Source organism: Vigna unguiculata, chromosome 8, assembly GCF_037176805.1.
Source record: "Vigna unguiculata cultivar grain cowpea cultivar isolate G323 ecotype 2 chromosome 8, ASM3717680v1, whole genome shotgun sequence".
In the NCBI taxonomy this organism is placed as follows: domain Eukaryota; kingdom Viridiplantae; phylum Streptophyta; class Magnoliopsida; order Fabales; family Fabaceae; genus Vigna; species Vigna unguiculata.
This window is the reverse complement of record NC_140799.1, coordinates 23,291,472-23,363,560: the sequence shown is the minus strand read 5'-3', so window position 1 is coordinate 23,363,560 and position 72,089 is coordinate 23,291,472. Positions and strand designations below refer to the sequence as shown.

At 35.1% G+C, this 72,089-nt stretch overlaps 2 protein-coding genes and 2 pseudogenes across 3 annotated transcripts; all 4 read right to left on the bottom strand.

The window, feature by feature from the left end:
- Nucleotides 1–2,126: 2,126 nt before the first annotated feature.
- CH1 (Pheophorbide a oxygenase family protein with Rieske 2Fe-2S domain-containing protein) lies at nt 2,127–7,270 on the bottom strand. Its single transcript, XM_028085017.2, has 9 exons — nt 7,093–7,270; nt 6,269–6,493; nt 5,942–6,046; nt 5,533–5,808; nt 4,961–5,108; nt 4,618–4,802; nt 4,373–4,485; nt 3,616–3,916; nt 2,127–2,614 (listed from the first exon to the last, which is right to left on the bottom strand). Exons 1-9 carry the CDS (start codon nt 7,165–7,167, stop codon nt 2,450–2,452), a joined length of 1,593 nt encoding a protein of 530 aa, XP_027940818.1. The 5' UTR covers nt 7,168–7,270; the 3' UTR covers nt 2,127–2,449.
- A 38,250-nt stretch (nt 7,271–45,520) lies between these two features.
- On the bottom strand, nt 45,521–47,401 carry LOC146884261 (uncharacterized; annotated as a pseudogene). Its single transcript, XR_014984042.1, has 8 exons — nt 47,113–47,401; nt 46,827–47,020; nt 46,509–46,741; nt 46,260–46,427; nt 46,078–46,185; nt 45,906–45,981; nt 45,738–45,833; nt 45,521–45,660 (listed from the first exon to the last, which is right to left on the bottom strand). The product of XR_014984042.1 is annotated as an uncharacterized LOC146884261 (transcript).
- Nucleotides 47,402–48,893: 1,492 nt separating this feature from the next.
- Nucleotides 48,894–50,377, bottom strand: LOC146884260 (uncharacterized; annotated as a pseudogene).
- Nucleotides 50,378–51,226: 849 nt separating this feature from the next.
- Nucleotides 51,227–52,225, bottom strand: LOC146884259 (uncharacterized). The gene has a single exon (XM_085665376.1). The coding sequence runs from the start codon at nt 52,223–52,225 to the stop codon at nt 51,227–51,229; it is 999 nt and encodes a 332-aa protein (XP_085521502.1).
- Nucleotides 52,226–72,089: the final 19,864 nt, after the last annotated feature.

The following is a 72,089-nucleotide window of genomic DNA, read 5'->3' as shown; positions in this document are numbered from 1 at the left end:
GTCATATTTTGTCTAATTCAATGTCAAGCAAATACATACTCATTTAATTGATGTTTTTCAATCTCATGGACAACAACTTTTGTTCTTGCTTTAAGCTCGTCAAGCATGACCATGAGCATAGCAGCTGGCCATCTTTTTTGCATAAAATTGCAACCAACATTCTCTCTTTTGCATAAAAAAACATTACTTGCTTTGTCTTGAATTCCAACACTGCTTGAGACATCAGATCCACCTTGGGTTCCAATCAACAAATCTGAGTAAGTCCTTTTAAAAAAATCAAAAGCAATACAGAAATCAAACATATAAAAATAAATTTGTACGGATTTAAGTGCATAACTTGGAAATCCAGAAAAACTAAGATCACAGAAAGTAAGAACATTTTAAAACTACTTAAAAATTAATATAGTTACTTCTAATACAATACAATAACATTAACAACTAAGAAATCAACAACCATCAACCATGAATGTGAAAAAGAATTTAATTTCAGGACAATAAAAGATGAACATAATGAGTTGAAGCAAAATTAAAATGATATCTTTGAATCAACAATACAACAATAAGAAGAAAAATGATGGAAGAAGATGAAAAAAATATCAGATTATACACACATGTACTTAGATAATGGAATACTCGCCTCAAAATGGATAATGGAATTCTCTGTAACATAATTTAAAAATATCAGTTTCATAAAACACATAAAAATTAATGAAAATTATGAATATGAATGCATTTAAACAAAACTCAATGAGTTCCAATGAGTTCCAACTTCAAACTAAACTCATCAATGTCATTTTGTGCATAATTCTGTGATGTGTTTGAGACAGAAAAGGTAAACGTGATTTCATATTAGGGTATCTTCTTCGACCTTGCATCCTGTATATCAATCTCAAAAACCTACAAATTAGGTAAAAAAATTTGAAATCATGAATATGGTGATGAGAATAAAGTTAAAGAAATGTGAAATAATCACTCAAAATGTGAAATCATCCTGTATAACAATGTTCTTCGTCATTCTGTTCACTGAAGGCGTACCCAAAACGCAAAAAGCAAATAAAGATAAAGAAAACATAAAAGAAATAAACTGTGAAAGCATAATCAAAACCTGATCTTTGGACTTGACGACTTTTCCGATCATCTCCTTTGTTAGTGAAAGCATAACCAAATCATAAACAACAACAAAGATAGAAAAAACACAAAAATAATCATGTAAACAAAAAACACCAAAACCTTACGAAGTAGTGGTCGAATATGATGAAAATCAGAAAATACAGTGTACACATTTCGTACAACATTTCCTTGATGACCGGAAAGTAACAGATTATGAATGCCTTTATATCTTTTTCGAACTTGCATCCTGTATATGAATCTGAAAAAGCGAGAAATAAACCCTAAAAAATGTGAAATCATGAAAAATAAAAACCATAACCAAATCAAAAACAAAAATGATGATAGAAAAAAAATAAAGGGTAAGGTAGGGTTTCATTGATGATTGGAGAGTAACAAAAGTTAGGGTTTCAGATGATCGTGTTGTAAGAGAAAGGTAGGATTTCAGTGTTGAATATATAGGGTTTTGTTGATGATCGGAGTGATGAATATGGACGGTTTCAGTGAGGCAACGTAAGGTGTGAGGCAACATAGGGTGTGGGTGAGAGAAAAGTGAAAAAATGGAGGCACAGATGGTGACGACAGAGAGTGAGAGAATAGTTGAGTGTGTGTGAGTGAGAGCAAAGTAAAAAAATGGAGGCAGAAGATGGTGACCACATAGAGTGGAGAAGAGTTGAGTGTAAAAGAATTAGGGTTTAAAAAATGCATTGACACGTGTCATCACCAGACGTTGCCACTTGTAAAAAAATAGTGTTTGAACTTTCTATTTTGAGTTAATTATGTGTGTTTTGCTTTTTGTGATTGATGGAAAAACTTACTATTTGTGCTACTGAATTGTATTATTAATAGATATATAATAAATATATAATTATTATTATATTATTATTATTATATGATTCCAAATTAAAATTCTATATATTAAAGTTATTTACATAAAAAAATTTATAAATTATTATAATCACAATAATTCAAACCTAGAATTCATTCATTACAAACACAATAATAATAAAATACGAGTCTGAAATCGTAAAGCCTAAATTAGATAGCATTGGCATATAAATATTGTTTCATACTACATGCCCTTTTGTTCGGGGGTGAAGTTAAGGCAACAGCTGAGATGGTGCAGATATCACAAGTGAAAAATGATTGGCACTGTACAGAATTTGAAAAAATAAAAAGGAAAAAGGGTGAAAAGGTGTCCAGACTCAAGTATATTTGGAAGGAACAGCCTCTTATGAATACAAGAGTTCCCGGATGGTGTTGTAGAGATGTAGCTCTGAGTTGAAAAAGAAAAATTCCTTATTGGAGGATTGGAGAAGCATTTTTTATTCTGTATTTGATCTTATGAGGTGAATGGTAGTTGTTTAGCTCCTCGCTCCAATGCATCTCTCCACATTCTGTATCTCACCCCAAGCTTATCATAGGGTACTGGAAAATTCCATACATTTACACCATCGTTCATTCGTTCCTGTTGCCCCACCATTACCCGCAGATCCTCATTTATAACCTTTTAGTAAATGAACATCAAAACACCGATTAGTACAACATGGAGAAGGAAAAGGTAACATTTGTTTAAGGACAAACTTACATAAACTCTTTCATGTTCTTGTTATTAACTTTGTCTATTTAAATGATGTCATGTGTTTCTTTTCTTTGCAACCTACTGCTATCCACATATAGGTCGAGAACATGATAAGTCATAATGAGAACACGATCACTGTACTAAACTTATGCCCTTTTATTTAACTAGAGAATTGTACTTTAATAAATAATCAATACTAAAAATTCAAATCACATTAAATAGTGTTATATGAAGAATAATGACAGATTTTTAAGATTTCCTAGAGGCAAATGCACATTATGGATTATGGGAGCAAGATTTTTTATTTCGCGATTTTTTATTTTATTTTTTAATATATAAAAAATATAGTTTTTTCCCACTTTCTCGTATTACAACTGTGATCAAAGTAAAGCATTTTGTATTTCCTATTTCAAAATATAATTACTTTGTAAAACCTTTTGATATTTTACTTTTGTGAAAATGTTATAATTATACTTTATTCCCACGTAGAGAAGTTTTGCTAGTGTATCCTAAGTATGTTTGAATAACCCAATTTATGACGATATCTGCAGAAAAAGCTGGTAGTCCTCTGGACATAATTTCATTTTGGGTAAATAATTTTATTAGTCTCTAATATATTAAATTTTTTCGAATGGATCCTGAAAGCGAGGAAATTCCAAATAAACCCCTGAAATTATGACTGTTTTATTTAAGTCCTTAAACTTAATTTATTACTGTCATTTTGGTCCGAAAGATTATCACTTAAATTACACGTTAGACCAGGGCCGGATTGAAGCCTTGAAGCTTTTATTAATTTCTTTTGGTTAAAGACAATAAGCACGCCTAACCCTTCCTACCCTTTTTATCTTCTTCTGTTCTTCCGCCCTAACTCAAACCTAGTTATCGAACATAGTTAAATATAAATTCATTGTTCGAAAAAACTCTACCTGGTCTGCGAAATGCCTCCATAGATACTGAATAAAAGGTATACGCTTAAGCAGGGGAGCGAAATCCAGTGACATTCTATATAGCAATCTTGTCTTTTGTTTCGAAGATGGTAAACAGACATGAAGTTGGTGCAGGTGCGTTGAACACTCTTTGGTACTGGTATTTTGTCCCCCCAGTTTCCCAGGCTTTGAAATTCCAATGGTTGATAAAACCATGCAAGGTGGTCGAAACTCCATATCAATAGGATAAGGGTCCCAGTATCCATGCAGGCCAGATGCAGGTGTCAAAAACTTCACCAAGCTGCAAGTTCAAATTCATGCAAGGAGAATGAATAAGCTAGAGAATTAATATTTCAGACATATAACAGAAAGCTGAAATATTCCATTCATAAGCAATGCAAGATAAAAGTGTTACTACAGTATGATATTTAGCTATTAACCCCAGAAAAATACCACTTTCCAATGCATTTGCCATAAAATTGACAATGGAAGACTTCGAAGAGGGCATTGTTACAGCATAATGTATATCTTCAAGAACACTCCAAGTCTTTACTCAGTAATCATTTTTGCTTTGTCCTAGTGTATACTAGATGCGTAAAATTTAAAGGGAAGTTGTAGGAAAGGGAAAGAGGATTTTGATCAATTTGAACGAATCTGAATTGAAACATCCCCCAAAAGCATTTTGATCCCTTAATCACTTGTTGTATCTTCCGGATGACAATTGCTTTTAGTTTTTAATGGTATAGACCAAACAAACCTGGGAACACTCCATCCCTTAGCGAATGTTGAAGTGTGAGTAAAAGGGGCATGGGCAAGATCCAAAAGATTGTCCAAAAGTAAACCATGTTCGATTGGAAGTTCCATCACAATCTGTATGTACGAAGTGAAGAGCAACCAAGTAAGAAGTCACATGATTTTTTTTTTTAATCAATCATATAATTTTAATTATTTATCTTGCATTGAAGACAACACCTAGTGGAACAGATTCTATCCATAACGTACCTCAGCATGGATTTCAAATCCTGAAGGCGGTAGTAAAGATGGAAGGGTAGCTGTTGGTGGGTCATTTCCAGGCCAAATCCAGATCATTCCCTCCTTTTCAAAGCATGGAACTGACTTTATTTTCACATTTAGAAGTCGAGTAGATGGCATTTTTTCACATTTTCCATCAGTGGTATATTCCCAGCCTGATATCCAACCATTTGGTAATTTTAGAGTCTGTAAATTTCAGTGTACATCTGTAGGCTATATCGTGTCTTGTGAAATTACAGGCAAATTGTCAAGTATCAACAAGTGCAAACAACTCATACATAGGACATAATAATTTGTTCCAGTGATGACTAACCGTGGTAGGGGCATTGGATACGACCCTCATTTACTGAACCAAGGTGCAGAGGACAGGCTCTGTGTGCACAAGTATTCTGGACACATCCAGGCTGTCCATCTTTCCCTCTGAAGATAACCCATGGTTCCTCAAAACATTCTATTGGGATCTGAGACAGAAAAAAAGGCAAACACGCTACTCAGAATTCACATTTTAGCTTAGACCATGTCTATCTTTCACCGGACATCACCTCGTTACCCCCAAGAAAAACTGAAAACAACAACAGAGAAGCGATAAAATAGAAAAAAAAAAAAAGTAATATGAAATATTGAAACGTTTATATTTTCTACCACTCAATGTGTCACAAAAAGACATTTAGTAGCCAACATGGGTATAGTCAAATGGGGAGATTAGGATAGAAACCTTAAATTCAGCTCTATAATAGTTGAGAAAAAGAAAGAGGCAGCCATATCAATCTGAACATATGTCAAATCTTCATTTTGTTTGATTGAAATTGACTACACAAGAATAGTAAGTATATGATAGATATTTTTCCAGAAAAGAGAGAGACAGTTAGACACATACGCACATACCATGGTATCATCCTTTAGGTCCCTGGAGAAAGTAACAGGATACCAGAAATTCTTCAAGTGGGGATGGTATGACTGAACTGGGCCTGATATGTTCAAGCTTTTCCGTGGCTGCCTTCTCTTTTCTGTAACTGGAGAATTAGCAGATGTACTGGGAGAAGATGATGTTTGGGCAATTTCAGCTGTGCTTCTGTCTAGTAACAGCCTATCATTTACCAATTCTTCCATGTAAGCAAGCTTATCTAAAGCAGTGGTAACCCTTGCTTCAGATATATGAACCTGTTTTATTCATTTACATAAATTTAATGGCAGATGAGTAACGAATTGACAAGTTTCTGCCAAGTTAGATCAATTAAAAAAGAACTCAGTTTCACGTTGTGTTGAGTGGTTTATCACAGCTAAAATTCTATACCTGTCTGTGTGCATGTGCTAATTCATCCTGCAACCCAGCTAGCTCCTTTTTCAAGGTGCCAATCGATTTATATTCACGAGCTAGAGGATTCAGAACTTCAACCACCTAAGCTCATAATTTTAAAGGAGTAAATCAACACATGGTGGAAAATGATTAGCTCAACGAGTAAAAGGGTAAAAGGGCGTGTAAACAAAAACCATATTGTACTAACACTCCAGTGACCAAGATTATAAATGTTAAAATTCTAAACATCAGCAAACATCATAATTCATTCAGGCATCAAACTAATTCTATACAGCAATAACATAAAATGAAACCGGTTGAAACCTTTTCATGGAGGAGCATGATTGAGAGCACATCTTGCCGAGCTCGCCAGTCTAAGTACTGAATATCATGTCTTGCCACTTCCAGGGCCTGATATATATCCAAAACCTTCCCTTTATTATGTGGAATCTTTGATCTTGGATCCTCAACATCAAACAGCGCACCCCATGCATTTTTCTTGTCTTCTTCTCCAAATACAGCAAACACCTTAAATCTACATTTCAAATCCTGAAATTTGACATGCCCCAAAAACTTTAAGCTAGAGAATACAGTAATCAGAAAATCAAGCCCTTTTGAAGGAAAAACCTGCTAATATTAACAACTATAGATAACGGTTTAACAAGAGGAACACGTACGCAACCACTGCTAACAAACCAAGCCTTTATTAAACAATGCATATTAATGCATTTTACCGATCATTATACTTCAAGCTACAATTGAGCCTACACTAAATACACATGCCAACTTCTAATCTTCAACTCAATTGTGCACATACAACAAAAAAGAAAAAAAGAAAAAAAATCTAAAGAAGACTAGGATCAACAAATTTCTCTCCATGTCTACTTTGTACTTCCAAGGGTAGAAGTTAAACATGGTAAACTAAGTTCACTTTATTTAAATGTATACACTTGAACGAGAAAACAATTTAACATCACCATTCAATCACAAACAATCGTTGCAAATAATGATTGGTCCAACTTTTATGATAACTATAGTAGCCTTTTTTTGTTAAATAACTAACTTAAACTTTACTTTTACCATCACCTTAATTAAAAGAAGGCAGCTAAGTAAAGTACAAGAAAACACACGTAGAAGAAGAACGTTACCCGTCTTGTGTCAAATTTGGAAGCTCTAAGGAAAATTGGAAGAGAGAGAGCTGAAGCAGTGAAGATCGCATTCATGGTGGAGAAGAAGGGAGAGTGGGCGTGAAGAAGAGAAGAGAACCATGAGAAGACATTGACGAGGGAGATTTAACATGAGGATTTTGTTGATAAGAGGTTGGTGTTGCGCGCGATCTCGCTTTGCCTTCCGTGGAGCGCCACGTGGACTCTTGGTTGCACACGTGGCGGCTGTTTCTTCCACATGCTTCTCGAACTATCTTGCCAGCGCAGGCCCACACTATCCTTACCGCGCTCTGTTTTTTGTCCTTCCTAGGATTTTGATTTGCTGAAAGAAAAATAAAAAGAAAGTGTGGCATTAATTGCGGCCAAAGATTTTTGCACAGGGAACACTGGAAAAGTCCTTCGCCATATGTGTGTGGTTGTGCTGTGCCTACGGCGATTTACTTTGGAGTTTCCAAGGTCACAAAGAGAGATATTTTAAGGGCCCAAATATTCTTGTATATTATTCCCTTAATTACACTTAGTATGTTCCAATTTTTAATATTTTTTAAAAAGTTGGTATTACTTTTTTCTTGTGATAATTTATTTTCAATTTTGTCTAACATTATAGATACTTTTAATCTGTTTTTCTTAAGAACTAATTAACCTAATTCTTTACTATCGCATATAATTTGCAATTCACACTTTTTCACATTGTTATTATCAATTTTACAGAAGAAATATATCCACTTATTTTTTTAAATAGTGAGACCGATAAACATAACAAAATTGAAGATATATTTACTGTGTTTTAATTATTTCTTTTAAATAATCTTAATTAATTAAGGTACTTTGTTAAAATATTAATAAATATTTGAAATATATATTAGTTTTTTTTGTTAATATATTTTTCTTTAATGAACACATGTTAGACATCGATATATTTTAATATTACAAAGCACATATAATATTTGTTATTACGTAAATTCTTTTATTAAAAAAATAAATTTTATTAAAAAGAATAAATAAATAAATAAAATACAAAATATGAGGAATTAAATCAAATCTATAAAATACAAATGCAATGACAAGAAACTATAAACAGTCCGAAGCATAAGCAATTAATAAATATCTATTATGGAAAACAAATCCAAAATAATAATAGTAAAAGGCATAACATAATACCATTTATACATATTTCTAAATTGATCAGCAGCATAACTATTTATTTCTCTAAAAATGTGTGATACTTTAAACTGGATATGACTGTAAACGTGAAAACATCAGTTAAGTAGAAATTGCTTAACATATTTCGGATGAATCACATTCCGGTCAAAGTTTCATACACTAATATTCTAAGTATGCTCTAGAAAAAAAAAAAAAAAATATATATATATATATATATATATATATAATCTCTATACAAAAGAGAATTTTAAATCCTTAAAGAATAATAGAAATTACTAATATATTATTGTATACAAACTCTAAAAGTCTCACAAGTAGCCAAATTAATTCATCATCTAGTCAGTCTATCAAGATGATGAGTTACTCTTGTTGATTATAAAAGAACAATGTGTTTGTGTTAAGTTGTTTAAGAAAATCTTGAAAAGATCCTCGCTGAATATTAAGATAACAATGTTATCTAGATATGAAGCTTTGCTTCAAGAAGGTCAACTAGAAAGAAGGGAAGAGGTTAATGTAATGAGGCTCTAGAAAGGGGGGAATGAATCTAGCATGTAAACAAATTCAAACTTTACGCGCACAAACAACCAAGCAAACAAGCAAACTATTAAAAGTAAAAAGTAGGGATAAAGACAATGCACACAAGAGATTTATATTGATTCACATATACTTGAGGCTATGTCTAGTATCTTAAGCAACTTGCTTAAGAAATTTCACTAATCAACACCTTTGACGAGCAACGAGTATCACTCTCCAAGTTATATGAGTTTCAACCTCTCCAAGTATCCTTCTCAATCTCCTCCTGAGATGAAAAACTCTTAATTACAATGACTAATTTGAAAACACTCTTACAGCAGGAGTGTATCGTAAGACTCAAACAAATTAAATAAATAAATAAATAAATATTTATTTAATTAATGTGAGGGCGGGAACCCCTAAGTTAATAAATGTGGAGAGAGAAGACAAAGAACAATGTTAGCTCAAGTGGTTGAGAGTACTTGGTCATCTTAAGAGCACTTAGCTTCAAGTGCTTTCTATGCCATTTGTGTGTTAAAGTAATTGTTTTATTCTTTTGAGAGTATGTGTGGTCATGGTTGTTGGAACAAGAAAGCTTGAAGCAAATAATTAATAAAGCCATGTGGATGAAGATTATAGGTGTTTGATGAAGATCCACTTGAAGATTAAGTTTTAGTGTATTAAATTTGAAAATAACATGTTAAATGTAATTTTTTTGTTGTTATATCATGTTGGTATGCTATATGGCATAGATTAGATGTCTTGTGTACCTTAGTATGTCTCTTTTAATATCTTAAAATGGGTTTTAGCAGGTTAAAAGGCTTGTAGTATATAGTTTCTAGTAGGAAGGCATTTAGTCAGGTTAAAAGGCTTGTAGTATATAGTTTCTGGTATGAAGGCATTCAATAATTTGAATTATTTTTCAATCGACTGATTTCACTATCAAGTGAAATCAACTGACTTTACGGAATATTCAATCGATTGTTTTCACTTAAACCAAACTATATATGCTGTGTTTTTTAGAGCAGAGGTACAAATCTGAGTTTTTGAGCACGAAACTTTGTCATTCTTCTATGGAAAACTCTCTCTCTTTGCAATACACAGCTGCAAATCGTGGTTTGAAGATCTTGGTTAATCTTGGAGGCATTTTGGTTTGTGAGTAGCTTGAAGAACACATGTATGGTTGGGTAGGGACAACCACCATTAGGTTTGGATGTTTTTATGCCTCTGGTTGGTTTGCCTGATGTGATTTCAGGTCTATAAGTGTGATTCTTACAGGGTGTGTGTCTAGATTTTTGTGTGAGTAAAAAATCTTGTGTGTTTCCTTTTCAAAAGTATAACCTTGGTATGTGATTTGTAAAACTTTTGAATATAGTGCAAACCAGGCTCAAGTTGTTATGGTAAACTAGATGTAGCTTTGTGATTGAGTGAACTAGTATAAAAACAACTATGCAATTCTCTCTCCCTTATCTCACTCACTTTGAATCTCTTTAAAAACTCAAAAACCAAGCAATTCGTTCTTTGGTGTGATTTAATGCGTTCTTGTATAATTTGAGGTTATATACTTGTTAAAAATATTGATTAGTCTTGTATGTAAAAGATTGTTATTTGAGTTAAATCTGCGAATTCTGCATTTTGCATAAATGTCGAGATTTTAGCTGCATGATTTGTCTTTTTAATCTCTTGTTTCATAGTTCAAGAATAAATTAATCTGTTGTTTTATGTTTTAATCGATTAACGGTGTACTAGTCTACTACTTTTACATCCTAACTTTTCAATCTATTTGATTCAATTGAAAAGAGGTTTAAGCTTTCGAAAAAGTTTTATAAAGCTAATTCAACCCCCATTTATTGGCTTAAATCACCATTTCAAAACTAACAATTGGTATCTAGAGCAACGTTCTTAAAAGGTATTCAAGTTTGATAAAAAAATCTTTTGAAATGGCTGAAAGTAAACTCCCTTTTGCTGAAGGTGTCTCTATTCATAGACCACCTATGTTTTGTGGCCTAAAGTATCAGTTTTGGAAAATAAGGATGCAAATTTTCATTGAATCTATAAACAAAGGGATTTGGGATGCAATAGTTAATGGACCATATACTCCTAATTGTCTTGTTGAAAATAAGCATGTAGACAAGCCTTGGATTGAATGGACTGATGAAGAAAGGAGAAGAAGAGCTCAATATGATTGCAATGCCAAGAATATCATCACTTCATCTTTGAGCATGGATGAATTTTTTAGGGTCTCCCAATATAAGAGTGCAAAGGAAATGTGTGATGTCTTAAAGGTTACACATGAGGGGACGAATGAAGTTAAGAGAGCAAGGAAGCATGCCTTGATTCAAGAGTATGAGCTTTTCAAGATGCAAAAAGGAAAGTCCATAACTAAAGTTCAAAAGTGGTTCACTCACATAGTCAACCATCTCATGGGTCTAGGAAAAGAATTTGACAAAGAGGAGCTAAACATCAAAGTGCTAAAGTGTCTTGATAGAAATTGGCAACCAAAGGTGACTACCATATCTGAATCCAAGGATTTATCTATCATCACCATAGTTGCACTGTTTGGCAAACTAAGAGAGCATGAGATTGAAATGCAAAGGCTAAGTGAGCTTGAATCAAGTAAGAAAAAGGTAAAAACCATAGCCTTGAAGGCTAGCTCCAAGAAGAGTGATGAAACTGAGGAAGAGGTTGTTGAATCAAGTGATAATGAGAACTTGAATCTACTAGTCAAGAGATTTGGGAAGTATCTCAAGAGGAAAGGCAACAAAGGTAATTAAAGGAGGTACATTTCTAAAAAAATTAATTCAAGTAATACTTCTAAATTATTATGTTATAATTCTGGAAAGCAAATACATATCAAGATTGAATGTCCTAATGTTATTAAAGAGAAGGAGAAGGTTGGTGATAGGAAGAAGGAGAAAAAGCCAAGGAAAAACGTGCCTACATAGCTTGGGAGGACAATGATGATTCAACAAGAACTTCATCTCAAGAAGGAAGTGAGGAAGCAAATCTATGCCTCATGGTCGGATATGAATCATCCTCATCAAGCCAAGTAAGTTCCTTGTCATCTAAAGATAAAAATGACTATTACCAATTGTTGCATGACTTTGAAGAGTTGCATGACTTTGAAGAGTTGCATAGTGACACAAACAAAATTGCTGTCATGAACAATCGGCTAAAAGGAATAAATAACTGGCTAGAAAAGAGAGTTAGCCAACTAGAATCAGAAACAGTCGACTAAAAATTTAATTTCGAACATTTGGAAATGATTTACAGTAATTCAGTCGATTGTTCTGAAAAACAGTTAAATGTAAAACCTTGTGAAAACTGCACTACTTTGAAAATTCAATTGAAATATCTTTTGAAAATTTGTGCAGAGTTCACAAGAGGAAAAGCAAAACTAAAAGTTGTTCTTGGCTCTCAAAATTGTGTTTTTGGGAAGGCTGGACTTGGTTATACACCTATCCATGAAAAGAAAGCAAAGAAGTTCTCTAGTTTATTTTCCAATAGTGAGCCAAATGCTATGTCATTCATTTCTTGCAACTATTGTATGAAGAAAGGTCATGTTTTTAAGAATTGTTATGCTAGAAAGTATGATGCATATAAGGGATTTATGAAATGGATCCCAAAAGGATGTAAAGAGGCACAACCATTTTGGACCCAAGCTATCAAAGGGTACCATGTAATGCTATGTTGTTTTGCAATCAACACAACTTCATATGTTTTAAATCGTGTGTTGATAAGGCCAATTTTAAACAAAACACCTTATGCGTTATTCAAAGGTAGAAGGCCTACTCTAAATCACCTAAAAGTATTTGGTTGCAAGTGTTTTATCTTGAATAATGGAAAAGAGCAACTTGGCAAATTTGATTCAAAAGCAGATAAAGGCATCTTTCTAGGTTATGCTATAAGTAGCCATTCTTATAGGGTTTATAACAAGAGACTAATGATTATTGAAGAATTTGTGCATGTTGTTTTTGATGAAACTAACCTAGTGCAGCAAGATCAAAGACCTAAGACCCAAGGAGTGGATTGAACCTATGAGATTATCAAAGGACAACATAATTGGTGACATAAAACAGGGAGTATCCACTATATGCAAGCTTGTATTCTTTGAACATGTTGCATTTGTTTCTCAAATTGAACCTAAGAATGTGAATGATGCATTATGTGATAGTAATTGGGTTGTTGTTAAGCAAGAGGAACTTAATCAATTCACTAGGAATGATGTGTGGTATCTTGTTCCTAAAACTGATGCAATGAATGTGATTGGTACAAAATGGGTGTTTAGGAATAAAATGGATGAAAATGGTAGCATTGTTAGGAATAATGCTAGGCTAGTTGCTAAATGTTATAATCAGGAGGAAGGCATTGATTTTGATGAAACATATGCACCTGTAGCTAGGTTGGAAGCTGTGAGGTTATTGTTAGCATATGCATGCATGTGTAATTTCAAACTTTCTCAAATGGATGTGAAAAGTGCATTCTTGAATGGTTTCTTAAATAAAGAAGTGTATGTATCACAACCCCTTAGCTTTGACAATCACCTATATCCTAATCATGTTTTCAAGTTGAAAAAGGCTTTATATGGTTTGAAACAAGCACAACGATGGTATGAGAGGTTAAGCAACATTCTTTTATCTAAAGGATATGCTAGAGGTACAGTTGATAAAACATTTTTCATTAGAAAGCATGCAAGTTATGTAATACTTATTCAAGTATATGTAGATGATATAATCTTTGGATCAAATAATAACTCCATGTGTGAAGAGTTTGTTGCAGCTATGCAGGGAGAATTTGAGATGTCTATGATGGGTGAGTTAACCTACTTCCTAGGGCTGCAAGTGAAGCAACTCAAGCATGGGACATTTTTAAGCCAATCAAAATATTATTTTGACCTACTGAAAAAGTTCAAAGTGGAGGATTGCAAACAGGCTACCACTCCAATTGCTACAAATTGCCTTGTGGATGCAGATGAAGCTGGACAAAAAGTTGATTCAATCAAATATAGAGGGTTAATTGGTTCTTTGCTATATCTAACCGCTAGTAGGCTGGATTTCAATTTGGTGTTTGCTTGTGTGCAAGGTTTCAATCCAATCCAAAAGAATCACACTTCAAAGCTACAAAAAGGATCCTTAAGTATCTTAAAGGGACAACTAATGTTGGATTATGGTATTCTAATGAATCTAACATTGTTCTTAGTGGTTTTTTCAGATTTTGACTATGCAGGGTGCAAAATTGGATAAGAAAAGCACAAGTGACACATGCCATCAACTTGGACTAAGCCTAATCTCATGGAATAGCAAGAAACAAGCATGTGTAGCACTATCTATCGTTGAGGCTGAGTACATAGCAACTAGACATGCATGTGCTCAAAGCATATGGTTGAAGCATCAACTTATGGATTATGGTGTAAAGTTAGAAAAGGTACCTCTTTATTGTGATAATACAAACGCAATCAACCTAACTAAGAATACAATTCATCATTCTAAAACTAAACACATTGAAATCAGACATCATTTCATAAGTGATCATATTCAAAAAGGTGATATTGAAATCATGTTTGTGAAAACTGAAAATCAATTGGCGGATTTATTCACTAAACCACTTGCACGTGATAGATTTAATAAGCTTAGAACTGAATTAGGTATTCTTGACATGAAGAATGTATGTTGATATCAGGCATCATTTCGTAAGTGATCATATTCAAAAAGGTGATATTGAAATCATGTTTGTGAAAACTGAAAATCAATTGGCGGATTTATTCACTAAACCACTTGCACGTGATAGATTAAATAAGCTTGGAATTGAATTAGGTATTATTGACATGAAGAATGTATGTTGATATCTGTTTGACTTGTTAATCTTATTAGATTATGTGTGTGCTGCATTTAAGTGATAAAATCTGCATAATTTGAAAACTGCTAGAATTTTAGTCAACTAAATTTGCAAATTCAACATATAAATTTCTCTTAAACTGTCAAAATCTGCATAATTTGTGTTCTGGAACTATTTCAATATGTTAATTCTCACAAAACAACAAATATATTTCATTTAAATTGGTCTGGTGTGAATTTCGTGTGATCTAAAATTTTTAGTCAGCTAAAACTGCAAAATCAACACATAGATTTCACTTAAAACTGCCACTGCACCAAAAATCAGTTTTCTGGTACAATTTTAGTTGTCTAACTGTGTATTTTTATGTGTTAAAATCAGTTATGTTGATGTGGATTTGCTTGAATTGATTTTAATTGATTATGCCAATCAAAGTATCCATCACATGACTATTTTTGGACTGTAGTAGCAACATGTAACAACTATTACATCAGGTAAAATCAACTTTTCAGATTGGATTGACCATAAAGTGCTTTAATTACATGATTTCCAATGTGCATGCATAAGATGTGAACTGTTTCTGAGTGGATTGTTCATAAAACGCATGGGAAACACTTCACTACATGCTCTGATATAGATTCCCTCACATTTAATTGGTTGTGATTTCCTGTACTGCATTGAAATTAGAAAATTTGTGCAAATTAATTGACTAATTTGAAAAATCAACATGTTGATTCTATAAATACTTGCATGAGCATCATACATTGGCTTTCTCATATGTTAGTAAGAGCCAAACCTACAATTCACCATGCCTAGAAGACAACGAACAACCCCCTCAGATAATGAAAACTCCACCTCACCTACTACATCCTCTCTCAATGCCTTGAATCATGGAAGGCTTGAAGTATGGTTTGAAGGCCATGAAGACAAAATTTAGACCTTCTTGATTGAAATCAATAGGAAGCAAATAAATCTTCCTAAGGTGATTCACATGTCTTGGCTGAGGGCAGAGAACTTTGGCTCCCTTGAGCAACATCTCAAAGCTAAAAAATTGAAGACATTCCTTGAGCTTTCGGGCAAGGTGTATCCAGATTTGGTGAAGGTGTTTTATTCCAACCTCAAGTTTAGCAATGGCATTCTCAAAACAATTGTCAAAGGTGTGGATGTGGAAATCACTAGGCAAACATGGAAGGATGTAGTTGGCCTAAGGCAAAGAGGTGTGCAAGTTCGCAAGGGTGAAACTAGTTCAATGGATGAATTCACCAAAGTGCAATACTTCAACCAATGTGTGCGTAATCAAGGTGAGAAAACTAAAAATTTCCATGTGGGAAGGCTTTGTGTGGAGGAAAGGTTGCTAGCTATGGTGGTGACCAAGATCATCATGCCTAGTGTGATGTGATCCCAAAGAGGTCCATCTGTGGTGATGTACTGTATTTAAAATGGTGTGATCATGGACTGGACATAAACCATCTATGACCACATGATGAAGGCAAAGAGGCTTACGAATTTCAAGGTTCCATATGTGGTGTTGATAGCCAAGTTCATTGAGCACTTTGTTGTGGATATGGAAGGAGAGCTTGAAGAGTCTACTGGTCTTCTTAATCATGTTTCCACACTGAACATGCATAAGATGGGATTCACCAAAATAGGAAACACTTGGCTGGTTGAAGGAGATCATGGTGCAAATATTGAAGTTGGAGCCAATGACCATGAAACGTGAACTAGTGGAGAAAACTAAGGAGAAGATGAACCACAACCCATGGCAATTGAGCTTTATAACCCTCTTGAGAATACTGGACCTACATACTCCCAGTTTGAGAGAATGATTCTCAACCAGCTTTAAGATCTCAACATGGCACAAAATGCACATCATGCATACTGCACAACTAGGTCCCAAGACTTGGATGACCAACTCCACAATGTTCATGTCCTCCTTTCCAATGTCTACAACAGAGACAACCTTAGTAATGAGTGAAGGACATGGCTCATAGGTCATTGCATTTTAGTGCTGCATTTTGTGTGTCTGTCTGTTTGTTCCAGTTTTTTAATCGACTAATTTCATATTTCAATTGACTGATTATATCAGTCTCAACTTCATGATGTACTTCTTCATTTTGTTTCCATTTTGCACTGTTTGTATTGAGTATCAGCTGCCTTGATACTACCCTATGTTAAGGCTTTAATGAAAATTTTCATCTTTCCATATTTGGCTATGCATTTACTTTCATTTGATGAATCCAAAGGGGGAGAAAAATGTGTAAATTTGAGTTTAATTGGAAAACCTGAATGAAATTTGCTGGAACAATGTAATATTGCAAACGTAATCTAAAATCTGATGTTAAATCACATTATTAGTGACAAGGGGAGCATATGCATATGTGATATGTATGTATCATTGTGTACTTTTGCTTGGATGTATGTTAGGTATATTGGTATCTTGTATGCAAAATCTTTTTCAGGTTTCTCTATGGATTTTAGCTCATCCATTCAACTTGGGGATGTTGGCTTCATCAATTCAAGGGGAGATTGTTGGCACAAGCAAGCTTGAAGCAAAGAATTGATAAAGCCATGTGCATGAAGATTATAGGTGTTTGATGAAGATTCACTTGAAGATTAAGTTTTAGTGTATTAAATATGAAAATAACATGTTAAATATAATATTTTGTTGTTATATCATGTTGGTAGGTTATATGACATAGGTTAGATGTCTTGTGGGCCTTAGTATGTCTCTTTTAATCTGTTAAAATGGGTTTTAGCAGGTTAAAATGCTTGTAGTATATAGTTTCTGGTATGAATGCATTCAGTCAGTTGAATTATTTTTCAATCGACTGATTTCACTTAAGTTAAGTGAAATCAGTTGACTGTACAGAATATTTTATTGACTATTTTCACTTAAACCAGACTATATATGCTGTTTTTATGAGAGCAGAGGTGCGAATATGAGTTTTAAGCGCGAAACTTTGTCATTCTTCTTTGGAAAACTTTGTCTCTTCAATACACAGCTGTAATTCGTGGTTTGAAGATCTTGGTTGATCTTGAAGGCATTTTGGCTTGTGAGTAGCTTGAAGAACACATGTATGTTTGCCTAAGCACAACCACCATCAGGTTTGGATGTTCTTGTGCCTCTGATTGGTTTGCCTGATGTGATTTTAGGTTTGTAAGTGTGATTCTTGCAGGGTGTGTCTAGATTTTTGTGTTAGTCAAAAATCTTGTGTGTTTCTTTGTTTAAAAGTGTAATTTTGGTGTGTGATTTGAAAAACTTTTGAATATAGTGGAAATCAGGCTCAAGTTGTCCTGGTAAACTGGATGTAGCTCTATGATTGAGTGAACCAGTATTAAAACAATTGTGCAATTCTCTCTCCCTCATCTTACTCACTCTGAATCTCTTTAAAAACTCGAGAAAACCAAGCAATTCGTTCTTTGGTGGGATTTAATGTGTTCTTGTGTAATCTGAGGTTGTATACTTGTTAAAAATATTTATTGGAACAAGTCTTGTATGTAAAAGATTGTTGTTTGAGTTAAATCTGCGAATTCTGCATTTTGCATAAATGTCGAGATTTTAGCCGCATGATTTGTCTTTTTAATCTCTTGTTTCATAGTTCAAGAATAAATTAATCTGTTGTTTTATGTTTTAATCGATTGAAAGTGTACTGGTTTGCTGCTTTTATATCCTAAGTTTCCAGTCTATTTGATTCAATTGAAAAAAGATTTAAGCTTTTGAAAAAGTTTTATAAAGCCAATTCAACCCAACCCCCAACCCCTTCTTGGCTTTAATCACCATTTCAAAATTAACAATGGTGCTTGATAATATAATCCTAGATGTCTAAGAATTATCACAAATCATGAATTGGTTTGTTGATTGTGCATTAACTTGATAATTTGATGGTTATGTATTTGAACCTAGGCTAGAGTAAAATTATATTTTACTTTTTTAGCCTTGGTGACTAATTTGAGTAATTCTGCAACAGTTTTGGTAAAAATTAGTATGGTTGACTTTTGGGTTGACCTTTTGGAATTTAGCTTTTATACTTGATTCAACTTTGGGAATATACGTGAGAAGTCCAATTACATTTGTTGGAAGCAAGAGAACCCTAGAAGAGGGATATAGGGTGGAATCTTGGACCAATTTCATGCTACCCTTATCTAGCTAAGTTTAGCATAGTAAGGTAGATTTTAGCAAACTATTGCTAGGATTTGGGAGGCTTTTAGAGGTGCATTTGGTGAATTGTTGAGTAGCTTTGTAGCACAAGAAGTGGCCTGAATCATGACAGCTGGACTAGAGTGGAATGCATCCTATTTAAAATATCTTTTAGCTTAGTTTTTGTCAATTTGGAGGAAATTTTAAGTAATTTTTACTTAGCAGTTTAGTTAGGTAACTAGTGGTACTTAGTAGTTATATAAACAAAATATGAACTAAGTGAAAAAAAAAAATTACAGATCCCAAAACAGTTCCAATTGTAGTTTATTTCTCACGGGGTTTCTCTCTCCCTTTCTTAGGCTTTAGGCTGGAGAACCTAAGTGACATAGGTTTATACTCTTCAATTCTTGGAAGAGAATGGAGGAGATGCGTGTCTCCCTCATTGCACCATGACCATGGTGAGAATTAACGCATAATCCAATCAATGCATTAAAAAAATCATCTTACCAAATACCACTATTCTATCCAAATGCATATAACAATTCAAACAATTTCAATTTGGACTAAGCATCAATCAACGATAATCAAACCAAAAACAAAACCAATTAATGAATTTAAAAATATATGGGATAAATGGTCACACCTTGCAATGGCTTTGATATCTCGCAAACACACCACAAGATTACACAAATGCTAACTTGATATTAATAGGGAAAGGATACTCTACAGAGATAAACAAAATCATAATAGACTCTACAAAGAAGCACAAAATCATTACATAGAAAAGAAAATAACATACATTTTTCAGGATTTCGTTTGTTATGTTCTCTTTGACCAATAAAGACGTGGGAAGACTACGAAACATTGCAAAAGCCATAGTGAGAACAAGTGACAACGATAAACATTGCAAGAACCATAATGAATGAAACTAACCAAAATGACGGTGCGATGATCGAAGAACGCGGTGGCCGATGAACGTGGAAGCCAGACCCACAGTTTGGAATTGGCCACCACGAACAAGAACCATTGTTGTATTTGCAATTGGTCACCACGAAGAAGATGACGACTTAAATGCCACACCATGAACGTGAAAGCCAGACCCACAATGGCAACAAAGAGGTGACGACAACGAAGATGTCTAGACGAGTGCCATTGGTTTGGTTTTTACAACGTAGGGTTTTGCTCGAGCTTTGGGAAGAAAAATCAATTTAGGGGGAAGAGGAAAGTGAAATGCGATTTCATCTGAGCGAGAAGTTTACTGAAGGATACTATCTATCTCTAACTACGCCACTACCGTCAGAGCATAAGTATCGTATTTCACTTGACCATTACCGACAGATTGCCATTGGTTTGGTTTTACAGCGTAGGGTTTTGCTCAAGCTTTGGGAAGAAAAATCAATTTAGGGGGAAAAGGAAAGTGAAATGCGATTTCATCTGAGTGAGAACTTTACTGAATGATACTATACATCGGTAACTATGCCACTACCATTGGTGCATAAGTATCGTATTTCATTTGACCATTACCGACGGATTAATCCGTCGGTAACTAAGAAGATAACTTCATAGAGACAATACCGACGAAATAATTTGTCGGTAATTACAACTAAGGGTATCTATCGGTAAGTTTGTCGGTAATGGTAATTTACCAATGAATATATATTCGTCAGTATATATCCGTCGATAAATACGATATTTCTTGTAGTGTAGGTGAAGAGCTGAAATGTAGGTTCCACGAACTTGGACGCAAACAAAGGAATTAATTAGAGTTGATTAGCTATTAAGGACCAATCAAGGAATTGATTTGAATTTAATTTAATTTTAATTAAATTAAATTAGTTTTTAGGGTTGGAAAAGGGAGGGTATCAACCACCAATTTGCACTGTAGAACTGAACTAAAAGTGAATTGAAAGGTGAGAGTGTGGGAGATCAAAGGAAGGACAACTTAGATCAAAGAGAAAGCTAGAAACACATTTGGAGCGAGGAATCTAGGTTAGGGGAGTTGCACTTAGTGTTTTGCGTTTAATTATATGAGTATGTGATGTATGAAATGCATGACACGTCTTGATTCTACCAAAATTGCGTAAGTTCGTGTTTCTAGAATTTTTTAGAAACTACTTGTTGAAGACCCGCCAGGCGACGCGAACAAGTTTTCCCAATTTGCTGTTTCTTTTGAGTTTCTGTGAAGTTGATGATGTTTGGATGAAGCCTATATAGAATTGTATAATTGTCTGTGTGTTTACGTGTTTGAGATTGTATGATTTGATAAAAATTGTATGAATCTTTTCATGATTGAGGGAATTAGGGTTCATGATGAGATTGGGATGAAAACATATGATTCTTGGTTTTTGATTGGGGTTCGGGTTTGTGAAAGTGATCTTAATTTGAAACAGCATGAACTGTATATGTTTGATTGAACACTAAAGCGTTGAAGATTTTAGGGTTCACGTACTGTAGGAAAAATCTAGGATTTTCCAGAATTGCATGTACCGCCAAGCGGTACATGAACTACCGCTAGGCGACCCATCAATGCAATGGGCATTGGAATTTCATTTCACGTTGGGTGTCCATGGGTGGATTATCTATAAATATTGTGCATAAAATTGATTAATTAGGCAGAAGGTGTGGGAAGAAAATACATGCATGTAAGATAATTAAATCATTATGTGATGGTTGAGACTAAATGGGTGTAAGAGTATGGTTTAGCTTTGACTAGTGTGTTGTTATTTGCTGGTGTGTTTATTGCCGGATTTGGAGACTGTTGTTATGTGAAAAAATAAAATGTTGGTGGAAATGTAGTGTGGTCTATTTTGGTTGGTAAAAATTAAAAGGGTATAGGAAATTAAAATAATAATTGACATGATCTCAACTATGAAACCCTTGACTATGTGAATGTATTGAATTGTGATCCAATTATATGATTATGACTAGATAATCATGATTGTGATATGCTTTTGTGTGTTGAGTGCTTGAGGTTCGATTAAACTTGCCTAAAACGGTCAAAAACTAGTAGCACTGGCATTACTAGTATGGCGCCTGGCGATGCAGGATGAGCCGCCATGCGATAGGGACCAAAAATAGTGGCAGTGGCCACTGGAATCGCGTGGCGCCTGGCGGACGGGGTGGTCCCGCCAGGCGGAAGTGGTTTGGCAGAGGTACTAGAAGGCGCTTGGAGTCTAGCGGTGTGTGGTTTTCGCCAGGTGGTCTGGATATAGTTTCTGCCTAGTGACGTGTGTGAAGCACTAGGCAATTTGGGGTGTAGAGTTGGATTGGTGGAGGATTCTACACAACTTTAGATGGAGGTCTTGAGGCGATGATTTTTCGGGGGGGGGGGGGCAATTACAAGTGAAGCTTGTATTGGGGTAACACGTGACCCTCGAGGTTGTATCCTGGTGGTTTTGGAAGTCCAATGGAGTGTAGCCTGGTGGTTTTGGTAGTCTTGAGACAAATACAAATGGTGGTTAATATTGGGGAACACCACTTGGTGTTGCGGATTGTAGTCCGTAACAAGATCATTCTGCCATGTAGACTATAGATGGTGGCCTGTAGTCGGAGGGGCGAGTGACACTCGTGGCAAGAAGAATCGACCAATATAATTATCAAAGGGTGTAGAATCAAGAAGTGTTCAAAGGAAGATGTGTTTACTTGGGTCTGAATTGTGGGGTTATTAGAAGGGTTAGAGTTTAATTTGTTATTGTAATGTATATTGTATTGTATTTTATTTTGAGCTCACCCTATCTGTGTGTGTTTGGCGATGATCATGTAACTTGTTACATGGGAGCAAATGTTGATGCAGGTGAGCAAGTGGATCCTTAGAGCCAAAGAGGGGTAACACGGGTTTTTTTTTTTCACGGATTTATGTTTGTGATGTTTTTGTAATAAGTGATTTGTTTCTAGTAAATTTTGGAATTTGGTTGACGTTATATAGATTTATGGTTTTTCAAAATGTGACGCTTGTAATAAAATGTAAAATTTTCCCATGTTTGGGGAAAGTACTTCGATAATAAATGTGGATTATTATTATTTCTATTATATTAATTTTAAATAAGTAATATTCAGCTACGATGTTACGTGTACAACTCAGCTCACAAGTTAAAACTTCACTCAGTGAAGGATTTACAATATGTAAGCTCTCAACCCAATTCATTAATCACTAAAGACATGACAATTTCTAAGCACTTTTATGTTTTGTAATTTCTTCATTGTTCTTCTTGTATGCCTTCGCATCCTTTATATAGATGTTGCACTCGGTAACCGTTGAGAATTCGAATTGAAGTTCTTCATCATAGTTTTTATTTTTTATCTTGAATCTTCAATGACATTTTTCAAGACTTTAATTTTGAATTTGTTGATACTTTTCAGGATATCTTCTTTCCTTTTATGGATGAGGTCAAATATGATTTGAATTTTACTTTTTCTTCAATGTTCACAATTTTTTTGTTAAGGAAACATTGTGCAATATGCTTTTGCAATTTATTTGTTAGAGCAATAATATTTCACACTTTAATCAAAAAGTTTGTTCATCAGTTATTTTGTAATATTCAATTCATTTGAACGTTTGATTAAAAAACTTTCTTCTTCCAAAATGTAATTATAACATGATATTTTCTTGAATGTTATAGCTCATAACATTAGTTATCTGTTTGAAATCCTGATATTTATATTATGATTTACCAGAGAATAAAGCATTAAGCAGAATATCTAAGTGCGTTATAATTTTTTCTATTGTTTAGATCATCTAACACTTTAGTCGTTTAATTCTTTGTATTACTAAAAGACTGATGGGTCATTTAACCCTTTAAGTCACCTAACACCTTAGTCGTCCAACACCTTATGTTACTCAAAGACCTAGGGGTTGTCTAATGACTTGGATCGTCTAATGCTCAAGCCTTGTGATTATTATTTTTGTACTCATTTAACATCTTGATATTGTCTATTGCTTAGACTTGTCTAATGCTAAAACTATTCTAATGCTAATACTTGTGTACTTCCACTAACATATATGATATATGAATATTATTCATTAAGCATACACAAGTAACATTACATATCATATATTTTGATCTTCAAAGCATATTGATCAATTACTCAACCTTGTTCCCTCTTAGTCATTTAATGTTTCTTCATTTCTAACCAAAGACTTACTTGCATCGAAGAGTTTTGTTTTGTTATCATCAAAATTAATGAAGACCCTTTAGGCCCCATCATGCTCTAGGCCCAATCAATGGCCCACAAGCATCTGAAGCCCAAAATCCACCAAGAGGCCCAATAACAAGGGGCATTCTAAAGAAGATTCAAATGGGCTTTCCTCAAAATGGTCACACTTCTCATGGGCTTCAATTACTCTTTTCGTGGGCCAAAGAGGATGTGAAGATATGAAGAGATTGCATGATTGAGCATTATAATGTCTTTAAAATTAGGCCCATTGTTTAGGCCTTGCTTTCATAAATAGTAGGCTAAATAAACTTGATCATTGGATTTTAATTGGGCTAATCCAAGCCCAATAGGGAGCATAGACCGAGACACTCCATTCACCACAAGGGAGGTGCGACTTTGGCTTGCAAAGGAGTGTCATGCCACATGTCACGCATCCAAGCCATCTTGCACATCAAAGGGTCAAGAGAGAGACTTCTTCTCCAAGATTGCATTGCATTTCAAACACAATTTCATGTGCATGTGCATTAGTGACCTTCTCTTATCTAAAAGCGAGTCCTAAGGCACTTTGTAGAGTTTACTCTTGAAATTTCTAATAGAATGATTGTGTTAAGATCACTCCACTCTTCTATTATTTTGAGAGCACCTAAGCTAGAGGTTTACAACATTTCCTCTAGCCACCTTCCACTACCCAAGCTTCTAGTCTAGTTCTCCTTTAACCACTCCAAATACCATTGCTACAAGAGCCTTAAACACTTGTCTCCATTCCATTTCCGCTGCCTATGGAGTTTCTACCAGCCGCCACATGTTGGAGCTCCATTAAAAACCTTATTAGGTAATGAAGCTCGTCTACTTTAATAATCTCACCCTTTTTGATGATGACAAAACCCATCAAGATAAATGTATATCATTGAATATCAGGGCACATGTTTGTTCAATAAAAATATATCACATTATTAGTAATGCATCTCATATAAATTTAGATAGGCATTTGAGATTTTATGTATCAACATATACAATGATCATGTCATCAAAGCAAATAATATATGATTATCACACAATAAATTATTAATAAAAACCTTTGAAATAAACCATAAGTCAAAGCAAATGTGAATATGTCAAAAGACAGTAAATTGTTCTAAGAAAATTAAAAACTAGAATTTTAAAGAACGAAATTGAAGACCAACTAGAGAAAACTTTTGAACAACTTCAGAAAACAAAACTTTAAAACTTCAAAAAATTGCCACTTCTTTGCATTCATCCTCTTTATCTCTTTTTCTTTCTCTCTCTCTCTTTACTTTTGCCCTTTTTGTCAGCATAAAAAAGAATTTGTAGTTGAAAAACGTCATCCTCGCTATATTTGGTATGATTTGTGGGTTGAGAAACTAATATGGAAACTAGATAGGAATTTAGGGTGACTCTAGTTCTTTGGTTAGTGGAAACTAATAGGTATACTCACTTGAAGATGGTGTAAGTGTTGACTTCCCATGATTAGGTAATTTGTTGTGTCTCTTAACGTAAAGACAAATTTCAAAGATTTCCTTTAATAAGAGGGAATGACCTTTTGATTTGAACTCACGATCTCCAGAAAATTCTAGGTCAAGAAGGAAAAGGGAACTAAAATTGTAGGTTAACCAATGATTTATATAAATAGGTATTGGCCGGTTTGGGAAGGAGATGTAGCTTAAACATTTTAAGAAATATTTTATAACTTGTAGCACTTAATTTTCAAATTTTGGTGAAAACTTAGAAATATTTGAAATTGTTTGAAAATAAAATCAGAACCTTTCTGAAATAAAATATTTTTGAAATGAGGAAATACATAAAAAATATTTTTGAAATTAGGAAATATTTTCACACATAATTTTTTAAATGAGGAAACATGGTATAAGAATGTTTGAAAAATGAAACAACAATAATCAATCACATAAATATTCAAAATGAATCATAATCATAAATGTATGCATTTGAGTGCATGCATTAAAATATTCTTTTCTAATCCTATGTCATAAGAAATGTATGTATTTGAATGCATTTAGTACATCATTTGAATGCATTCAAATACATACAAAATCATGAATGCATGCATATAAATGTATGTATTTATATATCTGAATGTATGTTTTTATATATCTGAATACATCATTAGGCATTCAAATATGAATGTATATTATCAATTCTTCCCTCACTGTCAAGAAAAAAAAAACAGACACAACTCCTTCTACTCAACTTAGAAAACCACCACTCCATACTCCTTATTCTCACCTCGAACAACAATCACAATTAACATCTCCAAAATCTACAACACAACATGTTTTCGTCTTCATCTCACGTTTTCTGCCTCACCGTTCTTGTCTACAATGACCTCATCACGTCCCTTTTAATCACAATTTTCAAACACATATCCATTACCTTCATCCATGCCTCACAATATCATCACAACTTCATCATACCCACACATTTTTCACCTCTAGAGACACTACACCCTCCATATCACCATCATTTGGATCACCTTTTCATTACCATCATCCCTACATTCCTAACCCACACCTCACGCTACTTCCTCTTCCATCATCACCAAACTTTCACATCTGAATAGAGAACACCATTCTCCTTTCATCTCTACCATTTTCCATCCTCCATAACACCATCTTTATCTATTTTTCTGAACACACAACAAATAGAACAATCACGCTCCAAACCTTCATTCGCCTTATTCAGCCAACTCACATAAAATAACTCCAACCTTCTTCTCAATCATTCATCAATATTGAATCACAACCACCCAAACAAAAAAAATCATAGATATAGTTATACACATTGCTCACCCCATCCATCACCTACATTGAGCATGCGACATAGACTAAGTTTTGAATAGATCTAGTCATCGTCTCTAGAGAAGAAGAAAAAGAATAAGCCTCCTGATGGAGGAGCAGACATGTCCAAAAGATGAAATTAGGGTTTCGGCTAGCCTAACCTATTTCTTGCTTCTTTTGTAACACCCTGTTAGGATCTACTCGCAAGATCTGGTTAAATAAAAGAACAAATATTTAATTATCAATAATTGTGGAATAGAGGTACATCTAAAAGAATTGGTTTGTTAAATCATAATAAGGAACAAGGAAAGCTCAAATGGTTAAGAGTGTTTAGTGCGTTTGTGGGGTCTTGGGTTTGAATCATTGCGCTTGGGGCGTGTTAGGGCCAGAAAATCAAGTGAGAGAGTGAATTGGTGAAGGAAAGGAGAAAGGTTGGTGTATCTGCTAGGGTAGACTTGAGAGAGCAATAAAGTTTGACCTAAGGAAAGTTTAGAAGGATAGAAAGGGTGCCTAGAAGTAGTGGCAAAGGGGAGATCAATTTATGTAGAAGTAAGAACTCTAGGAGTGCTTTTGGAGTGGGAATTCTAGGTAAGGGGAGTTGTACTACTTGCTTTACTTTCAAATTATCTAGTTTTTTTTGTGCACGAGCTTCGATTGCCTCTTTCCTTTCAAACATGTTTGTTTGAATGCAATTACACATGTAAGAACGTTGAAAACTTAATTGAATGATGTTCTGTAAAATAGGGGTGAATGGGTCGCACAATTGGGATTTTGGATTTATCGTAGGTGAAGAAATCTCGATTCTACCATGAGTCCTGATGCATCGCCTAGCGGCAGGTATACATCGCTAAGCGACACCAAGTGTAGAACAGGGAACATGTTTTATTGTGTCTTGGTGCAAATTGGGTTGTTATTGGAATTTTCCTTTAAATGCATATTGTTTTGATGCAATATGAATCTGTAGTTTTTGTTGTGAGTCTAATGTGTGGGATATGGTTATGTGATGATGGTAAACTTGAGTTGGGAAGAGGGAATTGAAGTAAAGGGACTAATGTAGGGGCTGGCGAGGTAAGTTAAGACCTTGCAGGAGTTGTATGCAATGTTTGGTTTCTTTTTTTAGTTCCCTAAGAGCATAATTGATTCCTTGTTAAATTCAAGTGTTGGCATGGTCTTAATTGGGAATGCATGTGTATATATATAATCGAAGCATGTGATGTATGGGAGTGTAATTTGAGTCATGCTATGATAAGTAGATATGTGTTATTGTATTTATTTATGTATGTTTTATTTTGTTTAGCTAACCCTTTTTGTTTGTAATTGGCAATAATCGTGTGACTTGTCACACGAGAGCATATATGATTTCAGGTGATGTTGGCGAGGCATAGAGACAGAGTTGAGGGCTAGCTTGGGGATTTTACTTATGTGTTTTGGAATATTTTTGTGATTTTACTATAAGATGGTTTTGGATTTTAGACTTGTATAATGTAATTGGGATTTATTGGTTTGCATTTTAAATGATTCGATAAAGTTTTGAGTTTTCCCACGTTTGGGAATGATATCAAATGAATGTTTCTTTTTATTTGATTATGTTTACTGTACCAAGTACAATCCGCCTAGGGTGTTACTAGTAGATAGAAATTTTTTTCATTAAGAAAGACTTTCCTCTATGTCATTAAAATAAACATCCAAAAAAACAAATCGTCTAACTTGATTCTCGTATAACATATACATTATTTCTAAAAAGAAAATTGTTCCAAAAACATTAGAAATAAAAAAAAATCATTCAAAATATTCTTCCCAATTCAATCTCCAAGTTCTTCACTATTACCATCATCTACAATGTCACTCTACCTCCGTATAACACCAGTCATACGATCATCGTAGGTGGAAACCACATCCACAAAAATGCAAGGGTGAGCTAACCAGATAAAACAACATACAATAATATATTACCAATATACAAATCACCTTCCGTTATCACAATATATGCATAACCTCAACCAAGATAACAACCCATCACATGTTACCAAATCCACAACATGCAAATATTAACCTATTACCACCAAGTAATATCAAACGTTATGAAATTTTCTCATAACTTGCCACTTAACCTTTCTTGTGCAACAACATCTCTTGGAAAGGGTCTTTACCATGCTTTCCATAGACTTACAAGCAACAACTTTACCCGCTCAACAAAGTCTTGGGTAAGAGCACTCTTGCTAAGCTCTTGCCAAAGACTTGTGGTTGAAGTAAACCCTTTTACCCTGACTCAACAAAGTCCCCTAGGTTAAAAAACCATCTTGGCTTTACAGTTATTAGAGAATTCATATTGTCTTATCACATATGTACACATAAGTATATCATACATCATCATCATAAGATTAACCGTACATCATCATCATAAGATTAATCATCCATCATCATCATATCATAACCCAAACATTATTTCCTTACATTCAAGGATTTAATATATAACTCAACATTTAACTCACCAAAACTTTTGCACTAAATAATATATAAAGAACATCTTTAAACCAATAACAACACCATTTTACTCTTATCATAGAAAATACTCTTTATCCTAAAACCTCCAAAAACAATATGACAAAACATCCTCTAACAATCCTTGACCATAATCCAAAAGTTGCATACTTTAAAACACAATTATGATCAGGAAATCATAATTTTTTGTTATTATTATAATATTATTCGTGTACCCAACTCCAACCATTATTTCTAACAATTTCAGTTTCATCTGAAACCATAAAAAATTTAGAAATATCCACTTAAATAATTGTAGTCATAAAATAGTAATATTTATTTATAAAGCATAATTTCACATGTAGCTACTGTTATTTTAAATATCATTATGTCAACCAAATTCGTGACAGGATGGCGAACCAAAAATAAAATTTGAAAAAAAATAGAGTTTGGAGTAGCCACCGTAGTTTATTTTGGAAAACAATGGAAAAACCAAAAAGATAAGACAATGTTTGCAAAAAATCAGATTTTGGGTTCGGAAGTCGATATTAGCATCCCACAACGTCCATTCTAAGACCATACCTTTAATTAAACGTGCAAAAGGATGTGGTTATTTCAAAATGTTTATTTTCCCCAAATAATATTAATAAAATAATGCATAAAAGAAACAAAAATAATTTTTTGGTTTTTTGGGCCCAACAAGGATAAATCCTTATTCCTACTATCTCTATTGACAATGGAGAATTAAGGTTATGTATTTCTTTTCAAAAAAAATATTTGGAAAATGATTTGAATTTTTTTGAAAATTTTGAAAACCATTTTTTATGTTTTTTTTTGTAATTTTGAATTATTTGGAAAATGATTTGAATTATTTGGAAATAGGTGTCACGCGACGCAAACGGCTAGACAAACACCAAAGGTAAACAAAGAAAATTATTTTTTATTTTTGGTTCTTTATATATTTTTTTATCTTTTTAGAAAAAAAAGAAATTTGAAAATGGGTGTCACACGACACGAGCTGTTGGACAAACACTAAAAGAAATAAGGAAAAACATTTTTTTATTACGTTTAGAGTAAAATATTTGTAAATAGTAGAAAATAATGTGCCTAACATAAAATGCCAAAGTTATGTGTAAAAGTAAACACGGACAATATTAAAGCAAAATATAATAAAATTGAGGTTCACAAATAAAGAAAAAAGGGGTGACGTACCTTGCAAACTCTTCAATTCCTCTTCTTCTCTATCAATCTCACTCTTTTTATTTACATTACAACTACCTTTTCTCTTTTTTTTTTACCTTCTTCAATATGTTTTTTGTTCAAAAGAGAGATAAAAAGGAAATGAGTATGTGTAAGTGGTGATGGGAAAGAAGTAGAGTTGTGTAGAGAATATTTTTTTTTCGATATGATCCCCTTTTTCATATTACAAACTGTGTATTTATATCCACACATTGAAATACCAATATAATCCTAGCCTTAATTGTAATGAAAAATATAAGGAAAGAATTGGTCATGATAGAAGTACATTACGGGAATAAAATCACAATAAATCAAAGCAAAATATCAATCATCATCAGTACTATTGATTCTCATCATTGGAAGAGATATTGCTTCTAATTATTAGAATCATATCACTATTTTCTCTATTAGGAACAAAGGGTAGAAAAACAAAGATTGAGGACAAAATTATGTTGGGTTGTTGGGCTCATGAGATGTGGGATGTGATAATTAAAAACATACTTTTTCTTCCTTTTTTCCTTTTTATCATCTCTTTTTTTTTTTTTTGCTAAAATTTAAGTTTAAAAATCTTTGAAGAAAATTTTATTTCACCTTTTTTATTTATCATTAACTAAAAAGTATTATTATTATTATTATTTATATATTTTTCAAAAATAAATTTATTCACTCAGACGAAATTGAGTGTTGATAGCTTCTCCTCTTTACTCACTAGATAATATGAAAGTTTGACTTTTTCATATTATCGTAGTAAAAGAAGTAAATATAGAAACACTAATTTTGTTCGAGTTTCAAGAGATGACAAATTTGTAGACAAACTCTACCATTTCAAAGGAGAGGGTCTCTATCTAAAAGAAAAGAACTAGGTGACCATTACCAAGTAGAGGTCCCAATCCGACACACCATTTTATTTTACTTTTTGAAAAAATAAACAAATTAGACCAATCTCAAGGTGAGGGTCTATATCTAAAACATTCGACGACCATTACCATGTAGAGGGTTCCGATCCGAAGAACCTTTTTTTTTTGCAATTTTTACATTTTTGAAAAAAATTACACGAATCCTGAGGACATGGTCTATATCCAAAGGATTTGGCGACCATTACCATATATAGGGTCCTAGTCCATAAAACTTATTTTTTTATTTTTTTATTTTTTACTTTTTTTGGGAAAAAGATATTAGACCAATCCTGAGGAAAGGGTTTATATCTAAAACATTCGATGACCATTACCATGTAGAGGGTCACGATCTTTGATAAATCACTTTTCGGTTATTCTTTTTTTTTTTTACTTTTTGAAAAAAAAAAGAGATTAGACCAATCCCGAGTAGAGGGTCTATATGAGAAAAAGAAATCAATGATCATTTACTTGTAGAGGGCCTCGATGTAAGGCAATAGATGACCATTGCCTCGTAGAGGACCTCAATGTGACAAAGAAACAAATGATCATTGCCTCGCAAAAGGCCTTGATGTAAAGAGATCGATGATCATTGGCTTGTAGAGGGATACGATGTGACAAAGAAATTAATGACCATTGTCTCGTAGAGGGCCTTGATGTAAAGAAATCGATGACCATTGCCTCGTAGAGTGCCTCAATGTGACAAAGACATCAATGACCATTGTCTTGCAGACGGCCTTGATGTAAAGAAATCGATGACCATTGCCTCGTAGAGGGCCTCGATATGACAAAGAAATCAATGATCATTGCCTCGTAGAGGGCCATGATTGAAAGAAATCGATGACTATTGCCTCGTAGAAGGCCTTGATGTAAAAGGAGAACCTAGATTTTGCTTTTAAGGTTTCGACAAACACCGTGAATGCCTAACATTGGTGAGACTTACACACACAAAAATTCTCAATGTTGACTTTTTTCGAATTTCCTTTTTTTAGCATATTTCTTTGAAATGATTTTCAATTATTTTGTAGAGTATGATAGATGACATGATGTGAATGTGTGGATGCATGAGTGGTATTCATGAGACTCTTGTTTTTTCTTTCCTTTCCTTTTTCTCTATCTGTTTTATTTTAGCATTTTTTTTCTATTTTTGGGGCTAGAAAAAAGGGGTTTAAATGTTGGAAAAAATTGAGTTTAGGGCCAGACAAAACTGGGTTTGGGAGCCAAACAAAACTGGGCTTAGTGGTTAGTGCATAAATTAGGCCTACGTGCCAATGTGGAAACTAAACTTGCAGGCCAATGTGAAAACTGGGCTTGGAGGTATATAGGTCATTCATACAAATGAATATGACCATAAATTTGAGAAACATCATAGAAATAAATTTCTTCCTTTTTTTTTTAATTTTCTTCTTGTTAAAAACAAAAGAATTTTATAACCATTCATATGAGTGAAGAGGGTTGCGATAGGAAAGGTGAAAATGATTTTTCTTAAAGATGAATGATGCATGTATGCATGACTTGGTATGATGCTCGAAATGCCTTATGTATGATTTTTTCTTTTGCATTTTTTTGAAAATAAATTTGAATTTATCCTCATTTCATTATTATTTCGAATTCATGGAATCATTCTTCCTTGATTTTTTTTGTTTACTTTTCAAAATCATTTCTTTGGTCTAATCAGTTTACTAACATGCATGAAATTTCCAAAGACTTGGAAAGGCTTGGATGAAGTGGTGAAGATTAACTATGGAGTTGGGCCAATTTGAATTGGCCTTAGGGCACAAAATATGTTTGGGCTTTACTTAGTTATTGATGGTATGAAAGAAATGATGGGTACTTCAAAGAGTTGCTCCTAGTGTGAGAGTCTAGGATGGTCTTAGGGTGCAAAAGCGTGTTTGGCTTTTCCTTGATATAACTATATCATTTCTTTCTTTTTCTTTCTCTTTGGATATCTTTGTATTGGTGAACTATCAGTCAGATGAAACAAATACAAACATTATGTCAACCCTCAATATGAAGGTGACCCTTGTTTAGGGTAATTTGAAAGATATTTTTTTGAAAGCTCAAATTAGGTAACAAAGGATAATTACTTTTTTCCTTGGATAAAGAAACATGGTCACACATCATTTCAAATCATGATTTATTTTTTCAAAAATTTTAATTCATAGGAAAATAATTTATTTCATATGATAAGATGCCCCTTGTTTTGTTCTCTTTTCTTTTCCTCCCTCTTTTTTTTTGTCAAATTTTTGCCTAGACTACCCTTCTAGGTTTTCAGTCTAATGGACTTTTCTTCCTTTTTCATAAGAAAGATTCTAAGAATTTGGTGACCACATCAATTTTGCACATCCAAATAAACGCTCTAACTCTTTACCGTCCCTAGTGGAGTCACCATTTATCGCAACCAAAATCGTGACGGGACGGCGAATCAAAAATTAAATTTGAAAAAAATAGAGTTTGGAGTCGCCACCATAAATTATTCTGTAAAACTATGGAAAAGCCAAAAACATAACACGAGGTCTACAAAAAACCAGATTTTGGGTCCGGAAGTCGATTACACGTGAAAGGTATTAGCACCCCATAGGATCTATCATAATACAATACCTTTAATTAAATGTGCAAAAGAATTTAGTTTTTTCAAAATGTTTATTTACCCAAAAAAATAATAATAAAAGAATGTACAAAAGAAAAAAAATTAATTTTATGGTTTTTTGGGCCCGATAAAGATTAATCATTGCTCCTGTATATCTCCATTCACAATGGAGAATCAAGATTACGTAGTTCTTTTTGAAAAAGAATATTCGAAAAACTATTTGGAAAATGATTGTTTTGGAAATTTTGTATTATTTGGAAATAGGTATCATGTGATGCGAACGGCCGGACAAACACAAAAAGTAAACAAAGAAAAATATTTTTTATTTTTGATCCTTTATTTATTTATTTTTATCTTTTTTTAATAAAAAAATTGAAAATGGATGTCACACGACACGAGCTGCTAAACAGACACTAAAAGAAATAAGGAAAAATATTTTTTTTATGATTGTTAGAGTAAAATACTTTTAAATCGTGGAAAATAATGTTCCGAACAAAAAATGCAAAGTTATGTGTAAAAAAAAAAATTGAGTGGGTTCATAAAAATTGAGGATTCATAAATCAAAACCAAAAGTAGGGTTCACTACAAAAAATCAGCTTATTATCTACACCATTTTTTCGTAGGTAATGTCCTGTTTTCGTAGGTAATGCATTGTTATTTATGAATTGCCTACTCAATTATGGCTCATAAAAGATTCTAGAATTAGAAAATATAATAATTTTATATCATAGACAAGAGAAGTGATGTCTAGACATAAAAGCTAGCCTCCACTTTTAGATCCTATAAACATCCCAGCATTCAAATAACACTTTCAAATATAAAAACACTATTTTACAAAGGTTCTAGCACCATTCATATCATCACTTCAAAACATTAAAACTACAAATATAAAATAAAGTAGATAACATAAAACACAAAATGAAATACATAATATTTCAAAGTCATGCATAATAATGTGTATCTTAGCCCTAGGTCGTCCAACAATTAAACAACTAACTAACTTTAGTCCTAGGTTAACAAGTTCCACAATTAAGAAACTAACTAATAATCTACATAGGTCAAGTCCTACAATTTAAAAACTAACTAATTTTACCCCTAGTTCAACAAGTCCTACAATTACAAACCTAACTAATAATTTGAATAATGAGAAGAGTTTTGTCCATGATGGTGGTCTTTCTCCTAGCATCCTAGATTGACGAAACTCCTTCCTAGATTGACGATTTTCTTCTTCCAACCTTATAATCTTTTGTGAATCCATAGTTGTAGAACTAGATGTTTGTTGTGTGAAGGCTTCCCCGCAAAGATAATTTTCATTCAATTTTCCAACACCATATACATGTCCCTTAGGATTTTTGCCACCAACAACAACTAACCAACTTTTTTTCCTTAACTTCTATTCCTCACCAGGGTCCAATGGAGATATTTCTCTCCTTCACCATAAGAAGCAGCCTCAAATCTTGCTTGGGAAAATACAATCTGAAATTCCTCCTGTTATTCATAAATAGACATGTTATATAATGGCAAATCTTTATATTTAAAAAGGAGGAAAGATCTAAGAAGTTAGAGAAAATACATATGTTCTCCTAGATCTATGATCTACAAAATCATTAGTATTCTTTAGAACATGAGTATGGTGGAAAAGCTCATCAAAATGCACAGGACAACCCAACTGTTCTGCCTATAACCAAAACTAATTAATCATGATAAAATAGTAATCAAGTTATATAACAATATTTTTAATGTACATACCATGAAAAGGGCATGCTCATGGATGGTGATTGAGCCACCTGTATGTAATTATTCACCTTTCTCATATGCTCGATTCTTTTGATTACGAGTACTCTTTGATCGAAAGTCGGGCTGGACACATTCAATCACGCCCATAGCAAGTTGTAGCACTTCCAATACATAATTACGCGTTGTTGTCAATTGCCTACATCCAATTGGCTGTAACCAAAATTAAAGGCACCGCTCAAAATTTGGCTGCACCTTGCTTGATGGTTCCAGCCAATTCCAACTCCAATTTCACATGCAGTTGTTCTTCTTCAATTGGCACCGTTTCACAAATGGAACTGATATTGTTCTCACTAGCACAACAATTTGGTTGTTGTCTTAGTCCTTGAGGATGCCAACAGAAAGAACTAATGGACTAAGATTTTTTTATTCTGCACCACAACTCTTCAAATTTTGCAGCTACAGTAGTAAAAGGTTCGCTCAAGCCTTGGCAATTTTGTACCACTCCAATTAACACACTATAGCACAAATGATGCACCAAACTGCTGCTACGCTTCAAATTCAAACTTCACTTGATATTTTGGATCGGACCAACTATGGATGGATCACGTGGCAGCTGCTCTTCTTCAATTTGCACTGCATCAACTATAGCCGAATCAAATTTTAACGTTAATGTGGCAAGTGCACCCTTCAAATCTTGTAGCCGAATTTCAACTGCACCGAATGGACCCAAAATCAGCGGTTGCAATGTGCTAACTGTTGTACACCACACATCTAATTTGCCACAATTGTTTGATTAACAAAACTACACTAGTTGCACCAGAAATTCAGCCACATGATTCACTAAAGCATTACACCGCAAGCTTTACAATACTAGTCTAATTGCTCCAGAAATTCAGCCAAATGAACATTGTGTGATGCTTCCAAGCACCATCGTAGTTTTGGTCAAGTGCATTAAAGAAATGATTAAATGATGGTCTACTATGATCAGTAAAGGTACCACACTACACCAAAAGAAAAACCACCACTCAATCAAAAATACAAAAACTGCATCGCTTGAGACTTCATGTATTTGGCTGCTACAAACACTGAAGACAACAAGTGGCTTGCACTAAACTTCAACCAAAGCATCACTTCGCTGCATCAAAAGGCCACGGAAATGATTGTTGCCATAACAAGATTGCTCCTACAACATGGAAATGTGGGGCTGCCACTACAAGTTCTAAAAGAACACAACCACGTGATGTGCTTTATTGGACAACCTTACTCACCCTTTCTGCACCATAGCCACTAAAGGCACCGAGTGAGGTAGTTGCAACAGTTTAAATCTGCTAATACTGCTAGTTTCCAATGCCACCACTTGAAGAAACACCTAGTGCACAACTTTGCAAGTTGAACACGCACCTTCAAGACAAGCAATCTTGCTTAACAACTCTTGCACACCCTATGAAGCTCACACATGGACACGGACACGAGGATACATCTAAATCGAAAAAGTATAAGACACAGACACAACGATATATATATATATATATATATATATATATATATATATATATATATATATATATATATATAATAGAAATCAAGATAAAAAATTATAAAAAAAAACAAAGTCTAACAAAAACAAAAAAAAAAAACTTCTATAGTAAAAATTTATATATAACAATTACGAATCATAGTCTAAATAACTGAAGATTAATATTTATATAAAAAATAGTTTACCGACTATACTTCATAATCTAATAAAAATCAAGATAAACAATTATAAGAAAAACAAAATCTAACAAAAAAAAACTTTTGTAATAGAAATATATATAGTAAAATATATTAATTATATAATTACATAAATTAATGTATTAGAAATTAAATTATTTAAACATAAAAAATAAAAAATGTCATAAATTAAAATTAATTATAATATATTATGTACTTTTAAAATATATTAAATTATTCATTATTTAATATTATGTTATATTTTTAATTTTAATATCGTTATCGTAAAACATGATTTATAATTTATTTGTATTTCTTAAGTAAAGAATTAGTTTATTTTTAATTTATTTGTATTTCTTAAGTAATTCTAATATAATTTTGAAAGTATTTTCATCAAAAACTCTTTCTCTTTCCTTCTACTTTATTCTTTCTGCAACCCTATTTCTCTTTACAAAGCATCAAGCAGTTGCGCAGCTACATCGTTCACTCTTGAAAATTGGGCTTAGAGTGGGTTTAGAGAAATGGTCGCGTCTTCTTACCGCGTCTGATAACTGGATTGTGTCTAGTCTAGAGAAGAGTGTTCGACACCGCCTCGTACACGCTTTCGACGAGTGTCCGTGTTCGCAACGCATCAAAAGCAGGGAAGCACGGTCTCTGAGCAGTGTCGTAGCTTCCTAGTGCACACCAATTTATTGCACCAATTCGACCAAAAGCATATATGGCTAGCACCGAATCAAGCTGTTGTCCAAGCAATCTATTTGGCACTTGCTTTTAGCATCCAACCTTGGAAATTCAAACAACTTATTAGGCAGATTCGAACAGGCATCTACTACATTAAAAACTTGCTAAATTGCATCGTTTCAACAACATTAATATTGCACACCGCAAGCTTCTTGTTTTAGTCCAACTGCTACACACTTTTCATTGCACGAACTTGCAATTGATGCTGCCAAAGTTTTTTCCACCATTTCAGCACTAGGAATTCTCAGTCAAGAGCTTGCTGCCACTGCCTGAATCAATACATTTCCAACTCTAATTCTATGCTACGCTTCAAGTTGGCTATTATAGCCTACCAATCCAGCCAACTTCAAAATGACTATGCACCAAATGAAGTTGTCAAGTGGTAAGAATTTAACCAAGGGTCCATGCTTCATGTGGCAAGAATTCATAAACTTAACATGTCTCCCCAACTTCACGCTACTCTGCTGCCTCAAAAAGTTGGCTACCACGACTGCACCAAATCCAATATCACACCACTTAGCTACAGTCTGTAACATCCTGACATGATATTACTTATATAAATAAAATAAACAATTTATCGATATAAATTTCTCATTTATTATCAAATCATTTTCCCAAAAACGTGGGAAATTTAAAACTCTAAACTTATGAATTGCAATATAAAGTCAAAATATTCATAATCAGTCCTTACAATTCAAAAGTCAAAAGTAGTAAAACCAATAACTAAATTACATGAGAATTTAATAAAATAAGTCTTTATAAATCCCCATGTAATCTGCTCCCGCTCTTCGCCACTAAGCATCTCCTAACTCACCTGTACCATCATCTGCTCATAGATAACGAGTTACCCGATCATCGCCACACACAAACAGATAGGGTGAGCTATGCAAAAAGATAAAAATAAATATGAAATAAACCCACAAAAAAATCTCATAATTATTTATCTTTTAAAACAAAGAAGCACCCACTTTTTCACACTCATAACCATTATGAGTTTATGCATGTATTCTTGATCATGGGACTTTCCTATGCTTCCACGAACCTCCTCGCTCACGGTCCAACCTACGAGCCTATCTTGCTCATAGTCCTGCTTCACAGAGTCCATCGCCCGTCATCTGAACTCCTTGCTCGGACCCGGACACGCATACCTGCCTTTCCTACTATGAACTTTCTCGCTCATAGCATTCTCAAGTTTGAGCATGAAATGAACTCCCTTGCTCACTCGTCCCAAACAAGAGTACCTTCAGTGAACTAAACTGTTCACGTTTTGCATGCGGTCCATCCATCACGAACTCCTCGCTTGTGACTCAACCCAAGCACCTTCCAAATCACCTATGGACTTAGTCTTTCAAGCCCAACAACATAAATATAAAAATTCCTAGTCTAAGTTGTATCTACCTGGCACTGCCAAAGCGCCGTAGGGCGAAGAATCCACACATACTGCCTAACGCCATTCCTCGCGTCGCCAGGCGCCACATCACTATTTTTCAAAACTGTCACATTGCGTGGCTTCCGCCTGGTGGGTCTATTCTACACTACCAGGCACCACACCCAGTACCCTACCACTCCGCTATCGCGTGGCGAAACCAACCCGCCTGCCAGGCGCCACTTAAGTTCAGTGACCACTGCCATTGTTTTAGATGTCTACCGCTTGGCGCCTCGCCTTGCACCGTCAGGCACCATACCAGTAGCGCAATGCTACTGGTTTTTGGCACTTTAAATAGGCCCTAGTTGATGTGACCCCAACAAGCCCAACCTCAAATGCATCAACAAGCCCAAGCCCACATAAAGGCCCAATCACTAGAAGCATGATGAGAAAGATTCACATAGGCCTCTCACAAGATGATCAAGTCAATCATGGGCTTTTTACATTATTCACATGGGCTAAAGAAATCTCTAAAATATGAGATGATGCATGAAGGAAGTAGTCTAGATTTAAATTGGGCCATTGTTTAGGCTTTGTTTTCAATAAAAGCTACAACACTTTTTGGGATCAATTGGGCCGAGCCGAATTTGCTACCTTTGGCCAAGAATTACTTGAGTGACTCTCCATTTGGATGCAAGCAAAGCATGAACTAAGCAAGGAGAATGTGATGGAAGCATGGTGCGTGTGACTTGGGCAACGAGAGTGTGATATGCCACTTGGCATCATCAAGACTCATCTACTACATCACATGGTCTACAATCAAGCTTCTTCTTCAAGCTACATTTGCATTTCATCTTTGTTGCATTTTCTCTTCATTTGGCCGGCCATGTGCCTATAAATAGAGCCACTCAAATATTGTAATGGTAACTCTTGAAATTTCTAATAGAATGTTTGTGTTGAGATCACTCCACTCTTCTATTATTTTGAGAGCACACATGGCTAACCTTCTCCTTCATCTCCTTTAGCCACCTTCCATACCATAGCTCCACTTCTACTCTTCATCTTCACCAAAAACCTCCATTGCCTAGAGCTCTTCTTGCTCTTATCTTCATTTCTGCTGCATTTCATCTTCTTTTTGGTGTTTTCCATGGATCTCCTTCCTTTCCTACACCAAGGACGTCCATCACTAGTGGACTCCCAAACACCTCATATGTAGATTATAGTACATTCATACTTAAACAGGCCCCAATCCATTTCTTATAACAAAATTTCAAAGCACAACAAGTCATAGTTTCACAATCCAAGTCATGCTTATACTTAAAAATTTTGCATGTAATCATGATTTCATTCTTTTGCCCGTTAATACATGTTGACTCCCTTTGTGAATCAACATCCCAAGGAGCACGTAATGACAATTCAACTTATAGTTTACCACATTCAGTCAAGGAACCCTTTAATTCTTTCATGCATTTGATTCCATACAACTCGTCCTTATACATACAAACATTTAACTCCCTCACCGGTTCAAATTAATACATCCTTTAACAACTAACCCAATTCATGCTGAAAATCTGTAGCCATAGAATGCAAAATAAGAATAAAAGAAGAATGGAGAGAGAAAGGAAACGAAATTAGGCCCCCTAAGGGTTCCTAAACTCCGAAGTCCCGAGCTTGTTCCTTCTACTTCCCTCTTGGTCTCTTTATATAGGACATGGACTAGGCTTTTGTGTTGTTAAAATCTCTCAAATATCTTTTAAAAGAAAGATAAAGATAAATATTCAAAAATATTTGGAGAGATATAAACTATTTGACAAATATACTTGGTTGATAATATCAATATCTAATATAATTAAATTAATTAATTACTTAAAGATATATGATAAATTATCACCAACTAATATTTGTTTTAATTTTTCAAATCAGCCATTTTGAGATCTGATAGTCCAAATTTTGTAGAGACTTCCAAAAATATCAATATTTGTAGTTAAACCCCTATTGTTTGACCACCTTTTACTAGTCTTTGTCCAGAGTTGACTGTTTGACCAGCTTTTGAATGCTTGACCATATTTGACTCTTTGATTGTGCAATGACAAACTGACACGTGACATTCCCTTCTCTCTCTCAAAATTAGGGTTTTCGCCTCTATCATTGTTGCTTGAGCTGCATGGTGGTGAATTTGCAACGTCTCCTTCTCCGATAAAGGTGTTATGATGGTGATGCGTCTTATTACAATGGTGGTCGTTCTTCTACTGCCCAATTTGTGGTGGTCAGTCCATAATGAATCCTCGCGTTATGGTGCAATGAAGATGTGTTTCTGTTGCATTTCTGGTTTGGATGAACCGTGCAAAATTGCATTAATGTATCGAAGGCAGCATCGTGGTCGTAGGTTTCTGGTGGTTTCCATGGCTACCTAGGGTTTCTGATGGGAGAGATGAAGGTTGAAGATGATGATGGCATGGCAGCGTATGGTTGGCCACTTTAGTGAATGGAGGATCATGACACGTGTCATCATGTGGTTGGACAGATTTGAAAGTTAGGGATTGCCACATGGCATGGTCTGAGTGCCTCTTAATTTATGAGTGGAAAGAGGGGTAAAAATAGATAAAGTCAGGGGTGTAGAAGTAGGTTTTCTGTAGCCCATTTGGAAAAAGGGGAGTGTATAAGTAATTTATGGGGTGCAAAAGTGATTTTTCCAAAACTTGTTGATTTAATCTTATTTAAAGGTGGTTTGTAACTTCAATCAATTTATTTTTTCACCTTAAATGAGCTTAATCTTAACTTCAGTTGCATCAACAAACGTTAAAATATCCAAAAATAATTTATGCAACTAAAATCACTTTGTAAGACATTTTTATAACACAAGTTCAAATAGCCTAATTATCATAATTCTCAATTAAATCACTCTTTAAGCATACAAATTCAATTAAATACCCATAATTAAACATTAAATAAGGGCAAAAATATGCACTCATCAATTAGGCATAGGAATATCCACTAGTGCAAAATAGACATATTAGAACAAAATATTAAATCGGTTGTACGGGAAACGATATAAAACAAAATGCGGTGACAATTTTGTAAATAAAATGAAGTATATTAGATCGGTTGTTTATTTAACCGATCTAATATTATTACACGAAAACCCTTTTTTTCGTGTTCTTCCTTTGCCCCTCCACTTCTCATTTTCTCTCCCAAGCACTCTCATTCTCATTTTCCCCACCATGGTCACCGCTCGTCATTAGGGTTTTGGATACAAAACTTTTCGTTGCCATCGTCGCGTCCAACTGTCGTTTTCATCTCTTCTTTTTCCATTGTTGAAGCTCCATTTGACCTCCTCTGTTTGTCTGTCGCCGCGCCATGTGTTGCAGCACCACTCAATCCCGTGCCACACACCTTCAGCCTAGGTATTAGATCTAGCTTCACTCCTTTCGTAGTACCACAACCAAAAATCGTTCTATCTCTTTCGTTCTTGATTTGAGTTTTTTTGTTTCTTTCTTGTCAGATCTGTAGAGTCTTCTTCCCAATGATGCCACTATTATTCTTTGCATATCTTTTCTTGACAAATCTGAAGTGTATTTGGGATCCAAGATCAAAGGCAAGGACAGTGAAGATTTGGAAACGGATGTTGATGAACACCGTTGATGTTTCGAAAATGTTTTTTTTTGGGATATTAGATCGGTTGTTGCAGAACCGATCTAATATGTCTCTAACATATTACATCGGTGTATATTAGATCGGTTGTAGAACCGATCTAACATGTGTTCCAGAACCGATCTAATATACATATTTTGTACTAGTGATCATTGGATTCTTTTGCCTTATTGATTTTATTACTGTATGGAAAAATGTTCTCATGAATCATAACATCTCTATAAAGTATTATATTATGGTCTTTGAAGTTAAAAACTACATAACCTTTAGTGTTAGATTTGAAACCTAAGAAAACTCCAGCAGTAGCACGGGGATCTAATTTGGTTCTACCAGCAACTAAGGTGTTACTATAACGTAGACAACCAAATATGCGTATATTTCTCAAATCAAAACTTTCATTATATAACTTTTCAAAAGGAGAGGAGTCTTTAAGGAAAGGTGTAGGGGTTCTATTTATCAAGTATACAACATACTCAAGAGCACCACCAAAATTGAACAGGGATACATGACCTGAATAAGAGGGCTCTCGTGATGTTCACAAGATGTTGGTGCTTCCTTTCCACAAGACCATTTTGCTGTGGTGTTTGCACGCAGCTTGTTTGATGCACTATACCCTCAGAATCGTAGAACTCCTTCATGTTGAACTCGGGCCCATTGTCACTTCTTATAGTTCTCATGTCTCAAATTTAGCGTTCATGGGATATATCTAAGTGTAACGACTATATCCATCAACAATGGTGAGAAAATATCTATGTTCATGTAGAGAGGGTATAGAACATGGCCCCATATGTCAGCATGAATAATGTCAAAAGATTTACTTACACGAGAATCATTTTTAGGGAAGGGTAGCCTTCTCTGTTTAGAAAAATGACAAGTAGAACAATTATCCACTTTATTGTATTGAATGTAAGGACATTTCAGTTTCAATATGGCTAATCTATCATTAGACAAGTGGCCTAATCTATCTTGCCAAAAATTTCTAGAAACAGTATTACAAATCTTTGAATTATGGGTATACTCACCAGCATTGTTCAACACATAAAGACCACCATCAATTTTAGTTGTACCAATCTTCTCCTTGTGTTTCAATCCTAGGTAAAACAATAGTCAGTAGCAAAAACAAACTCAACATTATGACATAAAATGAGTTTAGAAATTGAAATCAAGTTGTACCCAAAAGACGGTATAAAAAGAACATTTTCTAAAATCAATTTTCTTTCAATCTCACAGAACCTGTATGAGTAGCTGTAACTTGAGTTTTATTTGGAAGATTAATGATCAATGGTTCAATCTTCATGTATGAAAAGTTGTTCAAGGAGCAAGAAACATGATCCCTAGCTCCTGAGTCTACAATCCAAACATTCATTTTATTCATTTCATAAGAATTAATGGAGATTTTACCAAAATTGGCAACTAAAGTGTTGATCTGGCTTGTGTGTGTCTCATTGCTCTGGGTATCTTTATTTTTCAAAGGCAAAAGAGCCGTCAGGGCTTGGAATTTTTGTTGAGTTAGGCGAACATATTACTCGATCTTACCTTCTTGAACTCCTTCTTGCTTGACTTCAGCAGCTTTAACAAAATTAATCTTGTTGTTATTGAAAAATTTGTGTTCCGGAGGAAATCCATGTTTTCTGTAGTGTAGCAGACTTCTATGGTGTGACCACTACGACCACAATGAGTGCACATCTTCCTTGAGTTATTATTGATACCTTTGCTTTCATAACCTTGTGGGTATCCAATCTTTCTATAGAAATTAAACTTAACGTGGCCAGATTTACCACAATGACTACAACTTAGATGATTACTTGCGGCATTGATCTTTATATCAGAATCCACTAGTGTAAAATAGGCTTTTTATACCGGTTATAGCATCGGTATAGATGCAGGTGGTATAGAATGTTTGATCTTTCTACAGCGGTTCCATGATAGGTATAAAAAAATTATTTTTTATACCATTTCTAAAAACCGGTATAGAAAGTCTTCTTGGAAATGGAAAGTTATGTAAAAAAAAAATGACTTACTACACCGATTATAGTTCCAACCGGTATAAAAAATTACACATTTTACACCAAGTATGATCTTAACCGGTATAAAAAGTGATTTATTATTTTTTTATGAAACATTCGTTTATGCTTCTTACCACATACCAAACCTGTATATAATTACCCAAAACATCCAGAAAACAAATTTCATTCAATCTAATATTTACTTGAAATAGAATCTATTGTTTATATGAAATATAATACTACTCCAAAACGAATATAAGTCATAAAACACCTAACATCATCTTATATACTGTATGTAATAACCCAAAACATCCAGAAAACAAATCTCATTCAATCTAATATATACATGAAATAGAATCTAATGTTTATATAAAATATAATACTACTCCAAAACAAATTACTATATAAGTCATAAAACACCTAACATCATCTTATATAAACACTTAAAAGAAACGAAGCCCACTGCTCACGAACTTCCTTCAAGACTCCTTGATCCATTGGAGATGTGTCATTGAAAATCTACACAATGAATAGTTGAGTCAACAATCTTTTAGTGATAAATACTTAAGATGTGATTTATAAATTGTACATATTACCATATCCCATGAGTCAACAATGTTTGCGGATATGATTCTATGCATGTGCCTCATGGTATAATATCCACACTCATAGCTTCCCGGTTGACGTGAGCACTACAAGTTAAATTCATATAATGTCATAAATTTGATAATTGTATTTCAACAGTTTGAAGATTAACTACTTACAGTTGGCGCAATGAACTGCAACTTCTTTCTAGAAGTGATTTGTTGTCCCTGCAACCTAGAATGAGCCTCAACCGCTCTGTAAAATTTAATGTATGTTGAAATTTTGCCTAATATGGAACTTAGTAAAATTAAATTATATAACACAAAAAATAAGTTAATAAAAAAAACTTACGCTTGTAAAGTACTTTTAATTTTCAGAGTGTTAGGCTTCTTGTGTAATGAACACAAAAGAACCACAACATACTTCTGAGGAAGAATTACCAACAACTGCCAATGACCCCTACAGATTCAAATACCATTATATAGAATTAAGTTCTACATAAATATAATTTAATGTATAAAAGACATTCTTACTACTGCAAATAAGGCGCTAAGTACACTTCTTTTTTCCCAACATCAAATGCCTCTAATAGGTACTTTTGAACCTCTTCACTTTTATTTCCAACACCTTGAATGGCAATAGGATCAATAAATCCATATATGTGATCATTCTTCTTCTCAGTGCATCTACGATGTAAATACCTTAAACATTGAAAATAAATAATATAAGAATAACATATTGAATATATTCAAACTTCATAAAAGTAATAAAAGTTTACTTACAACAACCAAAGTTGTATTACTGATATACATAACATATCAGTGCCAGAGAGAACTTCAAAAATATCCTTTTGACATATAAAAAAAGGGGTGTTGAAGGTCCTATTTGTGGCTTGGGGAGGCATTTCTAATTGTATAGGTTGCAAGGCGATAGTCGCTGCCATTGCACCAAGTCGTTCTAGAATTGTCTGTTGTGGTAATGATTCATTCACATCTTCCTTTTCTTGTACTCTAATCTGCTATACATATTTAAAGTATTAAATAACATTAGTATACACCGATGTAAATAAATGCATAATTAAAACAAGTAAGGACAATTACCTCCTTTGCAATTACTTTTGCTAATCTAACTGGCCAAAGGATAAAATTTCCAGGGGCCTGCCCCACTGTCTTAACCTCTTGAGTGGGCACTGGGACTAGAGCAGTAGCATCTCGAACATCTACAACCACTACTCTCATCATATCATCTGCAATGGTTGCATGGTGTATGGTTGACCCCAATGCATACATTTTACCTAAGGTAACCAAATAATATTTGTAAAATAAATAAGACAATATAGTTAGGCTAAAACAAATACATGCAAAACAATATAATTAGACAAATTACCTAAAGCCACCAAGGACTGTAGGAGATCATCAATGAACAACTTGTAATCTGCATCACCAATGAGAGAAGCCTCTTCAAGAGGAACATCACAACTCCCCTTTATGCTTACACAAATAATAGAAGGTTGTTGATGAGGATTACAAGGCTGGGCTGAGGGAGAGGCTAACTCTGCTCTCATGTCTGATAATAATTGTGCCTTCATATCAAAGTACTTTTTCTTCATCTCCTTCTTAATCTCCTCCCTAATTTCCTCCCTCATTTGTTCTCTCATTTCTTCTTTGATGGACATGATAACTTCCTCATTGATATTTACTTTATTATGATTAGCTGATGGAGGACCAAAGAATTGACGGATGCCTACAAATTTTCCAACACCAGGAACACGTCCAGGATGCTCTGGACGACCAATGGCAACTGCCAATATGTCCTCACGCCCCTGTGGAATGAATGATCCTTGTGTGCTTTGCTCGACCAGTTCATCCTACAACACAAAAACTTTAAGTTAAGATTAAAAAAAATATATTAATACACATCTAAAAATAAATTAGTTTGAGTTACTTACAATACGCCTAGCTACGCTTTCTGTTTCTACAGATATGTAATCCCCTGTTGGTTTTTGACGAGCTCTTTTCCATTTATATTGTATACATATTTTATAGAAATCAGTTGGATTTCTTTTGCATTTGGGAGATGGATTTCAAGTTTTCTTATGTTTAATAAATTTAGGTTAAGTATCCTAGAAGTTGGAAATGGGACAATGGTACTTCAATTTTTGTGAATGAAAAACTCTATTGATAGCTTTAAAAAAGGAAATTTTGTGCTTTAAAAAAAGAAAGATTTTGTAATGAATGCTATTATGAAATAAAGTTAGGTGTCTCGTCTTTCCTCGGTCATGACTTTTGGAGGAAAACTGGGCGATTCCAAGGCTGTTATGTGCGTTTAATTGAATGATAAAGTAGGATAAAAGTTGAAATTGGGGCCATCATACGTTGATTTTTATGCAAATATTAGAACTTTACATACGCAAATGAAAATACTTTTTGCTTTCTTAACATTATCATCAGCTTTATGTAATAAAAAATAAGAGCTGCATGTAAGGTTGTGTGAAAAGAAGAACTATTATTTATATACAGGATATTGAATCCACATAAAATGGAATTAATGGTGGAAAAACAACCTTGTATAAATTTTTGTACACAATATAACTAATATTAAAACGAAACATGTTTGTAATATATGTACTTTAAAACATACTCTATTATGTTTTATGTATAAAAGACAAAACTATCGGGAAACAAGAAAAGAGTTAACTGGTGAATAAAAAAAGATGATTGCATCATCATTAGCCATGAAAGAAAATATGAGAAACATGACATCCCATGTTTTGCCAAACTATTTGTGCTGGGAAATTTGTCTCCCAGAATATGTGTTCCTCAGAAATTATAAACCTCTGATTTCATCAACTAGCTAGAGCATATATATATATACATATATATATATATATATATATATATATATATATATATATATATATCTTAGGGCTAAACCACATAATCTTAGTTGAACTCATATTATCTACCTACCTACCTTCCTATTTATCTATCTGCTATCTATATATTCACATAAAAAATTGATATGCAACTTTAAGGTTTTAAAGAATATTCACGTAATCATATAGAAAAAGTAGAATATAAAAGTTACCTGAAAGCAATGGATATTAGGTTATCTTGTTTGTAATGGCTTCAGATCAAAACTTTGAACCTACCCACCTATGAAGAATATGAAAGAAATAAAGATGAAGTGAACCACATGAATTGTAGTTTTTAAAACAATGAACAAGAAGGGATAAAATGTACCAATTAACTTGAACTGAGAAAGATGAAGAGCGTGAAGAAAAGCCATACACAAGTTTATGAGCACATAAATAAATGGGTCAAGTTAGAATGTTCTCCTATAACCCTTCATTGTGGTCATCACGTACGGCATGAACATCATCTACTTCATTGTCGACATTCAAGGTCGGCATATTTGACGAGAAGGATGGAGTTTCGCTAATATCAAGTATCAATTCATCAATGTAATCAGTATAATGTATGGTTCTGCCTTGGAGAACCACTGACCATCTTTTGTTAGCGGGATCAGTGACATAAAACACTTGTTTTGCTTGAGATGCCATGATGAATGGCTCTTTAGTATAACCTTCCTTTTCTAGGTCAACCAAGGTAAAACCTAGATCATCAGTCTTCACGCCAGTATTACCATCAACCCACTTACATTTAAAAATAGGTACTCTGAAACTTGTGTAATCTATTACCCAAATATCTTCAATTACACCAAAGTAGCACATTGAGGTCATAATCGGATATTTATCCTTTGAACTTGAGAAATGCATTGATTCAGCTACAACCATTACTCCACTATTCTGTGTGGTGCTTTTTTCATCTTCGTCTTTTGTATGAAATGTATAATTGTTTATATCATACCCACTCCAGCATAAGACATCATAGTTTGGCTCACTTGCTAGCCAATTTAATGTATCAGAAGTTGTATTGTCATTTTGAACCTGTTGTTTGAACCACTTCAAAAAAGTTTTGTTGTGCTCATTAATGACCCACTTTTGAGACATTCGTAGATTATTTCTCTTCACAATATCTTTATGAGCACTTAAATAGGGGATGACTTCTTTAGTGTTATTCAATATATATAAATGTGCTTGGAGAACTTCATCTCTACTCAGAGTTATAACTTTTGCACTTCGAGTACCCTTACCAGCACCTCTTTCATGGTAACGAGACTTCAGTACCCCTATAGCTTCAACTTGTGATAAGTAGTCTGTACAGAACTCAATAGCTTCCTTTGCAATATATCTTTCAACAATTGATGCTTCTGGACGATATTGGTTCTTTACATACCCTTTCAATATCTTCATGTATCGTTCAATAGGGTACATCCATCGTAAGAATATTGGACCACAAATTCTAACTTCTCGGACTAAATGAATAATTAGATGGACCATAATATCAAAGAATGATGGAGGAAAGTACATCTCCAACTGACACAATATGAGTACAGCCTCATCTTCTAACTGATCCAACTTCTCAATATCGATAACCTTACTACATATTGCATTAAAAAAGAAGCACAATCTTGTTAAGGTATATCTAACATTCTTAGGCAATATGCCTCGAATAGCCACTGGTAGAAGTTGTTGCATCAATACATGACAATCATGAGATTTTAACCCAAGTAATTTTAGATCTTTCATGGATACAAGTCTTTTAAAATTGGAAGAGTAACCTAGTGGAACTTTCACACCTTGTAAAATCTCACAAAAACTTCTCTTCTCTTGTTTAGACAATGTGTGACATGCTGGAGGCAAGTATGTTCGCTTACCATGTGATTATGGAGCTAATTGTTCTCTTATACCCATTTCAACTAAGTCCAAACGAGCATTTAGACCATCTTTCGTCTTGCCTTGAATATTGAGGAGTGTTCCGATAATACTATCACACACATTTTTCTCTACATGCATAACATCTATACAATGTCTCACATCAAGCACCCTCCAATATGGGAGATCAAAGAAAATTGATCTTTTCTTCCACATGTTGCTTGAAGTGCCTTTATTTTTCATCTTTCCAAACACATCCCCAATGTCTTTCACACGCTCATATACTTGTGATCCACTTAAAACCATTGGAGCTAATTCATTTTCTTGACACCCATTAAATGCTTTCTTCAATTTACGATATGGATGGTTTGTACTAAGAAATCTTCTATGTCCAAGGTATACTGTTTTCCTTCCATGTTGTAGTTGATGGTGACATGTGCCTTCTTCACATATAGGGCATGCTTTGTGACCCTTAGTGCTATATCCACTTAAATTACCATATGCTGGAAAGTCATTGATTGTACAAAATAACATGGCATGCAACTTGAATGAATCACTAGTGTACCCATCAAACATATCAACACCCTCCTCCCATAACATCTTCAAATCTTCAACTAATGGGGTTAAATAAATATCAATGTCGTTTCCTGGTTGTCTTGGACCCGAGATCATCAAGGATAACATAACATATTTGCGTTTCATGCACAACCAAGGAGGTAAATTTTAAATCACTAATAGAACAGGCCATGAACTATGTTTACTGCTCAAGTTACCATATGGATTCATTCCATCTGTAGCAAGTCCAAATCTAATGTTCCTTGAATCATTGGAGAAATTTGGGAACATGGAATCAATTTTCTTCCATTGCAAACCATCTGCCGGATGTCTCAAATGGCCATCTGTTGTACGTCCATCTACATGCCATCTCATGAGTTTTGCATCATTTGCATTGCTGAATAAACGTTTCAACCGTGGAACTATAGGAAGATACCACAAAACTTTCACCGGAGGACCCTTACTATCAGATTCAAACTCACTATGTTTCTGTTTGTATCGTGACACCCCACATCGTGGACATTGATGTAACATGGCTAACTCCTTCCTGTACAAGACACAATCGTTTGGGCATGCATGAATTTTTTGATACTCCATACCCATCGGACACAATATCTTCTTCGCATCATAATTGCGTGTTGGCAACGTGTTACCTTTAGGAAGCATGTCACTCAACAACTCAAGTAATTCCGTGAAGCTTTTATCAGTCCACCCATTTCTTGCCTTCACATTGAACAATTTTAATACCGCTGACAATCGAGTATACTTAGTGCATTCTGCGTACAGAGGTTTTTCTGCGTCATTGCACAAATTGTCATACACATTTGCACGTTGAAAGGAATCATGTCCAATATCACGAATCATTTCCTCCATTCGATCATCCATCTCTAGATCAACTTCTTTTACTTCAAACACATCTACACTTGGCATGTCTATTAATTCACCATGCCATATCCACTTTGTGTAGCTCTTTAAGAAACCATCACAAAGAACATGCTCTTGAATAACGTCAGTTGGCAGTTTTCTCTCATTCAAACAATTAACACACGGGCAGTAGAATTTTCCATTATTATCCGGAACATTCATATTTGCAAATTCAAGAAATTCTTCTACTCCGTTCTCATATTCATTTGTTGTGCGTAAAAAATTTATCCAACTCCGATCCATTGTTGTGTGTATAAATTAACACCACTACTTTTGGTTAGAGCTCAGAAACAGCCAAACACGTAGTCCAATCTGTGAACTCAACATTACCATCATTTAATATAACATAACAACTCATTTGACTACATCACTACATCATTATACAAAATAGGGCAGAAAATCATGTAGTAAACAATTCTATAGAAGAAACAAGCAGTCTCTGCCAGAAACAAAGAACTACGACATCAAACACAAGGCAGCACACTAACAATTATATCAACAGCCGAATATTGATTCATGAAACATAAACTACGAATATGTGCAACCAGTTGCGAATTGCAAAATATAGCAAAAAGCATCATCATGGGCATATAGTTAGAATCTGGACTCTTTCTTTTTTGCATGCATGCTTATTTATTCAGACATGTGATTTTTTTCCCTCTAATAACTAGCACTAATATAGCTGAATTGTGATTAAATTTTTCTGGTTGTGCAGTACAACTCCTGAGTAATTCCTTAATCAACTATGTCTCATGTTTTTAGAAAATGTTCTCTTTTTTTTCATCTAAGTCCAATATTTAAGATCTGCATTAATGCAATCACCGAAGTCATCTGTTGCCTAAATTAGATTACTACTAACATTAGATTATTGATTCAGCCTGACTTGGTGATTACAAATTCACTTGTAGATGACATGTAAAGCATTGAACAATCTTCTAGTTTGTAACAATTAATTGAATACAAATGTTATGTTAATTATATATACAATAACCATATTAAAAGATATAAACAATAACCATATTAAAAGATATAAACAAGTAGGAGATGCAGTAGCAAACATTTTGTATACATAGAAGATCGATATTACCTATCCAGAAGTCTTCCCAAGAAAGAAAACCTTTGCAAAACAAAAACAAAAGTGTTTCTACAAGAGCTCCCAGATCTTTGTCAGATATGCTTTTAAAGCTGACAACAACCCCTACCATATTTAAAAGTTAATGAAATAAAGCTTCAGAATTTCTCATAACAAGCTTCCTAATAATGCAATCATAAAATATATGGAATCTGCCTGCATGTTAAATTTAACAAGATTGGAAATATCAATTAAGAAATGCACCAACCAACAGTTATGATACATAAAATATATGAAGCCATTTCAAATTTTGGTAAGGTGAAGCCATTCATAAAAATACATGTCAGTTATGATACTTAAACGTTCTTCTGTAAGAAGACTTATGTCAACTAAAAGACTAATAATAGTTCAATATTAGTATATGACCTTTCTTTACACGTTATAAGATAAAGAGGGTTTGATTTTGAAATTGGTGTATGGTAAACACGTGTTGGAAGAAAGAAAGTTTAATACCACATGGAAATGAAACTGTGTTAAAATTTTGTAGGATGAGATAGTAGTAGCAGAATTTTCTTCTCTAAGAAATTATTATCAAGGCATCCACACAAGCAATGGTGTTGATAATTAAGATAAAAGGAAATCTAAGAAGTATGAATAAAAAACTTAACAATTAATGAACACTTGAATAAGAGTGTCATACTATATAATTCTACATTCGTCACAAGACCTCTTCCCTTCCTAACAAAATGCCATGGTACATAAACATGCATTAATCCAAATTAAATACAGAGACTAATTTTCTCAACTTGGCCATCTGAAAGATTGAACTAAGCTCAATGCTAGATAACTGACACTCTTAAAAAGACATTAATAAGAATTTCTATGATACATCCCCATGTTAAGAAAGGACATTGATGCAATTACAAGAAAGCAAGTGTTGAACCTTTTATCGCGTTCAGATTCAAACAAAATCTGAGGTTACCCCCTAATGTGGTATAGGGTCAACCAAGGTATCAATCCAAGAAAACATGAGTCAAGTAGTTGATTGTATAAGTCTTTCAGAGAATGAAATGCAAAGATTGTGGGGTTTTTAAAATAAGAAAGTGTAAATGACAATTAAAACTAAAATGGCTATCCTAAAGCATGACATATAGGCACAAAGAACTACGCTATAAACAATATCAGAAAAAACACATGAATGCAGAGCTAAAATGCATGACAGCAAAGTGAGTAATGTGCAAAATTCAATGAGAATGAATTAGATTGGCAAGAATTGACTAATGAAATCAAACACCTTTTTCATGATGAAAGTAAACAAATATTATTTTTAATCACAAAGAACGGAACAAAAGCAATGTTGTGATTCTTATCTTAGTGGTACATTTGTCTGCAATGAAAAGGGTGGGTCCAAAATCCCCGACCCTTGGGGAACCCAAATTTGATCATTTCTTATTATCAACTTCTCCATTTCTCTTCTTCTTACTTTTGACTTACGTTCTTTATCTTTTATAATATTTTTAGTATTGATTAGAGATACAAACAATACGAAGATAAGGGGATTCTCCAAAAGACCCAAAATAATTCCAACATATCAACATCATTCACACCCCAAACTAATCATAACATAATTACTCATAAAAATCATTACAATTACGAGTTGGATTTTGCATAGATAAAGACATTCAAATTTCAATCAATCAAACTAATTTGCAGCTCCACTTATGATCTTTCACTATATACATAATCAAATTTAAAATATTTCGTAACAAACAATTAGTACACTTCAATTAATTATGTGATGGAACTGTTTTCTTTTTAAATATTTAATCAAGGGTTTAATCTCAAAATCTGTATCTATACAAAAGAATATTTAGCAGTAGAAGTCCGCTTCTTAGTTAGATTTTAATGTCTTGAAAAATTATGGTTGACTAAGAAATTGGAAGAAATTGGTTTAAAGAAAAAAAAGTAATTAAATATTTTTCTCATTATCATATTATAAAGCTTTTCTCTTTAAAAAATTATTTTAGTTCATTATAAGCATTAAAACATCCATTCTTCTATGATTTGTTATTATTTATAAGGCTAACGTAATATTTAAATCAATACAAAAGTAAAATACATTTAAATCAATACAAAAGTAAAATACGTATAACATAAATTAAGATATATGTACATCATTTAACAAAAAATAAATTTATTACCTATACAAACGCATATTTTTATATACTATACCTATAAAAAAAATTAGTTTATATAACAGCAAAGAAGAATGACACGAGCCCAGGTATCAGATAGGAAAAACTGCCACTACTTTAACATCAAAAAAGAAACCTAGTGCAATGGCCACACTTTTTGTTTAGGACAATGCATTTCAATTATCAGTTCTAAAGAATTGCTTTTAGGTCCTCCAAGTTTTGGAAAAAACACACTCCTTTTGGCTCTGGCAGGAAAGCTTGATCCAGATCTTAAGGTGAAAAAAGAATTCCACTTTTCTTCATTGGCTTTCTGTTTCAATTGGTTATGTCCAACTCAAGTGTTGATTTATTCTACAGGTTTCTCGGAGAGTGACTTATAATGACTTATGATGACAGAATATGTACTTAAGTTGATATAACTCCTACTTCAAAAATACATTCTTAACAGCTCCCAAGAATTTGTTTATTTGTTATTTACAGATCTTGGGGCTGGAAATATATGTTGATATTGTGGTGGGGATGAAATGTTGCGAGGTATATTTGGTGGACAAAGGAAGCGTGTTACTACAGGTGGTGATCCAAATTATCTATGCAAGTTATTCCAATTCAGTTTCTGCATTTTATATTCATATTTTTGCATGCATTATAGACTCTCCATGCTTTTAGACAAATTAAAATTGACCCTAAGAATGTCTAATTTATAAAACTAGTTGGTCATCACATCAAAGGAATGTGAGGCATGTACTGATTTAGCGTAAGTTTGTTGCCAAGTGAAAGTGGATTAGGCTAAAATACAATGATAATTACAATCTGAAGCACAGACTCAATTTTAAGGTGTTCATTGCAGATAGATACGCTAAAAGAAAATTGATTAGTTTTAATGGAAGCATTGTGTGAAAAGATTACTACCAAGTAATGTAAATTGACTAAGTTTAATGACTTGAATCAATTGTAAGCACAAATAACAAATGAACACTCAAGTTTAAATAAGAGCAAGAAAGTACAGAGACAAAATTCATGAAGGGATTAACGAGAACTAAAAGCTAACCTTGACCGTTTTCACTCCAACATCGATCACACTTAACTCCTGTAAAGGAACAAACCTACCAATTTCACTCATTCAACAAAACAACAGTAATGCGTGGTTAGGGTTCAAATGCTGACCTTCAAAAGGAGAAAAGAGATGGACAGTGAGGGCGACACAGACTAGGAGTGACTTCGTAGGCGACTTCGCACCAGTGATGCTAGCAGACGAAGAGCACAGAAACAACACGCGACGGTGACGGAGACTTCGTAGGCGACTTCGCACGGTGGCGGCGACTTCGCGCACGGTGACGACGACTTCGCGCACGGTGACGGCACTTCGCACGGTGGTAGCGGCTTCGCACGGTGGTAGTGGCTTCACACGGTGGCGGCGAGTTCGCACAGTGACGGTGGGTGTCGGGAACGGTGACGGCACTTCGCACGGTGGTAGCGGCTTCGCACGGTGGCGGCAAGTTCACACAGTGACGGTGGGTGTCGGGAAGTGGGAGCGACAAAACAATCAACTACGTTGGAAACGAAGAGCCATGTTAAGGAAAAGAAATTATCAAAAGAAATGGGAAATGGGAAACATATTGTGCCGGTTACAAGGTCAACGAGTATAGTAACTCTTTCAAAAATTAAAAAAAATAATATATATTTTTATATATACGAAATTTATACCAATTTTAGTTATAACCGGTATAAAAGTCTTTTTCAATATTACAAAAATGTCATCGCATTAATTTTTATACCGATTGAAAGTATAATTGGCATAAAAAATCTCATATTATTTACAAAATTCTTATCCGCCTCTTATTTTATACCTGATGGATTTGAACAGGTATAATAATGTAGGTATAAAAAGCTTATTTTGCACTAGTGATCATTGAGAAGATTGCTACCCATGACTTGTATCTCTTGTTGGGCTACGTACGAGAAGATTTTGTTGATGGAAGGAATGTGGTCCATCAAGAGGACATGGGACTTCACATTGTTGTGCTGCTCATTCAACCCTCTAAGGAATTGCAGAGCATGATCTTCTATCTTTCTTTGATCAATCAATTTCAAAACTCCACAAGAGCATCTAATATCACGCGAACAAATAGGATCGGGTCTAAAGTTCTCGATCTCATCCTAAATAATGCATAGTTTTGTGAAATATTTTGTTACCGTTAGTTCTCCTTGTTTGATGGAGGAAGCTCCAACTGTAAATCTGATATGCGCATGAGGTTTCCTTGAAAATATCTTGTTCTGAGATCATTCCAGATTTCATCAGCCCTATTCATCCACAAGATGCTTTGACCGATTGATGGCGATACCGAATGTACAATCCAGGAAACCACCATGTTGTTACAACGCTTCCAGGCATGATAAGTGGCTTCATTCTTGTTAGGTTCTGAAGTCGTTCTGTCAACAAAATCGAGCTTGTTCTTTGTGCTCAGAGCCGTCACCATGGATCTACTCCATGAGTTGTAGTTGCTTACATCAAGCACGGGTGAGACAAACGCGGTAGCAGGACTCTCATTGGGATCAGTTCCTTCAGAAAGCGATTTTGTTGAATCCAAAGCAGGCATGGATGATTCCTTACTAATGTTGCAAAAGAGAACCAAGAAACAATAATAGAAATCAAGAAGAGCGAAAACAGAGATGCGCAGCAAGCACTTCAAGAGAAGTGCTCTGATACCATCTTAAACTTTCTTGGAAACGTTTGAAACTGGAAAAGCTATCATCACAGAGAAAATGCAGAGAAACATATCCATGGTGAAGAAGAAGAAAAAAAAAAAAAGTAAAGAGTTTCTTTATTTCTGAAAAAAATACAATTACAAAGGTAACCCAAACGGTATATATATATATATAACAAAGAGAATGTTGTATATGACAAAAAATAAAGTCAAAATAGAAATGGAATGGCGCGTTATTCATTAAGATGTAATTGGTCCGTTATATTTCTTGAGGAATCCTTCAGTCTTTCTTTATTTTGACATATTCTTTCTCTTAATTTCGCACCAGCCTACTGAAAATTTCCAAACTCATTATACTATCCATATTCAATGTATGTCATGCTTAAAACTGCAAACCATCATGTTAACTTGAAATTAAAACCTCTAAACCGTTTATTTTTGACGTTAAAGTGCTGCACCAAAACTTGATTCACATTAACTCCTTATTGCACTAGTTCTCTTTTAAATCCAAATATCTATTACTGTACCCCTCTCTACATCCAGAAGCCTACATCATCCGAATTCAACATAACCTATAACTTCAACGTAGATGCACCAAGAACAAGTCCAAATTCAATTCAAATGTTTATATTTAATTAAATTTCACTATAGCACCAAATTAATTGCGCTAGAAATCCAAGATTTATCTCTTATGAACTTGTACTAGGAAACCAACCCTCAAATTCCCATCAGGTGAAATCCACATTTCCTAATCCTCAAGGACAAAGTCTAAATTCATACATCCTTCCAATTCAATGAGCCCTAATTTTTTTATAAATATTTTAATACATTTTTTTCTAAGAAATGACATTTATTGTTTTGCAATCCTCACTGCATCAGCCTCACTGCACACTAAGTTATGCCACTTTTCTACTAACCAATTTTATTTGCACGATAAAAACAATAGTACTATATCTGTAAATTGAAACGAATAACATGTTAGCTATTACTCAAACTAAATAAAGTACATGACTCATTTAGGCATTCTACTTATTCCTAAAATTTTAATATAAACTTATCAACCTTTTATTTTTCTACTAAATAAAGATTTGTTTCCATCTTATCCTTATTTGTGTTTAGTTTTCCAATACACGTACACTTCCTAGTCAACTTCCAACTCGCTCTTAATCTTCCTCAAAACCCAACATGCCTTTTAGTGTTAAAATAATAACTAATAAATTCTCTAAATAAGGGTTGAATCAAGGTCTTCTCTACTAACAAGTTCTAATCAAATGAGTTACCACATCTTTTAATCATAATAACTTAAGTATGTGGAAGATCATGGAAAAAATTAGAATAAAGAGAAATACATGAAAAAAAATTGATGATTTGATTAAGATTATTGATTTATTTAAATTAATTATTTTATTGAATTATGAAACATGGAATAATTAATTAAGTGATTTAAGTTTATTTTAATTATTTGATTTATTTATGAAATATGGAATACATGTGTAAAATTATGGTGCGCACTATATCATGTGAAACCATATAGCTTGTTGGTTAGTGGTATACGTAGGTTTGCTTCCCTTTCGTTTATGGATTTTTTATCACATGATTAAGGGAAGTTAATTAAAATGCATTAACGGAGAATATACCTAATTATGATTAATACGGGTTTCTGTTGTGGTCTCTCGCTTCCCTTATTTGTTTATATAGAGCAGTTTCTGGTTTGGTGGTTAAGTTACTATTGTTGCCAAAAGTATGCTATACGTATATTGGGGCTGTTCCTAGTAGATTTGAAGGCCATTTATCGTGGGTTGAGGTACAACCCTATGTTCGCTCATAATTTTCCTGCATGCGTTAGTGGTTATTTGAGCCCGTGGCTGTATGAAAACTTACTGGTTCCACCAAAGGTGTCAATTTGGCTCAGACCACAGGGTTTGGTCCTTGTCCATGTGTGGGCTGGGACCAAAAAAATCCACATTGAAAAAAAACCCTCAACAAATAATTTCACAGGGCCAAAAACCCTACAAAAGTCCTGTGGGTCAGGGCTAACCCATGGGCTTTCATCTTCCACTTGAAAAATATATTATATTTTAAAATACATTATTATCTGTGGGAAAGGCCCAACGAACCGAACAAGCACGACGACCCGAATAGGTCGAACGACCCGGACATGCCCGACAACCTCGACAAGTACGATGACTCAAACGAGCCCGATGATCCAAATAGGCCCAACGAACTAAACGGGCCCGACGGGCCCGACAACACGGACGGGCCCGACGACATGGATGGGCCCGACGACCCGAATAGGCTCAACGACCCGGACGGACCCAACAACCCAGACGGGCCCGACGAGCCGGATGGACCCGACGAGCTGGATGGGCCAGACGACCCGAACAAGCCTAACGACCCAGACGTGCCATACGACCTAGACGGGCCCGACGACTCGTATGGGTCCGACGACCCGGACAGGCCCGACGACCCAGACAGGCCCGACGACACGTACGTGCTCGACGACCCGAATGGGACCGACGACCTGAATTGCCAAGACAACCTGGACGAACTCGATGACTCGGATTAGCCCGACAACATGAACGGGCCCGACGACCCGGACGGGCCCAACAACATGGATGGGCCCGACGACCTAGACGAGCTCGACGACCTGGACGGGCTCGAGGACCCAGACGGTCCCAACAACCCAAACGGGTCTGACGAGCCGGATGGGACCGACGACCCAAATGGGCCATACGACCTAGACGACCCAGACGGGCCCCACGATCCGAACAGGCCCGACGTCCCTAACGGGCCATACGACCTAGACGACCCAGACAGGCCCAACGATCCGAACGGGCCCGACGACCCGAACGGGATCGACCACCCGAACAGGTCCGATGACCAAAACCGGTCCGACGATCCGTATGGACACGATGACCCAAATGAGCCCTACGACCCAGATAGGCCCGAGGACCCAGACGGGTCTGACGAGACGTACGAGTCCGACAACCCAAACGGACCTAACGACCCGGATGAGCCCGACGACCTAAATGGGCACGACAACCCGGACGGGCTCGACGACCCGAACATGCCTGACGTCCCGAACAGGCCCAATGACAGAGATTGGCCGACAACCTGAATGGGCCCGAAAATTCGAACGGGCTCGACGACTCAGATGTGCCCGACCACTCGGACGAGCCCCTCAACTCGAACGGGCTTGATTATCCAGACAGGCCTAACGACTCAAATGAGCCCGACGACCCAAATGGGCCCGACGACCTAAACCGCCCAATGACCTAGACAGTCTCGATGATCTAGACAGGACCAACGACCTGAATAGACCCGACCACCTGGACGGGACGGACGACCTGGAAAAACCCGACGAATCGGACAAGCTCGTTGATCCAGACAGGCGCAACGACCCGATTAGGCCCGTCCATGTCGTCGGGCGCGTCTGGTTCGCTGGGTCCATTCGGGTCGTTGGGCCCATCCGGGTCGTCGGGCTCGTCCAGATTGTCAGCTCCACTTAGGTCGTCGGGCCCGTCGTGATCTGCGGGCCCATCTATGTCGTTGGGCCCATCCGGGTCATCAGGCCCATCCGTGTCGTCGGGCCCGTCAAGGTTGTTGGGCCCGTTCCACCTTATTTAGTGTTGTTGTTTTGTTTCTGGTGTTGAGGGCTCCTACTATTACATGTGGTTTGCTAAATTAGTGGTTCAACGAGAGCATGAGTCTAGTTGTGGTTTAGGCATCGCGCATGAGGGATGCAGTTTTCGCCCCTTTGTCAGAAATGCATGCACGAGTTTGCTAGGTCTCAAGGTGGTGCACTTTTGGTTCTCTTCAATATTAGTTTGCCATGAATTGTTGTATGGTGGTGGGTTCTTTTCACGAGATTTTGTGCCTTGTATGTTACTAATAAACCTCTTATAACGTAGAGATTTAATCAAAACTCGATTTCTTCATTTAAAACTAACTAATGTAGTAAAGTGAACAATCTAGGATCAATCTGAATGATAGACAAAGGCAAATGAATAATTTATTGAACTTGTGTTGTGAAATTGGAGGTGATAATGCTGTCGTTGACGCAATCAAATTAATACTGTAAAAACTATAAAAAAGGGTAAAGATAGTAGTCAACAAAATAGAAAGGGTAAAGTAACCCAAAGTCATCTCCCAACAAACACGAAATTGATTTCTAACAAATTAGTTCTTATAAAAACTATACAAAAGAGTTAGTTTAATAAAATAATAAAAATATAAGAGATAAAGATAAAAAGATAAAATAAAATAAAAATAATAGTAAAGAAAATTAGGTCGATTCCAATACTTTTTCAAAATAAGATTAATTATTGGTTTCCTAAAGATTATTGTTATTGATTCCTTGTTTAAAACTTCAAATTAATCGATGTAACTTCTCAATTAATGTGTTGTCGTCCTTACTTTTAACCAGAGTAACTTCACAATCAAAAGCAAGATCTTTATAGATTAATCATAGTAAATTTAACCAAAGTAACTTCTCAATTAAATATTACTAATCCTAATCATGTCCATTCTTTTACCTCTTATATCTAGTAAAATGCTAATTAACCAAAGTAACTTCTTGATTAATTTAATCTAAATTTTCAGCTTTAATCAAAGTAACTTCTCAATTATTAGCAAATATCCATGCAATCATATGAAAATGTCTTAAATTAATCAAAGTAACTTCTCAATTAAAATTTAAAAAACCTTGGACATATACAATTGCTATCTTATGTGTAAGGCCCAGTTTTCTGCCTTAAAGTCTTAAGGGCTGCCTTTAAGTTATTGGGCCTAAGGGCTGGCCCAAAGGATAAAACCACCTTAAAGTCTGCCCTAATTCACTCATTCTACACTTTCAGAATCTGCTCCCTTGGTGCTTAAAGTCGCAACCATCACTCTGTTAGGGTTTCAACGTTTAACCAGATTCAAGCCTAGCTCAACCTCGTTCTACTCACGTAAGTATTCCCCAACGCATAGCTTCCAATCTCTGGTCTTATTGTGTAGCCAATGTTAATGTTCCCGTAACGTACCCACTGCTATGCTTTTTCTGGCTCCATAATCCTCTCCTAGAGCTGTGGTGTTCCTCCATTCGACGTCAAGGCCTTGTGCTAGATTATTCCTAGGTAGAGGAAGCTAGAACCTCCTTGTTTAATGCGATTGCGAGTTGCTTTGCTTGTATTTTTATGATTCTTGAACTGATATGTTGCTGTGAATGCATGGAATGGTTGGTGTTGTCGTTGGTATGTGAAAATACAACTGCTGCAGGTACGGACAATGGCGGCGATTGATAATCTCGCCCAAGCGAGCTTGTCTCGCATAGGCGAGGTGAGTAGAGGCTCACCCATGCCTTCTTGCGTGAATGGTCGCCCAGGCGACCCGACCAGTTTTGAGCAAGTGAGCGTCTCACTCAGGCGAGGAGAGTCTCGCCTAAGCGAGAATGTGCAGAGGCCACTGTTCCAAATTCACGAGCTCTCGCCTAGGCGAAGGGAGCTCGCCTGAGCGAGAGTCTCTCTCGCCTGGGCGAGGCCCTTCAGCCTGAGCGAGGAGCTAGGCGAGGATACATTTTGAGTTGGTTTTCTATCTGTTCTTGGATGGTTAGCATGCAATTGATTGGGTTATTATATAATGGCATGATGGGGGTGATTATGCATGATTAGGAGAGGGTTATGTGTGGTGAATTGTGAGTTTGGCATGATCTTTGTATGAATTATACATGAGAGGTTGGATATGTATATATATATATATATATATATATATGTATATATATATATACATATATATATGTATATATATATATATATATATATATATATGTGTGTGTGTGTGTGTGTGTGTGTGTATATGTATGGTCACGAATTTGACATGAGCAACGATGGACATTGATAGTTGGTAATCCAGTGGCATGGTATTGGTATGAGAGGAAGCACTTTACTCATGGTTGGGAATAATGAGTTGGTAATGATTCAATATATGATAAATGAGGATTGGTTACGGATGCTGGTGTGAGGTTCATATGCATGATATATGTATATGTTACTTGGCTGTTTGTATATGTTTGGTATTTGGTCAGTACGTAATTCCTTGAAGTCTCTAGGTGAGACTTCAGGGTCGTGCTTCAATGGTCGGGATGTAATTCCATGGCCCTTGTTAGTGGGTGTCCATGGTGGTGCCCCATCTATATAACTTGGTAAGGATTCAAGGTAAGGATTGCATCTTGACACTCTAAGGAGTCAGTTAGTCTCACTTAGAGCGGACTGACTCTTGTGGTGAGAGTAGCAGGAGGCCTGAAACTCATTAAGGGCTAACCTTGTGTGTGAGGGAATTGATTCATTGTAACACTTGTAACACATAGCTCGGGGGTGAGCAGCTCGAGGGTGAGCACAGGTATCCACCACAAGTGTAAGCATCCGCTGAATCCGACCAGGTTATATGTATCCGGATGAGTCGAGTCGAGTCGTAGTGTATTGATTTAGAAGGTTATAATATGCTTGGGTGATGTACGTATATTGGACTGCGAAAGTATATATGAATGCATTGATGAAATCTTTACGGCTCTAGCTTACCCTGTTTGTTTGTCTAGTTGTCTTGTATATGGCTCTTCTCTCTTTTACGATGATCATCAATTTATTGATGGGAGCAGATGCGAGAGGTTTCGCGGTCAACGGGGGAATGGTGACTCCGCTGCTTAGCCATCTAGACTGGATTTTCTACTCTGGGCTTTCTTTTAGGGCCACGGCCCATGTATTGGCTGTCCTTTAAACTTCCATTTCATTTCAGTTAAATTTTTGTATCTAGTTTAGTTTGGCATCGTTGTATGTCTTGGTTCATTGTAAGGTGTTATGTGGAAACTCTAAGACTGCGCCATTATACTATTTCGTTGTGACATTTCCTTTAATTACAGTTATTAATTAAATGGGGTGTTACATTATGTAGATTTAACACTATGCTAACTTGATATAATGTAAAAATCATTACTTTTACTAGATTAAGAACCAAAAGACATAGATGAAAATAAATCTCAACAAGAATGAAAAGAACAAACAAATTAATTGATGTATCCTCAAAATCCAATTTAGAAATTACAATGAAACTAACCCTTTAAGCTTAGCCCTCCATGGAATGCAAAATAAAATAAAATAAATAGAAAAAGAGAATGTGGGTAGAAAGAACGAAATTAGGCCTCCCTAAGAGTTTCTAAACTCCGAAGTGCCTAGCTTCTTCGTTTTATGCTTTTCCTTCGTCTCTTTATATATATAGGCCTTGATTGGACTTTGACTTTATCTTTTCTGTTGCTAAAATCTTTTATCTTTTTATATAATATTTTTCAAATAATTAACAGATTTTATCGGTTTCTAAAATATTTGGAAGATTTTATGTTGATAATTTGAGATATATCAAAGATAATTAATTAAAAATGCTAAGTTAATTATTTAGCAACTTAATTTCTGTCTAATTTCCAATTTGCCCCTCTTGTTTGATTATTTGACCAACTTTGACAAGAATCTCCTGGCCATGTGTGCCAGATCGTGGTTGCCATTTGAATGTCAACGAGCTTGGTTTTGTGGTGTAGGCGGCGACGATTTCGATATCCTTTCCGGTGAGGTGGTTTGTGGAAGAGATGCGTGTGTGGTTCGTGGTGCTATTTTGTGTGGCTGAAACGTTGTCATGTTCTCGCTCTACTACTGGTATTTATAAGTGCTACACAAAGATGGAGGTAGACGGTGCGATGAGTTATTGTAGATGTGTGGTCAGTGGTGGCACATGGTGGTGGTTTAGCGATTTGTTCCTAGCGGGCTACCATGGATGCTGACGGCGTTGCTGGTTCGAACGCTGGCCTCGTGTTCGGTGCTTCAATCTAGTGTGTTGCGAACAAGTGCTGAGTCGGCTGGTGCGTGAGGGCTTCAATGGAGTTGTTGTTGTTGCGATGCAAAAGATGGTGGTGTCGAGTTCACGATTCAGATTTGTTCACGTTGTAGTGACGAAGGATGGAGGTGCAATGGTTGTCGTGACAGTGCAGAAGATGGTGGTGATGACATTTAAGGTTTCAATGGTGACCAGGGTTTCTGATTTGGAAGAACGTTGAGGATGATGAGGTGTCACTCTCTGATTGGTGTAGGTGTGTGTGTGCAAGGATAGTGACATGTGTCAGCAGATGGTTGGCTAGATTTGATAAACAAGGATTCACACATGCAAGTTAGTAATTTAGGGAGGTGCAACAGTAAAAGTTGATTGTGTGGTCCATTGTTGAAAAAAGGGATTGTATATGTAATTTAGGGGTGCATTCAACTCTTTTGTATATTTCTTTCTGGAATTTACTAACTTTGGCCTTATTTTGTAACTTGAAAGAATTAAATTTCACACATTTAAAGAACCAAATTTAACTTCATCAACAAATATTAAAATACCAAAAAATAATTTATGCAACTAAAAATTATTGTTTAAGACATTTTTATCACACAAGCTTAAATAACCTAATTATTAGAATGGTTAATTAAATCAGTCTTTAAGCACACAAATTCAATTAAATACCTAAAATTAAACATTAAATGAAGGCATAAATATGAATTCATCATGAGGAAATCTAATAAAATCTATTAAAACTAAAATCAACTTAAAATGCCATAAATATGTGCAAATGCAAACAGTTCGACAAAATGCCTAAATGAACTACAATACACCTAAAGTGTTAAATGAAATGTCAAGATGAACTAAGTGGTGTCTATGTATGGTTATGCAATGGCATTATCCTAAACACAATTTGACTATGCAGAATGCTTCTAATACCTAAATGAATTTCGAATCAACCACTGGATATGAATTAGAACTCATAAACACAAAAATCACAATTCTGGAAAATTCCTGAGAGTATTAATGTGCATATACAGGGCAACATCGAATTGCGAAATCTAATGCTTGAAATAAAAATGTAATGATATAGAACGATTCTAAATGATCACTATTAACTAAATGAATAAGAATCATGCAAAACATTTAAGTAAAACTTGAATTCCCAATCTACGAACCTTAATTAACTAAAATAATGAACTATGCATGGATGCGAAATTGAATGCAACGAATGGTGAATTGGATGCGTAAGAGACATCGTGTATGACATCACGATGAATATACAAACATGAATCAAGCACGAAAAACATGAAATTATAGAATCCAAAATTGAAACACGAATGAAACAGTGTGTGGTAGTGTGCATTCTACAAAACTGAACTTTGTGATTCAAGATGCATGGTTTATGTTAGATTGATCCTATATAAAAAGACATTTGATATCTAAGTAATGATGACATTGCATCTTCTAAAATTCAAGAAGACTTCAAATTTCAGTGTTGAAGTAGATTAATATCACTCAACTAAATACATGAATCTATTTAAGAAGAACATCCTTAGAATAATTGGTTTAGTGAAAATGGATCAAATCACCTTTGAACAACTCCAAGAATCATCAAGAACAGTAGGAAAATATGCAAAAAAACAGTGAAGAAGAAAAGTAAGTTGTGGAGAGAAAATGTACGATTCACGTAGTGTAGGGAATGGATGAGTGCATGAATGGTGTGTATGAATATGCTATGATTGAACTCTGTCTCAATGAAAGCAGTGGTGCCAAATAATACAAATTTAGCACCTGCAACTAGTTTTACCAATTCCATTATCTAACTAAACTATCATATTTTTCCTAACTACTTTGCAAATCCAACTTGTAACTTGGGTGGCAGGTTTCCCAACAACTGTCATAGCTCACTTTAGGTCACTTGTTCGTATTTGGTGATGCTTCAGCCTTCATGACCTGCTGCAATAGATGACTGAATCCAGTTGGCTAAAAGATGCTCTAAATTCACTCATCTAATGGTCCTTCACCTGCTAGCTTGTATGGCTTGTGCTCTACTTCAATCTTCATCACAACATCTTTTCACAACTAATTATGTTTTAACAGCTCCTTTTTGAACCCTTAGCTACACTTACAACTAAGAAAGCAAATTATAGAATTCACCAAATCAAACTATGCTATGACTAAAATTCATCTAAAAGAATTAAACATGCAAAAATAAGATTTAAGAGTGTTATGCATCTATGGATCACTTTTCAGTCATCTCAGAGTTAGAACATGTGTATTTTAATGTCTTGAAACTTCTATCGCAAGTGCCATCTCATTTGGATTTGAAAATTAAAAAAGTCAACTTTGGGTCAAACTTTGGTCAACATTTGTACACAAAAGTCAACCCTGCCATTTTGAGCAATTTGGTTGGATCAGACTTCTCTCATGGCTTCCCCTGGACATTTGTATTCTCCCTTGATCTTTATTTCTGCATCAAACTCAAAAACCTCAAATTTTGATGTGAAGCATACTAACTCTACTTAAAAGCTCCTAAAACTAGACTGCACTAGACTAATTCTACTCTTATGCCTATATATCTAAACTAAGATCAAACTAATATGCTACTACCTATTTATGAACCTATCTTATATGCTAAGCTAGACCATACTAAGAGTACTCCTAAAGAATACACTGAAAATTGCATTAAAAACACCTAATTAAATTACCTTTGCAAAATTAGACTAGAAACCTAGCTAGACTAAATCTAAGCAAAAAAAACTCTTAATTAACACTTTAACCTACCCAAAACAATGCAATTAGCTAAGAAAAACTCTAGAGATACAAGACTTATTAGTTACTTCCTTTTACCACGTGCAAGTACTACCGAAGTGTTATAGTGGTGGCATGGTGGTTCCACGATGTAGGTGTTGTAGCGTCTTGGAATGGAAAGGGATTGTGCTTTTCTTCCTTCAGTAATATAATGTTGTATATCTCATGAGGATGTAACTGGGAGGGGGCCCACAGGAACGTGAAACAATTTTTGTAAGTCCTTGAGGAGTAGGGGAGACAAGTATGATGTCGCGATGTCAGGACAACTCAAACTAGTTGTTCTAGAAAACTAGATGAGGTGGTGGAAAATAGGAGACGCGAAAAACTAGAGTGGGATTGTGATTATGACGTTTAAGTACTTTACTTTGTTGGATGTGATGTTTATCATTTCTTGTAATGTCTTATTTTGTTAAATCTCTTTTATATATCATTATTTATAGTTAGCTTACCCTATTTGTTTGTTTGATGTATTTATGCGATGATCGTATAACATGTGTGTTATACAAGAGTAAGTGATAATACATGTGTGTCAGACGTAGTGTAGGTTGATGAGAGGATGGGATGGTGGTGTAGAAACCACCAAGTCATAAGGTCATGCATAGGTAAGCTAAGCTTCTCTGAACACTTTATAGATACAAAAGAATGTGTTGCACCCGAATCAAACAGAACATTTACACATTTCAAAGTCACAAAACAACAACTACACAAGCTCACTTGCCATAATCAATTTTTTTTTCTCGAAAACCTAACTTTGGTACCAAAATGTAACACCCCAATTTAGGATGCCACGAAAAGATATAAATCATATAAATTTTAGCGTAAACGATTATTTTCCGAAAATGCACTTAAGCAAGAGATTATAATTTAATTTTAAATAAGTAGTTCAAAACATCAATTGTCCAAAAAAGAAATCAAGTAACACTAGCAAATAAAATAAAATACATTGTCTTTAACATTTATTTTAAAACAACTTAATAAAATCTCGAGTGCATCCCATCCTCTTGTAAATCTACTCCACACTAGAAATATCTACATTATCATATGCTCCCGTATAACACATACGTCATACGATCATCGCACACACAACAAATACACAATACAAACAAGGGTAAGCTAACAACAAAACACGATATATAAAATAAATTTAACAAAATAAAATATCACATCCAACCAAGTAAAATGCTTAAGCATGATAATCACCACCACAGTCTGGTTTTGCCGTCACCCTTCCCTTACCAATTTTCCTTAGTTTTCAGAACCTGATTGTTTGAGTCGTCTTGGCCTTGCGACACTGGACCTATCTCCCTTGCTCTTCTAGGACTTACGAGTAAAAACTTCGGTGAATCTCACACCAAACATTATACTCAGCAACGAGCCGAAACTAAGGTCAAACATCTTTCCCCTCTTCACTGGCTCACACAAGAAAGAGATTACAACACCCGAACCCATCCTCTTCCATTGTCTCACACAGGCGAAGATAACCCTTTTCCATTACCTCGCACAAGCGAAAGGGTCATCTCTGGGTTTCTGTAACATCCCAACCGGATATTACAGATTTAAATAATAAAATAAAGAAATAAATAATAAAACTTCATTTATTATAACTTATGTTCCCAAAACGTGGGAAAATTAAAACCGTATAGTAGTAATAAATAATCTCAAAACTTCTACTATAACTGAAACATAAAATCCATAATAAAAACCAAGTTTAATAATATAAAATATTACAACTGTTCCAAAACATAATAAAAACTCTGATAAAAAATCTTCTCCCAATACTAGCCCCACTCCGTCTCTAGGCCTCACCAGATCCACCTGCAATATCATTTGCTCCCGTGTACCGCGTACACGATCATTGCCAAACATAAGCAGATAGGGTGAGCTAACAAATTCCACATATATAAATATTGCACAATTATATATATCACACAATCACACCAAAGAAATTTATTCCTTTGATCCCATACCACAAGACCACTACCATAATAATCGTGTTCTACGTCTTATAGCGATTTCCTCAAGATGTCTTACTGCTATACCTATCGGCCACAACCGATAGAGCACGTGCAGGAAACCATGCTACGAATCATACACCGTAACGCCAGGTGGACTTCCCATATACGAAGATAGTTCGTAACGTCCCAAGACTACCAAACTCGTCAACTAATTACTAAGGAGGGCAATCCATCTGGACCCATCCGTACTGGCTACAACCAACACACTCACACCGGCAACACTCGCCAACCCGAGCCACAACTCAAGAGTTCCTCGTGTGCATCCGCTATCCCGAGCCACAACTAAAGGGACGTCATTCCGGGCCACAACCCAGAGAATGCCACTTGCTTAACCCCTATCCCGAGCCACAACTCAAGGGATACGTTCCGAGCCACTACTCAAGGAACACCAGCAAGTCGACCTTTAAGGCATCACTAAAGCTTTGTAGATCACGCACATAAAGAATAAGAACACCAGTACTACTGTAGTCAAATCGCCTAGCGGGGGACACGTACCACTAGGCGCTACGCGCTTCCAGACCGCCTAGAGGGTGTGATGGGTCGAACCTTTGTTCACATTAAATATTTAAATTTTAGGAATTTAACATTATTTTCGTGCTTAAGAAATGATATTAGTTGCATCATATTTGTTTGGATAATCTTAAGTCAAATAACGCAACTAGAATTTGGTTTAAGTCCTTGAGACTATGAATAGTGAATATTGTAGGTCATAAAAGAAGTCCCAAAATAAGAATTTTGGAGAAAAATAGTTCAGTTACTAAATGCACCCCCAATTCTCATGTTTACACCCCTTTTTTCCAATTGGAATATCTATTTCTGAAAAAAAAAACATTTCTGGAGCCAACTACACCCCCTGTTTTCAGGTTTACACCCATTTCTGTAATTTAACTTTCAATTTTTGTTCTGCACCCCTCCTTTTTACTAAGTTGCACCCCTAATGTCACTTAAAATCTAGTCCACCAGATTTTGCCACATGGCAATCCTTCACTTAATAAGTTCAACAATTAAAACATGCCACGTCCTCAATCCTCCACTCACTAAAATAACCAATCATAGAGTGACACCTCATCACCCTATCTCCTTCACATAACCAAAACCCTAATTTCTTCTCCTCTCTCACCCTCACCATGCTGCAGTCGTCGCGCCTAAGGCCAATTGTCACCGCATCGCCGTCAGCTTCCCCCTCCACACCTGCGACTTGCCAGAACAGCCCCCTTTCCGCCGCGCCATCGTAGTCTTCCGCCGCATCCCAAAACAAAACTCTACCGCTCCATCTGCGCACCACCTACGTCGCCGTCTTCTCCGACGTGTCAAGCTGCCACCACCACCTGCTCCTTGCCGTTTAACGTCGCGCCGGAAAACCACCATTGCTGCTCCATGAAAGATCCCCAGACCTGCAACAGCCAACGCGAAGCTCCGCTGCGTCGTCCTCGCGCCACCATCGTCTCCCGTTGAAGACACCAT

Bases quoted from the DNA above. Each gene is read 5' to 3' on its own strand.
- LOC146884259 (XM_085665376.1), bottom strand. From the start codon at position 52,225: ATGGATCGGAGTTGGATAAATTTTTTACGCACAACAAATGAATATGAG.
- CH1 (XM_028085017.2), bottom strand. From the start codon at position 7,167: ATGAATGCGATCTTCACTGCTTCAGCTCTCTCTCTTCCAATTTTCCTT. The intron at 4,803-4,960 runs GTTAGTCATCAC...GTTGGATATCAG, and splicing joins TATCCAATGCCCCTACCACG to GCTGGGAATATACCACTGAT. The intron at 3,917-4,372 runs GTTTGTTTGGTC...TTGAACTTGCAG, and splicing joins AAGGGATGGAGTGTTCCCAG to CTTGGTGAAGTTTTTGACAC.